Source organism: Homarus americanus, unplaced genomic scaffold, assembly GCF_018991925.1.
Source record: "Homarus americanus isolate GMGI-L3 unplaced genomic scaffold, GMGI_Hamer_2.0 scaffold45562, whole genome shotgun sequence".
Lineage (NCBI taxonomy): Eukaryota > Metazoa > Arthropoda > Malacostraca > Decapoda > Nephropidae > Homarus > Homarus americanus.
In genome coordinates, this window is record NW_024744839.1 from 7,172,869 (window position 1) to 7,244,957 (window position 72,089).

Consider the following 72,089-nt stretch of genomic DNA (forward strand, 5'->3'; position numbering starts at 1 on the left):
GCCTCTTGTACCAGATAATGAATTCCACCAGCGTCGAGACCCACACTTGGTCCACTGGCTTTTTGCGATGCTGCATGGCCTGGTACAGATAACAGAGGCGGCCAGTCATAGACGTGCGACACAAACTCACCCCGGGCTAGGAACACACACACACGCACGCACGCACGCACAACTTGAATTATTCAATGCTTCGTCCGTAAGAATTACTCTCACGTAAAAAAAATATTACCCCCTTACGTGGTAACACTGGGATGTATATAACTAACCCTCCTTAAACAACCAACACTAAGTTAACAGCCTCGGGAACACCCAGGTAATTTACCTCGTAATTACCGACGCCAGGAAGCACCTACCTGGTCCATACAAGAAACATCCTCAATATGTTGTCCAATATACCACTCACCTGTAAGACTCCGACCCACAGACGCTCTTACGTTAAATCTTCCGCGTACATATGAGAACACCATCCCTCTGGTTCCCATAAGCAACAACACAGAGGAGGAATTTGATGGTGAAATTACACTCAGTTACGCGGGTAAGAAAATGACATACGACTCTGAGACTGTGAGACCAGATGGAGCGTTGTGTAGCTGTTTATGGTGTGATGCTCTCTCTCCTTATGTGTTGTGGCATTCTCTATCTCCCTTTAACTATTCTCTTTCTCTATCTCTCCATGTCTGTCTCTTCCTTTGTCTACATCTCATACTCTTCCCGGACAGGTGAGGGAAAGAGACTACAGCAGGACAGGTGTTTTCCCACAGTCCCCACCACCTACGTCACCCCCTCCCAGTCCCCACACCTCCAACATCACCCCCTCCCAGTCCCCACACCTCCAACCTCACCCCCTCCCAGTCCCCACACCTCCAACACCACGTCACTCCCTCGCGATTATGTTAGGGCAAACTAGGTTAACGTTAGGTTAGGTCAGGTCAGGTCAGGTCAGGTTAGATCAGGTTAGGTTAGGTTAGGTTAGTTTAGCGTTGAAGTGTTTTAACAATCAGATGAAATCAATTGGGGGCTATTCTTAATATGATCCATTTCTAATACACCAATACTACATTTAAACCAATAGTGTCACCCTCACAACTATCCTAACCACCTCCTCACCACCACCTCCTCACCACCACCTCCTCACCACCACCTCCTCACCACCACCTCCTCGCCTCAGTAACACCACAAACACTTACACAAAAGTTAAAGCAAAATGTTACGTGTAAAGTAAGTCACGGGATCTGTTTTACCTGAACAATAGTTTAGTTCTAATGAGTAGGAAGGTGTGGGGGTGTGGGAAGGTGTGGGGGTGTGGGAAGGTGTGGGGGTGTGGGAAGGTGTGGGGGTGTGGGGGTGGGAAGGTGTGGGAAGGTAGGAAGGTGGGTGTGGGGTGGAAGGAAGGAAGGTGGGGATGGGAAGGGTGTGGTGGGGGTTTGGGGGGAAGGTGTGGGATGTGAAGGTGAAAAGGGGTGGGAAGGTGTGGGGGTGTGGGGGTGTGGGATGGTGTGGGGTGTAGGAAGGTGAGGTGTGGGAGGTGGGTGTGGGAAGGTGTGAGGGTGTGGGAAGGTGTGGGGGTGTAGGAAGGTGTGGGAAGGTCTGGGGGTGTGGGAAGGTCTGGGGGTGTGGGGGTGTGGGAAGGTCTGGGGGTCAACGTGAACACCCTGGCCCCCTCCTCCCTAATCCCCTAGTGAAATCCCTAAATCACCCCTTTAAATCTTCACCCTCACAGCCTTGTTTCTAATTTTCGTGGAATTCCTGAAACCTTACTTATAAATCCCTGTCCCTAAGCCTCCTCCCAAATCCTCGTTCCCAAACCTCATCCCCTTAAATCCTCGTTCCTGCCTCCCAACTCCCTTAAATCCCCTGTTCCCAGCCTCCCCAAATCCATTGTTCCCAAGCCTCCTCTTAAATCCTCGTCCCAAGCCCAATCCCTAACCCCTGTTCCCAAGCTACTCTAAATCCCTTGCCCCAAGCCCCCTTAAAACCCCCGTTCCCAAGCCCCCAAACTCCTCGTCTCAAGTCCCTCAAACCTCGTCTCAAGCCTCCCCAACCTCGTCTCAGTTTCCAACCTCGTTCCCAAGCCCCCTCACCTATGGATCCCTCGTTCCTAATCCTCTGGTGGAATCCCTGAACCCACCGCGCAATTGAGTGTGTTTACCTTGGTGACGTCACAGAGGATTAGGTCCCCTGGTGCGCGACCATCATCCCTCTCCTGCCACTGGCTGATCACAGGCTCTGACGGCCCCTGATTGGCTCACTTGAGGGTTGTGTAGTCGTGGTGTTGACAGCGTGAGGTCAAGGTGTTTGTGTTTTGCACTGTGCGGTTCACCTTGCTGTTATTTCATGTATTTCGGGACTTGAATGACAGGGTCTTCATGTCTGCTTGTGTACGATGGCTTAACCCCCTTGAGTACAACGCTTACACTCTTGATTACGACGGTTTAACCCCTTTGAGTGCGATGGCTTAACCCCCTTGAGTACGATGGCTTAACTCCCTTAACTACGACGGTTTAACCCCCTTGACTACAACGGTTTAACCCACTTGAGTACGATGGCTTAACCCCCTTGAGTAAGATGGCTTAACCCCCTTGAGTACATTAACTTAACCCCCTTGAGTGCGTCTTAAGTATTTCCGGTGTTCACATTTCTCTATCAGCGTCAGTCAGTTGTGTTCTTGTCATGACCTCATTTGTTATTTTCGCCTGAGGCTTTCTCAACTTCTGCCCTCAAGAACATATGGTTAATGTTTCCGTGTGAGTGTGAGTGTGAGTGTGTGAGTGTGTGTGTGTGAGAGTGTGTGTGTGTGTGTGTGTGTTTAGGCCTGTTCTCAGCGGTGGTGTACAACCTTGAGACGTTCAGAGAATTTTAACTGAGTGAGATACGAGTATTTTTCCTGAGCGCCGTAAAGTGTTTTCATCGCGAAGCTTCAACTCCAAAAAAAAAAAAAACAGTCATTAATCAAGGTAAGAGAGAATTGTCCTCCCCCCCTTCACCACTCGTCTTCTGCTCACACAAAGGAATTCAGAATTAATCTTTCACAGAATTTCTCATGAAGTTATGGATCAGCGTCTTAACTGTTGTTGTTTATGATGGTCGTAGATACCATGGTCACTACTCTACCACTTAACATTTGGGTAACTTGGTCTCTTCTGGATATAAACCCAATAACTACAACAACAACAACAACAACAACGATAACAACAAAAACAACAACGATAACCAAAATACACAAGATAACTAAGAAACTATGAAATGGGTCAATTAACCTGTTCCAGCAGATAGTAATTATGCTTGAATAAGGATATACTTGTGAACATATATACCCGTGTCTCTGTCAGGTATACCATATATAACACCATGTGACAGTATATACCTCTCTCCCCCTCACCCCTAACACCTGTCCTCTGCCCCCCAACTACCTGGTGCCCCTCACCTATAACCTGCCCTGTCTTCCCTGTTTTGATGTTGTTATTGTTATAAACTGAAGTATCATTGCCCTTCAGCACCTACTAGGTTAGGTTAGGTTAGGTTAGGTTAGGTTGGGTTAGGTTAGGTTAAGTTAGGTTAGGTAAGGTTAGGTAAGGTTAGGTTAGGTTAGGTTAGGTTAGGTTAGGTTAGGTTAGGTTAGGTTAAGTTAGGTTAGGTTAAGTTAAGTTAGGTTAGGTAAGGTTAGGTTAGTTAATCTTAAGGTGAAATATATTGGAGAGAGAGAGAGAGAGAGAGAGAGAGAGAGAGAGGATGGAGAGAGAGAGAGAGAGAGAGAGAGAGAGAGAGAGAGAGAGTTTATTTGTGAGGATAAGCCTACTGTTCATAATCTTTACGTCTGTGCATTACACCCAGAGTGCCGTGTTCCCTGGGTAGTGTGTATTATGTCCCTGTGTCACAGCTACAGCACACCCCCACCCACACGACACTCCCCACACACAGCACACTCTCACACACACTCACACCTCACACACACCACACTCACACACACTACACCTCACACACACACACACCTCACACACACTACACTCTCACACACACTACACTCTCACACACACTACACTCTCACACACACTACACTCTCACACACACTACACTCTCACACACACTACACTCTCACACACACTACACTCTCACACACACTACACTCTCACACACACTACACCCTCACCCACACTACACCCTCACCCACACTACACTCACACACACTACACTCTCACACACACACTACACTACACTCTCACACACACTACACTCTCACACACACTACACTCTCACACACACTACACTCTCACACACACTACACTCTCACACACACTACACCCTCACCCACACTACACCCTCACCCACCCCCCCCCTATACACTACACTAATAATTAACTAACACTTACTTTTATACTTTAACTTTTACACAACCACTGAAAACCATTATATCAAATATTGTCACGTCGATAGAAATTACCATTACAATAATTATATATTTGCCGTAACATGATCCTGACTGTGTGTCCCTTGTTTCACCCCAAGACCACCCAGGTTGTATTGCTTCACTCACTTACCAGAGTACTGTATACCAACGCTACTACAAAGATGTGGATATACCTATAATATAAGGTAAAAAAATGATAATCGTGGCAACATTCTAATATGTATTCACTACCACCATATTACGCGTACTAATCCAGATGTTACTAAATGTTACATAATATTTCCTTGAGATATATATCAGGTGACTCAAAGAGAGCTCAGGATCTCAACTGGCTCAGCCATGTATCTGTGTTTTTCTGGAGAAATACACACACACACACGTACCTACACACACACACACACACACACACACACACACACGTACGTACTATATACACACACACACACACACACACACACACACACACACATGCTAATTATCACATACATATCTATTATTTTACACACACACACACACGTATGTACTACACACACACAGACGCGTAATACACACACACACACACACACGGACTACACACACACACACACACACACACACACACACACACACACACACACTATGCTCTCACATAATCAGTTGTGATGGCGTGAGAGGTCAGAGACGATACTAATTATCGATGATGTTCTTAAAATAGCCGATATCCCGCCAATCATTAAGTGGCGCGACACAGCTGTTGTCAACCTCCGAGATACATGACGTTAAAACAAACCGATTTACATTACTCAAGATCTGCTAACAACATTACCAGCTGTTTGGACCATAATAGAAGCTGAGTCATACTATATAAACGCACGCAGGCAGGAAGGCAGACACGCACACACAAAGGCTCTCTCCCTCCCCTACCCAGTTAGGTTAGGTCACATAAGCTTAGGTTAGGTTAGGTTAGGGTGTTCAACCATTAGATTGACTAACCCTGGGTGCCTAATCTTCAGGTGATCAAACAGATACCAAGTCAATTACACAACACCTATACAGCGCTACGTGGAGTGTGTCAGGTCCTGCTATAACTGTGTCAGGAACTACTATAACTGTGTCAGGTCATACTATAACTGTGTCAGGTCATACTATAACTGCGTCAGGTCATACTATAACTGCGTCAGGTCATACTATAACTGTGTCAGGTCATACTATAACTGTGTCAGGTCATACTATAACTGCGTCAGGTCATACTATAACTGCGTCAGATCCTACTATAACTGTGTCAGGTCATACTATAACTGTGTCAGGTCATACTATAACTGCGTCAGATCCTACTATAGCTGTGTCAGGTCATACGATAACTGTGTCAGGTCATATTATAACTGTGCCAGGTCATACTATAACTGCGTCAGATCATACTATAACTGCGTCAGGTCATATTATAACTGCGTCAGATCATACTATAACTGCGTCAGGTCATACTATAACTGCGTCAGGTCATATTATAACTGCGTCAGGTCATACTATAACTGCGTCAGGTCATATTATAACTGCGTCAGGAAAGACTATAACTACGTCAGGTCATACTGTAACTATCAGATCCTACTATAACTGCATTAGGTCATACTATAGCTGTGCCAGGTCATACTATAACTGTGTCAGGTCATACTATAACTGTATCAGGTCATACTATAGCTGTGTCAGGTCATACTATAACTGTGTCCGGTCATATTATAACTGTGCCAGGTCATACTATAACTGCGTCAGATCATACTATAACTGCGTCAGGTCATATTATAACTGCGTCAGATCATACTATAACTGCGTCAGGTCATACTATAACTGCGTCAGGTCATATTATAACTGCGTCAGGAAAGACTATAACTGTGTCAGGTCATACTATAACTGCGTCAGGTCATACTATAACTGCGTCAGGTCATATTATAACTGTGCCAGGTCATACTATAACTGCGTCAGGTCATATTATAACTGCGTCAGGAAAGACTATAACTACATCAGGTCATACTATAACTGCGTCAGATCATACTATAACTGCATCAGATCCTACTATAACTGTGTCAGGTCATACTATAACTGCGTCAGGTCATACTATAACTGCGTCAGGTCATACTATAACTGCGTCAGGTCATACTATAACTGCGTCAGGTCATACTATAACTGCGTCAGGTCATACTATAACTGCGTCAGGTCATATTATAACTGCGTCAGGGAAGACTATAACTGTGTCAGGTCATACTATAACTGCGTCAGGTCATACTATAACTGTGTCAGGTCCTACTATAACTGCGTCAGGTCATACTATAACTGCGTCAGGTCATACTATAATTGCGTCAGATCCTACTATAACTGTGTCAGGTCATACTATAACTGTATCAGATACTACTATAACTGTCAGGTCATACTATAACTGCGTCAGATCCTACTATAACTGCGTCAGATCCTACTATAACTGCGTCAGGTCATACTATAACTGCGTCAGATCCTACTATAACTGTGTCAGGTCATACTATAACTGCGTCAGATCCTACTATAACTGTGTCAGCTCATGCTATAACTGTGTCAGGTCATACTATAACTGCGCCAGATCCTACTATAACTGCGTCAGATCCTACTATAACTGTGTCAGGTCATACTATAACTGTGTCAGGTCATACTGTAACTAACCATACCTGAAAAAAACTCCCGAAAACAATGAATCAAAACCCATCTTACTAGACCTACCTGACCATCTCTACAACTAATTAAAAACATCAATAATATCAGGTAAAAATATCCTAAGTTGGGTCTAATTAACTTCTTCAATTATATCTTAAAGTTTCGTTCATTCAGTAAACATGAAACACACAAAGAAAAGGAAATAATCTGTAATCTTCTTTCTTCATTTTTCTCATTTTTATTGTATTTTCCTTAAAACCCTTCTTTGTTTTTGCCTATTTTATTCATTTTCTCTCTGTCTATCTATCTACAAAAAGATGACGAAGAATAAAACAAAAATAAGAAGTAGGAGAAGAATTAAGAATACAATTTTTCCAATTACGTGGCAGAAAGAATGATGTTCCCGGGGATATATAAATAATCTGAGGGGGGGAAAGAAGGGAAGGAGAGGAGGGGAGGTGAGGAGGGAAGTTGAAGGAAGGGGGTAAAGGGGAAGGAAAGGGTAGGGGGATAGAAGGGGGAATTTTCCAGCTGACAGCCAGTTGTGATGAAAAAAACAACATCTCCCACAACGATGTTTTAAGAAGGGTGATGAGGTTGACGTTATAAAGTCATTTCTGTGGCATGCTCAGTGGCCGTCGAGGCTTGAGGAACATACAAGGAAGAGAGAGAGAGAGAGAGGGGGGGATGAGAAAGGAAGGGAGAAGAAGATAAAGAGGGAAGATAGAGGGGGGGAGGTGCAGTGAGAAGGAGGGGACGGTAAGAGACAGAAAGGGAAGAAGTAAAATAAGAGACATTAAAGACGGATAAGGGGTGAGAAACGTAATGGAGAGAGAGAGAGAGAGAGAGAGAGAGGAGAGGGGAAGAAAAGGAGAGGGAGAGGAAAAACAGAGATAAAGGAAGGAGAAAATGAATAAGAGACGTACAGGAAGGAGAGGTAGATGGAGAAGGTGAGGAGAGGGAGGGGAGAAGAGAGGGAAATCACAGGTGGTAAAAAGAGAGGGAAAGGGGTGAGAAACAAACGGAGGGAGAGTAAGTGGAAGAGGGGAGGGAGAGGATAGATAGAGGGTGAGGGAATGGAGAGAGAGAGAGAGAGGCAGAGAGGAGGGGGAAAGAGAGAGGGGAAGAGGGAAAAAGTGGAGAGGGGATGAAAAGGGAAGAGGGGAGAGAAAGAGGGTGAGGGGCAGGAGAGGGGGGAACCGGATAGGAACGAAGAGCAGAGGAAAACAGTGAAAGAGAAAGAATAGGGGGAGGGGAGTTAGGGGAGGAGAGGGATGGAAAAGGGAGAGGGTGAGAAAGAGAAATTGCAAGAAAAGTCAAACGCCTGAGGGATGTGACACGCACAAGGGGAGAGAAAGACGACGAGGAGAGAGAGAGAGAGAGAGAGAGAGAGAGAGAGAGAGAGAGAGAGAGAGAGCAGAAAATGAAGGAAAAGAGAGAGGAAAAGCAGAAATATCAGGCGCCAGAAGAAAGAAGAAAGAAAGAAAAAAGAAAGAAAGAAAGAAAGAAAGAAAGAAGCAATACAATGGAGAGAGAAAAAAAGAAAACTGCATCATAAGATAAAACAAATTACTTGCGAATAGAAGCCAATACAAAAGGGAGATAATGTGAAAGAGAGATAAGAGAGATAGGCTGAAGGAGAGATACGTCACGAGATAAAAGAGAGTGAGAGACACTAGTTGATCTTCCGTCAGTGAGAGAAATCTGGATATAGTCTCTCTCCTGCAACGCCAATTCTCATTCAACCCTTTTCCCTCTCACTGGCCTCCTCTCTCATCATCCCTCTCACTGACCTCCTCTCTCATCATCCCTCTCACTGGCCTCCTCTCTCATCATCCCTCTCACTGACCTCCTCTCTTATCATCCCTCTCACTGACCTCCTCTCTCATCATCCCTCTCACTGACCTCCTCTCTTATCATCCCTCTCACTGACCTCCTCTCTCATCATCCCTCTTACTGACCTCCTCTCTCATTATCCCTCTCACTGACCTCTCTCTCATCATCCCTCTCACTAGCCTCCTCTCTCATCATCCCTCTCACTGGCCTCCTCTCTCATCATCCCTCTCACTGACCTCCTCTCTCATCATCCCTCTCACTGACCTCCTCTCTCATCATCCCTCTCACTGACCTCCTCTCTCATCATCCCTCTCACTGGCCTCTCCTCTCTCATCATCCCTCTCACTGGCCTCTCCTCTCTCATCATCCCTCTCACTGGCCTCTCCTCTCATCATCCCTCTCTCTCTCTCTCTCTCTCTCTCTCTCTCTCTCTCTCTCTCTCGTCAAAGATAAAATGGGAGTAAAGGGCGAGAGGGTGATGATGGGAAGGGAGAAGAAAGAGTAGGAAGGAGAAAAAAAAGAAGAAGGAGAAGGAAGGAGGAAGGAGAGGTGTGGACAAGGACCGGGGAAGGAGAGGTGTGGTGTAAAGGAGGGAAAAAAGAACAAGTGTGATAAAGAGGGGAAGAAGAAGAAGAAGAAGTGATGAAGGAGGAAAAGGGAATAACAAATAGGAGGAAGGAAGGAAGAAGGATGAGTATGAATGACCACCTCCTCTCTGTTTCTCATTCTACAACCTGAGGTGACGCCCGGTAGTGACGTGTGAGGAGCTGTATCACACGAGAGAGAGAGAGAGAGAGAGAGAGAGAGAGAGAGAGCGAGAGAGAGAGAGAGAGAGAGAGAGAGAGAGAGAGAGAGAGAGAGAGATGAGACAGAGAGAGAGAGAGAGAGAGAGAGAGAGAGAGAGAGAGAGAGAGAGAGAGACAGAGACAGGAGAGAGAGAGAGAGAGAGAGAGGGGGGGAGAGAGAGAGAGAGAGAGAGAGAGAGAGAGAGAGAGAGGATAAAGAAGAGTGAAATAAGAGAAAGCAGAGAGAAAAAGTGAGATAAATAAGGGAAAGAAGAAAGAAATAAGAAAAATTAAGAGAAAGAAGAGAGAGGTTGAAAGGAAAGAGATAGATAAAGTAAAGAAATAAGAGAAAGAATAGAAAAATAAGAGATAAAAAAGATAAATAAAAGAGAGAGGAAACTATGAATACCAGGAAGCAGAGACGTATCAGACCCAACCCGACCCGACCCGACCCGACCCGACCCGACCCGACCCGACCTGACCCACCGACCAGGTTAAACACGGAGGGCACCACCTGCGTTAATTAACACAGGTGTACACACGCCCTTCCCCATTCACACCAAAGTTATCAGATACAAGTCAACAAGTGGAGATTATATCAGAGCACGGCTGGGTATACTGTAGGCCTACTTTAATACTTAAAATATACTGCGTACGGGTAAATAATATAGCGCCAAGTTGATTATTTTATACCAGGTATGATATAAAGGTGAATACACCAACAGGTTCGTTAGTATATATTGAATATATCGTTTAGGAGATTTAGCGCTCACAGTGAACCTAATAATAATTTACACAACCTATATGTTGCCAATCCAAACGCACGCACACACACACAACTTGACGATACTCCATTCATGATGGACAGGCTACTGAGGCGAAACCCAACAAACTAGGCAATCGGCAGTCAATTGCAACTCTCCCTCTCCCAGTCGTTGCAACACTTGCACCACTGAAACCCGGAAAAGGGAGAACCAAGATGCATAATTGCAGCCTGCGCTTCTACTTCACCACATAGATCAACTCACGCGCAGCCACCATCCAGCTCATCATACTCGTCACCCTCAAAACCCCTATACCCCCAAACGTCCTATGGCGACGAACGAGTGGCGACGGGGAGGGGCAGAGATGACTGCCGGGAGTCTAGTCACAACTCTGCACATGGGCGGCATAGATAAGATGGTCGTTTATGCACTGGGACCTAGGCAAAAATGAAATCCGGTCCTGTCTGTGCGACTCAGCATCCCTTTTGGGGAGCCACTCTGCTCACCCCATATAGGGAGGGGAGCTAGTAAAGGTGACCTAAACATAGTTTGTCTAAAGAACCAACCTGACTGGGCAACCGCACCCAGTAAAGTCATCATTATGTGGTTAGAAAATGCAATCATAATCACTTATCAAAACAAAAACAAACTATACATCCTCTTATGGTTGCTCCATGGAATGTCAGGACCCTTCAGAAAACTGGTACAAATGAGCGTCCTGAAAGAAGAATTGCCCTTGTGGCAAAAGAGCTGGTTAGGTATAACATCGACATAGCAGCCATTAGTGAGTCCTGGCTCTCAGACGAGGGTCAACCACAGAATGGGGGTCTGGCTATATTTTCATCTGGAAAGGTAACCCTGCTGCAGAGAGAAACTGCATTTATGGATTTGGCTTTGCCATACGCCAACGCAACCTACACAGGCTAACTGAAATGCCTGTTGGGATCAACGAGCGCCCCGTGACACTCAAGAGTTCCACTGAATAACTCACGTCATGCCTTTTTCATCAGTGCCTACGCCCTAACACTGGATGCAAAAGATGACATCAAAGAGGCTTTTTACGTCGACCTCAACAGAGTGCTAACCTCTATCCCAGGTAAGATAAAGTTGTGCTTCTTGGTGACTTCAATGCCAGAGTTGGCAAAGATGCCGACATTTGGAAGGGAATCATGGAGAGAAATAGACTAGGCAAGTGTAATCCCAACGGCTTACTCCTCCTCAGCAAGTGTGCTGCACACAACCTCACTATCACCAATACCTTGTTTGAGCAGGCCGACAAGGTCAGGGGTTCGTGGCTACACTCACGATCCAAACACTGGCATCTCATTGACTACATCAATGTCAGAGAAAGAGACCGCCGAGATGTCCTCATCACCCGAGCTATACGTGGCTCAGACCACGGCGACACTGATCATCGGCTCGTCAGAGCCAAGCTCTCACTTCACGTCGCCCCAAAACGGTGAAGGTAACAAGTTTCCAGAAGAGGTTTTAACACTAAGCGTCTGGAGGATCCAGCAGTAGCACATGCTTTCAGAGAGCAGCTCGAACATGGGCTGATAAACAACCCGACAACAAAAAACTCAAATCCCAGTGTCATAAAAACCTGCAGAGAGACCTTAGGCCAGATCGAAAGAATATACCAGGACTGGTTTGATGAAAATGACCAGGAAATCTACGTACTCGTCGATGATGAACGTGCTGGTTGAACAGCCCTAACTCTCAAACCAAAGCCGATACCTTCTGCAAGAAGAAAGTGGTGGCCCAGCGCGAACTTCGTAATCTAAAGAACGGCTGGTCTAAAAATAAAGCATGTGAAATGCAATAACTTGCAGATCAACTCAAGATGCGGGAATTTTTCAATTCCCCTAAAACATGGTGCAGCCCCTCTACCCTCATCCGACGGTTACTCCCTAATTAAAGACGATGAAGGCATCCTTCAGCGTTGGAAAGCGCACTACCATTTGCTGCTCAACCGAAACGCCGATGTGGATGTTCAGATTACCCAGCAGGTGTCTCAGCATCAAGAGCTGACCCATCTCAGCTATCCTCCATCCCTGGATAAGGTAGCTACTGCCATCAAACAGATGAAAAATAACAAAGCTTCAGGGCCTGATGGAATCCCAACCATCTCCACTCTCTCCTGGAGAATATATGGGAAAAAAGGGAAATCCCACAAGCTCTTAAAGACGCCTCCATCGTCAATATTTATAAGAACAGGGGAGACCGGTCAGACTGTGGCAACTACCGTGGGATCTCGCTGCTGTCCATAGCTGGCAAGATTGTCGCCCGAGTCCTCCAAAGCAGACTTCTTCCTGAGGCGGAAAACTTCCTCCCAGAATCTCAATGTGGCTTTAGACCATCACGTGGCACAATTGAAATGTTCTTTTCTGCACGCCAAATACAGGAAAAGTGCAGAGAACTGCGTCGTGACCTGTACATGGCCTCCATCGACCTACCAAGGCCTTCGATTCGGTCAACAGGGAGGCCCTGTGGCGGACCCTCAGCCGTTTTGGCTGCCCACCAAAATTCATCGCCATTGTGAGGCAACTCCATGATGGCGTGAATGGCAGTGTCCTGCACAGTGGCACCCAATCTGAGCTCTTCCCCATCCAAACGGGGGTAAAACAGTGATGTGTACTCTTTCTTCCATTATCTTGGCTGCCTTCCTTTCTCATGCCAGTGCCAAATTAGCCGGCGGGGTAGACATTCAGTACCGCATGAATGGTCTTTTCAACATAAGACGATTTCAGGCAGGAAGAAAGGTGTTGGTATCTCGGCTCCCACCTGTCCACCAACGCCGGACATCGATGAAAAGATTCAACATCGGATGAGGTGTGCATCTCAAGCTTTTGGCAGACTCTGTACCCGTGTCTTCAGCTGTAGGAAGCTTAAATTATCTACAAAGTTGCACATATATCGAGCAGTAGTCCTCCCCACCCTGCTATATGGCAGTCGAGACATGGGTCACATACAGGAGGCACCTCAAGGCACTTGAAAACTTTCACCAACGCAGTCTACATTCCATCCTCCGAGTTCGCTGGGAAGACAGAAAACAAATTCCAGTATTCTTGCTGACACCAATTGTAGGAGCATCGAGGCTACCATTATCCATAAACAATTATGTTGGACTGGCCATGTTACCCGCATGGACGACAGTAGACTGCCAAAGCAGCTGTTTTACAGTCGCCTAACGAATAGTAAACGTAACGCTGGCGGGCAACGGAAAAGGTATAAGGATAGTCTTAAGACAAACCTGAATAAAAGTGCCAAATCGACCCCCTCACCTGGGAGACGATTACTCCACACCGTAGCACTTGGAGGATCACCACACGAGAAGGTGTCATTCTTTCGAGTTAGCCCGAATGCAAACCGAGGCAGACAAGTGCCAACGCTGGAAAGACGCTGTTGCTGCTCTTCCCGCACTAGATGTAGCACTTTACATGTGCAAAATCTGTGAACGACCCTGCCGGTCCCATATCAACCTTTCTAGTCACCTCAGAGCTCACCAACGAAGGTGACTTCCTTAATAACTCATATAATTTTATCAAAGCTGGATGATCGTCATATTCGATGCCGAGTGACAGCAAAGTAATAGTGGTAGTAGTCGTGTGTGTGTGTGTGTGTGTGTGTGTGTGTGTGTGTGTGTGTGTGTGTGTGTCTATGCATCATGGGGATAACTGCAAACACTGCTAATGATTTGTTTTCTAACGGCATAATAAGCACTTCATATATCTACTGGGGTTAGGTGATCGATTGGATATAGTACTCGCCTTCTGTGATTCGGGTCGATGGTTCACGTCCGGGGCACCTCAATTAACCCAGATGTGAATTGGCACCTAAGTTTATCTTTGGGGAATTGAAGGCTGTCAAGTACAGTGTTCCCGCCCCATCCCTGTGTACCCGGTAAGTATTGTCTAACCTAACTTAACCTAACCTAACCTAACTCTATCGTTGACCACCATCACCCCCGGAAGGTCACAGCTGACATGGCCAACACTACACAATGGCCAACACTCCCACCTCATAATCTATACATTAAGCTGGTGGTGTACACATTGCTCTCCCTGGCCAGAACGCCTATATTTATACAAGTGGCAGTGTGTGTGTGTGTGTGTGTGTGTGTGTGTGTGTGTGTGTGTGTGTGTGTGTGTGTGTGTGTGTCGTTAAGTATAATAAGCAACATAGGAAAAAGGTAGGAGGGGGAGGAAGAAGAGGAAAGAGACAAGGAAGAGAAGAATGAGAAGAGAGTAAGAGTAAGAATAAGGAGGAGGAGGGAGTGATGGAAGGAGAAGGAGGAGGAGGGAGGAGGAGGAAGTGATGGAGGGAGGAAGAGGGAGTTGGTTACCAGTGGCGGTGATATTAATGGTGGGTGTTGACAGCCGTTCCCCACCCACCCTCTGCTGCTCTCCTGGTGGTCTGCAGCACACACACACACACACACACACACACACACGCACAGGTCAACATCAAGAATCAATATTTACTCTTCGTCTCGTCAACACCGCCACTGACAATAATATAAACATACCCTGAGGTAAACAGGAGATAATTACGCATTATGAACGTGGAAGACCAGATGACGTAACAGATTTATTGAACGTCGAGGTATTTTGGGTAATGTCCATCTGTTTCTCTGTTCTTTCTACCCTCCCTTCCTCCCTCCTTCCCTCTTCTTTTTCTCCTTATTCCTTCTCCCTTTCCCACTCCTACTACCCCTCTCCATACTGTACTTCCCTTATGCCTCCACCTCATCTCCCGTCATTCCTTCCCTCTCTCTCTTCATTCTTCCTCCCTTCGCATTTACTTCCTTCTCCTCTCCCTTTAATCATTGTATTACACCTCCTCCTATCCATCTCTATCCCTCACCCCCTACCTCTCTTCTCTCAGTTCTTTCTTCTTTCTTCCGTCACCTCTTCTCTCCCTACATCTTCCTCTCTCTATTCTTTCGTCCATCATCCTCCTCCCTACCTTCTCTTCTTTCCCTCCTCCTTCCCTCCTCCTTCCCTCCTCCTTCCCTCCTTCCCCCATGTCCCTCCCCTCCTTACCGAACACTCGTGGTGGCAGGAGTGGACAGGACAAAGGGACAGAAGGACGAAAAATAAATAATAAAAGAGGAAATGAAAATCTAGGGTGAGAATATTGGCTTAACCTGAAGACTTTAACGACAGTACTGTTGGTGTGGGAGACAACTGACTGTGACGCGATGAATGATACACACACCCACACACACACACACACACACACACACACACACACACACACACGCCACTACTACCACCACCGCCACTACCACCATCACCACCACCACCCTACTACCACCACACCACCTACTACCACACACTACCCACCACCACTCCTACCACCACCACCACCACTACCACCACCACCACCACCACCACCACCACCAGTAAGTTTCATTAGCTGGAAAATGAGAGCAGGACGGCGAGTAAGGACCAACCTTCAACAAGAATAATTTATTCATAATTCTCCACTTTTCACTGACCGGATTATATGTCCCGCCTCACAAACACCTCCCCGCCTCTCCCCCATCACTGGGCGGCACAAACACCTCCGCCCCACCCCTTCACTATAGGACGTCACAAACACCTCCCCGCCTCTTCCCCATCACTACGGGGCTGATCAAACACCTCCCCGCCCCACCCCCTTCACTATAAGACGTCACAAACACCTCCCCGCCTCTTCCCCATCACTACGGGGCGGATCAAACCCCTCCATGCTCGGTTAGGTTAGGTAAAGTTAGGTTAAGGTAGGAACGAGGTAGGGTTATATACGTTAGGTTAAGCTTGGTTAAGTTGAAAGGTTAGGTTAGGTTACACTTTCGTTATGTTAGGTTAGGTTAGGTTTGGTTACGCTTTCGTTACGTTACGTTAGGTAAGGTTAGGTTTGGTTTGTGTATAGTAACTTCAGACAACCATTTACACCTAATTACTATACAGTCTCAGTGAAATTTTGAGGCCATTATAGCCGGTGCACCTGTATTACACCTTGACTTAGCCAGTGAGGGAAATAATTAACTCACACACACCTGTAAGCACAGCGTGGTAGCCGCCCCCCCCCCACACCCCCTCTCCCCTACCTGGCCCATAATGCGGCTCCTTCACGTACGACCTCACCCAATTTTCAGGTAATTGCTTACAGTCGTCTTTGAGGTAACGTTCACCTTATAGACAACACTTAATGTAATCCCAGAGACTTAAGTGAACTCTAATGGGCTATATCACCTGTATGTTGCCCGCGGACAGGTAGATATATAAAGAAGTTTTGGGGAGTTAATCCATTTTAGAAGGGTAGGTTACCTTGATGGTGGTCAGGTAAAGAGAGTGTATGTCACGCGTATTACGTCAAGATTTTCCACCCCATCTTTTTTCACATGATTAAACGCCATAATGTTATATACCATAGAGGGTTAGGTTAGGCTAGGTGAGCGTTAAAGTGTTTAATCATCAGGTGAAATAAGATGGGGTGTCTGACCTTCACCTGCTCCTCTAACACAAGTATACGAAGGTAGTCTATGTATCTATGCCTGTCTACTTCATTTATTATTTTCCATTTATGTCTATCAATGTCTATCCCTTCCTATCATTCTATCTTACTATATTATGAATGAGAAGCGATAACATTATTTTTTTTTCCGGTAAATATTATAAAATATATTCTCCTTTACAGCCAACCCTACCCTTGTGTACGGTGTCCCCCTCTGTGTTGAATAAAAATGTCTAGCGTTAGCCAAATAAAATATTAAAAATAGCGTCCCCTGTAGTGAAGGTGTTAGTGGAGATAGTCTATATTAATTCAGCATATAGTCGTGTTCCTCCATGCGTGTCTTTGTCTGTGTGTCATCTACCGGGTAACTCCATAACTCACTGATGAACAACAACAGAAATTTGAGCAACATGTGAACTGACATTAACATTCCTGAATCCAGTTGCGATTTTAAAGTCAAAATGTCAAAGGTTAAGTTAAATGAGCCACTGATAGGATAATTTTTGGTGTCAAGGATATGTGTGTGTGTGTGTGTGTGTGTGTGTGTGTGTGTGTGTGCCTGCGTGCGTGTGTGCCTGCGTGCGTGTGTGCGTAAAAGATGTTTATGGAGTATCTATGGAACCCCAACATAAATGTCATACTATAATTAAACCTTTAAATCCTCCTCGAGTATCACCTACGGATATAGTGACATGAATCTCACTAATGTGTTGGTTATATCATGTGGATAATGGTTCTATCCAGTGAACAGTTCGTGGGTACATAGGTAAGTGAGTAAGTAAATACACGGATGACGATCTGTGGTGAGTTATTTCATACCAAAAAGCGAAGTAATAACAAAGAATGGTCCAGAACGTCATAGATCTGCCACCTATTGCCAATATAAGCTTGATCAATAACTCTTCCAAGGCTCAGTTATCGTTTCAATGTTTATTTTGACTTCTTGCTCTCGATACCTCAAAGTCTTAAGGAGGAAAATCTAAGTTATTGTAATTTATCGTTTACTATTGAGTGTTTACCCACATATTCACCTTCATATTCCTGCCCAGTCAATAGCAATGGTGAGGTCACGGCGAAAATAGTACCCAACTCTATGGTAATTTGTATGATACAGTGTTTCTTTTTAACATAACCAACTAACTTCATAGGACGCTGTTGGCCTTGAAGAAAGAGCTGAGAGCTTTTATAGACATAGACATCCAATTTACATATTTTTCTCAGATTTTGTGTGGGCATAAAACTCTTTCAAGTCTGACAACATCCACAAAAGACCATTAGCTGGTGCACGTCAGTTGGTCATACGTATCATAGACTCGAGTCCTAAAAGCTTTGTAAACAGTATTTGTATCGTCAACCGGAGAACTGGCGATGTAAGAACGTATCTAACTTTCTGACTTACGATACAAAGCAAAACTAAAGTGCAAGTGGTGTTAAAATTAAACTGAAACTTGACTCAAACAGATACGTTCACTTAACACCAGTTGGGACACAGAATTAACATAGAGAAACTTTACAAATGAGAATTCTGGGTGTCTGTACGTTCCACATGGTAACGCTGTACGTTCCACATGGTAAGACTGTACGCTCCACATGGTAACTCTATACGTCCAACATGGTAACACTGTACGTTCCATATGGTAACGCTGTTCGTTCCACATGGTAGCACTGTACGTTCCACATGGTAACACTTTACGTTCCACATGGTAACACTGTACGTTCCACATGGTAGCACTGTACGCTCCACATGGTAACATTATACGTTCTACATGGTAACACATGGTAAGTAGACACACCTGATTAACGGAAGGTTAGATAAAATTAGGCTAGGCTATATTAAATTAGGCTAGTTGAGGTGAGGATAGCTGAAGTTAAGCTAGGTAAGATTATACTAGGTTGAGTTACGTTAGATTAGGTTAGGTTGCGTTAGGTTAGGTTAGGTTAGGTTAGGTTAGGTACTAATTCTAAAGTGGTCCGAAAAAAATGAATATTAAAAAATCAACCTTAATATAAAACATATATAAAAGATTAACTTCAATAAGACAAAAAAATATATTATGTTCTCTTCACCAGCAACACACAAATAAACCTTGGCCTTACCTCAAGAATCTTACCATAAATAAAATAATGTATAAATCGGGGACAAAATGGTTACCTGGGCGGAAGGGATCACTCTACAGGTGTGTGTATATGTAAACAAAATCAATCCTAATCAATAATGTAAATTTTTCTACTATTAAATGCAAGATATACGACGCCTATTTATATATGTATACGATATATGGAGGTAATTTGTGGCAAATGTGTTATTATCATTTTTATTATTATTGCTATAGTCGAGTTGCTGTTGTAAGTGAAATATGTTATGTCAAATCCCTAGACTTTACTCAGTTGGTTTTTACCTTTGAAGCAGAACAATATATTCACCTAAACATATACTCATTCTTGTTATCTTAGGAGATTTTTTTTTTTGGTCCTGTGATAAAAACAATAAATTATAAGCCTACTTTTTGATTATTAGCGTTATATAAGACCTGAATATCCGGAGGTAGTGAATGGTGCTGACCTCTGATAGCCGGCTGGACGAGTGTTAAAAGGTCTATAGTGTAGTGTAGTGTAGTGTTCTGTGGTGACCGTGTAGTGTAGTGTTCTGTGGTGACCGTGTAGTGTAGTGTTCTGTGGTGACCGTGTAGTGTTCTGTGGTGACCGTGAAGTGTAGTGTTCTGTGGTGACCGTGTAGTGTAGTGTAGTGTTCTGTGGTGACCGTGTAGTGTAGTGTTCTGTGGTGACCGTGTAGTGTAGTGTAGTGTTCTGTGGTGACCGTGTGGTGTAGTGTTCTGTGGTGACCTGTGGTAACCGTGTAGTGTAGTGTAGTGTTCTGTGGTGACCGTGTAGTGTAGTGTTCTGTGGTGACCGTGTAGTGTAGTGTTCTGTGGTGACCGTGTAGTGTAGTGTAGTGTTCTGTGGTGACCGTGTAGTGTAGAGACATCGATAAATATTTGGTTTATTTTAGAGTAATGAATAACACAAATTAATCTTGTTGAATGAGGCGATACACAGCCAGTGAAAAATACTTGAAATATATCCCTCCCTCCTACCTTCTCTCTCTCTCTCCTCCCTACCATCCCTCCCTCCCTCTCACCCACCCACCCTCCCTCCCTCTCACCTACCCTCTCTCCCTCTCACCTACCCTCCCTGCCACCTACCTTCCTACCCTCTGTCCCTTCCTCCTACCCACCCACCCTCCCTCTCAGCCACCCTTCCCCCACCCATCCACTCCAGCGACCCTACCTCCCACCTCACCAACCCTCCCTACCTTCTCCCCCACCCCTCCTACCCACCCACCCACCATCCTACCCACCCACCCACCATCCCACCGTCCTTCCCTCCTCGGTAGTGTTTTTAAGTAGGTTGACTCGTTAGCGTTTGTGAGGTTCGAGTGATAGTGAAGTTCGAGTGTTAGTGAACTTCGAGTGTTAGTGAACTTCGAGCGTTATTGAAGTTCGAGTGAACTTCGAGTGTTAGTGAAGTTTGAGTGTTTGTGAACTTCGAGTGTTTGTGAACTTCGAGTGTTTGTGAACTTCGAGTGTTTGTGAACTTCGAGTGTTAGTGAAGTTCGAGTGTTAGTGAAGTTCGAGCGTTATTGAAGTTCGAGTGTTAGTGAACTTCGAGTGTTAGTGAACTTCGAGTGTTAGTGAACTTCGAGTGTTAGTGAAGTTCGAGTGTTAGTGAAGTTCGAGTGTTATTGAAGTTCGAGTGTTATTGAAGTTCGAGTGTTAGTGAAGTTCGAGTGTTAGTGAAGTTCGAGTGTTAGTGAAGTTCGAGTGTTAGTGAAGTTCGAGTGTTAGTGAAGTTCGAGTGTTAGTGAAGTTCGAGTGTTAGTGAAGTTCGAATGTTAGTGAAGTTCGAATGTTAGTGAAGTTCGAGTGTTAGTGAAGTTCGAGTGATTGTGAAGTTCGAGTGTTAGTGAAGTTCGAGTGTTATTGAAGTTCGAGTGTTAGTGAACTTCGAGTGTTACTGAAGTTCGAGTGTTATTAAAGTTCGAGTGTTAGTGAACTTCGAGTGTTAGTGAACTTCGAGTGTTAGTGAACTTCGAGTGTTATTGAAGTTCGAGTGTTATTGAAGTTCGAGTGTTAGTGAAGTTCGAGTGTTAGTGAAGTTCGAGTGTTAGTGAAGTTCGAGTGTTAGTGAAGTTCGAGTGTTATTGAAGTTCGAGTGTTATTGAAGTTCGAGTGTTGAAGTGAACTTCGAGTGTTAGTGAACTTCGAGTGTTAGTGAACTTCGAGTGTTAGTGAAGTTCGAGTGTTAGTGAAGTTCGAGTGTTATTGAAGTTCGAGTGTTATTGAAGTTCGAGTGTTAGTGAAGTTCGAGTGTTAGTGAAGTTCGAGTGTTAGTGAAGTTCGAGTGTTAGTGAAGTTCGAGTGTTAGTGAAGTTCGAGTGTTTGTGAAGTTCGAGTGTTAGTGAAGTTCGAGTGTTATTGAAGTTCGAGTGTTAGTGAACTTCGAGTGTTACTGAAGTTCGAGTGTTATTAAAGTTCGAGTGTTAGTGAACTTCGAGTGTTAGTGAACTTCGAGTGTTAGTGAACTTCGAGTGTTATTGAAGTTCGAGTGTTATTGAAGTTCGAGTGTTAGTGAAGTTCGAGTGTTAGTGAAGTTCGAGTGTTAGTGAAGTTCGAGTGTTATTGAAGTTCGAGTGTTATTGAAGTTCGAGTGTTATTGAAGTTCGAGTGTTATTGAAGTTCGAGTGTTAGTCTCTCTCTCTCTATCACAATTTATCATCATCGCCACATACGTCTCACCAAACCATTAAATCTCTAATAACCGTAAAAGATAATATGCCATTTACACTAAACCATATTTACGGGTCTCTCATAAACCCACTTGATTTCAGTAGTTGATTTCTTAATGGCTACGAGAACATAAAAAGAAGAAATATTGTGGTTTTCTGAATATTTGTATAATGTTGTGGTGTGGTATATGAGGGTATGTACTAGTGGTGTGGTAGGGTGTGTTGGTGTAGGGTGTTGCGGTGGTGTAGTGGTGTGAGGGTATGGGAATGTGGGGGGTGTTGGTATAGGGAAGTGTGATGGTTTGGTGGTCTGATGGTGTGGTGTAGTGAGTGTGGGGTGTGGTGAGAGTATGGGGCGTGTGGTGATGTGCAGGAGTGCGAGAGTGTGGTGGAGTGTAGTACTATGTGGTGGTGTGTTAGGGTGTGTTGTTGTCGGGATGTGTAGGATGTGGGGGTGTAGTGGTTTGGGGGGTATGTAGGAGTGTGAAGATAATGGTACGAGGATAGTGTGAGGATAGTGTGTAGTGTGAGGATAATGGTAGGGTAGTACGAGGATAGTGTGAGGATAGAGTGTAGTGTGAGAATAATGGGAGTGTAGTGCGAGGATAGTGTGAGGATAGTGTGTAGTAGTGAGGAGTGTATAAGGTGGGTAGTGCGAGGATAGTGTGAGGGGTAGTGTGTAGTGTGTAGTGGTGTGGTAGGGTGTGTTGGTGTAGGGTGTTGCGGTGGTGTAGTGGTGTGAGGGTATGGGAATGTGGGGGGTGTTGGTATAGGGAAGTGTGATGGTTTGGTGGTCTGATGGTGTGGTGTAGTGAGTGTGGGGTGTGGTGAGAGTATGGGGCGTGTGGTGATGTGCAGGAGTGCGAGAGTGTGGTGGAGTGTAGTACTATGTGGTGGTGTGTTAGGGTGTGTTGTTGTCGGGATGTGTAGGATGTGGGGGTGTAGTGGTTTGGGGGGTATGTAGGAGTGTGAAGATAATGGTACGAGGATAGTGTGAGGATAGTGTGTAGTGTGAGGATAATGGTAGGGTAGTACGAGGATAGTGTGAGGATAGAGTGTAGTGTGAGAATAATGGGAGTGTAGTGCGAGGATAGTGTGAGGATAGTGTGTAGTGTGAGGATAATGGTAGGGTAGTGCGAGGATAGTGTGAGGATAGTGTGTAGTGTGAGGATAATGGTAGGGTAATGCGAGGATAGTGTGAGGATAGTGTGTAATGTGAGGATAATGGTAGTGTAGTACGAGGATAGTGTGAGGATAGTGTGTAGTGTGAGGATAGTGTGTAGTGTGAGGATAATGGTAGTGTAGTGCGAGGATAGTGTGAGGATAGTGTGTAGTGTGATGATAATGGTAAGGTAGTACGAGGATAGTGTAAGGATAGTGTGTAGTGTGAGAATAATGGTAGGGTAGTGCGAGGATAGTGTGAGGATAGTGTGTAGTGTGAGGATAATGGTAGTGTAGTACGAGGATAGTGTTGAGGATAGTGTGTGAAAAAGGGAAAATAATGGAGGAGCATACAGATAGGAGGATAGGGTGTGTGTGAGGATGAAGGCATGAGGGAGGATATGTGTGTGTAATGATGATAGGAGGACAGTGTGTAGCAAGAGGATAATGGTAGGTAGTACGAGATAGTGTAGTGTGAGAATAATGGTAGGTAAAAAGGAGTAGGGGGAGGATAGTGTGTAGTGTGAGAATAATGGTAGGGTAGTGCGAGGATAGTGTGAGGATAGTGTGTAGTGTGAGGATAATGGTAGTGTAGTACGAGGATAGTGTGAGGATAGTGTGTTGTGTGATGATAATGGTAGTGTAGTACGAGGATAGTGTGAGGATAGTGTGTAGTGTGATGATAATGGTAGTGTAGTACGAGGATAGAGTGAGGATAGTGTGTAGTGTGATGATAATGGTAAGGTAGTACGAGGATAGTGTAAGGATAGTGTGTAGTGTGAGAATAATGGTAGGGTAGTAGTGTGAGGATAGTGTAGTGTGTGAGGATGAAGGTAGTACGAGGATAGTGTGAGGATAGTGTGTAGTGTGAGGATAATGGTTGTACGAGGATAGTGTGAGGATAGTGTGTAGTGTGAGTGATACTTCTAGTGTAGCATGAGTGGAGAGTGTGTGAGGATAGTGTGTTGTGATGATAATGGTAGTAGTACGAGGATAGTGTGAGGATAGTGTGTAGTGTGATGATAATGGTAGTGTAGTACGAGGACAGTGGAGATAGTGTGTGTGTGAGGGTAATGGTAGGGGCAGTAATGAGGATAGTGCAGGATAGTGTAGTGTGAGCATCAATGGTAGGGTAGTACGATACAGTGTGAGGATAGTGTAGTGTGAGAACAAATGGTAGTGTAGTACGAGGATAGTGAGAATAGTGTGTAGTGTGAGGATAATGGTTGTGTAGTACGATAGATAGTGTAGTGTGATGATAATGGTAGTGTAGTACGAGGATAGTGTGAGGATAGCGTGTAGTGTGAGTGATAATGGTAGTGAAATGAGGATAGTGTGAGGATAGTGTGTAGTGTGATGATGGTAGTGTAGTACGAGAATAGTGTGAGGATAGTGTAGTGAGGATAATGGTAGTGTAGTACGAGGATAGTGTGAGGATAGTGTGTAGTGTGATGATAATGGTAAGGTAGTGCTAGGATAGTGTGAGGATAGTGTGTAGTGTGAGGATAATGGTAGTGTAGTACGAGGATAGTGTTGAGGATAGTGTATAGTGTGATGATAATGGTAGGGTAGTACGAGGATAGTGTGAGGATAGTGTGTAGTGTGAGAATAATGGTAGTGTAGTACGAGGATAGTGTTGAGGATAATGTGGAGTGTGAGGATAATGGTAGGGTAGTGTGAGGATAGTGTGAGGATAGTGTGTAGTGTGAGGATAATGGTAGTGTAGTACGAGGATAGTGTTGAGGATAATGTGGAGTGTGAGGATAATGGTAGGGTAGTGCGAGGATAGTGTGAGGATAGTGTGTAGTGTGAGAATAATGGGAGTGTAGTACGAGGATAGTGTGAGGATAGTGTGTAGTGTGAGGATAATGGTAGTGAGGATAAGGGAGGATAGTGGTGTGAGAATAATGGGAGGTAGTAATGAGGATAGTGAGGATAGTGTGTAGTGTGAGGATAATGGTAGTGTAGTACGAGATAGTGTGTAGTGTGAGGATAATGGTAGGGTAGTAAGGAGGATAGTGGAGGATAGTGTGTAGGAGAATACGGTATGTAGTACGAGGATAGTGTGAGGATAGTGTGTAGTGAGGATAATGGTAGTGTAGTACGAGGATAGTGTAGTGTGAGAATAATGGTAGTGTAGTAATGAGGATAGTGTGAGGATAGTGTGGTAGTGTGATGATAATGGTAGTGTAGTGCGAGGATAGTGTGAGGATAGTGTGTAGTGTGAGGATAATGATAGGCAGGCGAGATAGTGTTGAGGATAGTGTGTGTAGTGTGATGATAATGATAGGGTAGTGCGAGGATAGTGTGAGGATAGTGTGTAGTGTGAGGATAATGGTAGGGTAGTGCGAGGATAGTGTGAGGATAGTGTGTAGTGTGAGAATAATGGTAGTGTAGTGCGAGGAAAGTGTGAGGATAGTGTGTAGTGTGATGATAATGGTAGTACTATGATGGTGTGTGACTCTGTACTTTGGTGTGTGATAGAGTCTCCTGGTGTGTGTGGTAGAGTGTGTTGATCTACGTTAGTGTGTGATGGTGTGTGGTAAAATGCGATGGTGTAAGGTAGTGTGTGTTAGTGTGTGGTAGTGTGTGTTGGTGTGTGGTAGTGTGTGTTGGTGTGTGGTAGTGTGTGTTGGTGTGTGGTAGTGTGTGTTGGTGTGTGGTGCTGGTGTGTGTTGGTGTGTGTTAGTGTGTGGTAGTGTGTTGGGTGTGGTAGAGAATATTTATGAGTGGTATTATGTGTTGGTGTGTGGTAGAGTGTGTTAATGTGTGGTAGTGTGTGTTGGTGTGGTAGTGTGTGTTGGTGTCTGGTAGTGTGTGTTGGTGTCTGGTAGTGTGTGGTGTGTGTTGGGTGTGTGGTAGAGTGTGTTAATGTGTGGTAGTGTGTTGGTGTGGTAGTGTGTGTGGTGTGTGGTAGTGTGTGATGTGTGTGGTAGTGTGTATTGGTGTGTGGTAGAGTGTGTTGGTGTGTGGTAGAGTGTGTTGGTGTGTGTAGTGTGTGTTGGTGTGTGGTAGTGTGTGATGGTGTGTGGTAGAGTGTGTTGGTGTGTGGTAGAATGTGGTAATGTGTGGTAGTGTGTGTTGGTGTGTGGTAGAGTGTGTTGGTGTTTGGTAGTGTGTGTTGGTGTGTGGTAGTGTGTGTTGGTGTATGGTAGTGTGTGATGGTGTGTGGTAGTGTGTGATGGTGTGTGGTAGAATGTGGTAATGTGTAAGTGCCGTCTCTGTTGAGGTTTAAGTGGTAGCTTGCCTGGTCGAGCGGTTCCCGGGTTTCTCACTCAAATGTTCACTTAACTGGTCACTTATAGCAGGGATTAGGTACAAGTCTAGTTACTATATGTACAAGAATATATTCTCTGATTAAGTACAGAGACTGCCGGGCTAGGGCCCTCAAGGAGAGCCTAGACGGGTCCCCTTAACGCTGCCACGGCCTGACTCACAGCACATACGCCGTGGGTGGAGAGGTTATGATGCAGAGTCACTCACATCACACGACAAACCAGGTGTTTCGTGTTTACATAGATAAATGCAAACGGTAGCGTTAGCTCATCAGTAAGGAGTTGATGTCCAGACGGGAAGTCTACTCATGTTTAAAAGCCCTGGGTTGTTAGTAGAGCGTCTGTCAACATGGAGTCGTCAAACGTCGTACGGAATATCAATAATCTTATAAAACTGGTAGTTAAAAAAAATTAGTAATAACCTGTTCTTAGATATTCTAAGTTAAATTAAGATAGCCACCTGCTCAGGGCGTCTCACAAATTTAACTTTTGATAACCAACTGCGATGGTGACTTACAAATGTGTGGTACAATGTGATGGTGTGTGGTAGAATGTGAGGGTATGTGGTAGTGTGTGGTAGTGTGTGGTAGAATGTGATGGTGTGTGCTAGTGTGTGGTAGAATGTGATGGTGTGTGCTAGTGTGTGTTGGTGTGTGTTAATGTATGGTAGTGTGTGTTGGTGTATGTTAATGTATGGTAGTGTGTGTTGGTGTGTGTTAATGTATGGTAGTGTGTGTTGGTGTGTGGTAGAATGTTCTAATACGGTACACTGTGTGTTTCCTTATAATGCTGAGAACCTTCAAGTGATTTGTTACACTCGAGAACATTACAACGGTTTACTTATAACAGAACAATAACAATAATATCAACAAAAAGATAATAAAGAAGAACAAGAACAACACCAATAACATTACACACATACAACAATAACAAATAGGTGATTAAAGACACTTGAATGAGGTAGTTACTTGCCAGTGCAGGAGACAACCGCCCCACTGTCTCTGACGTTAACAACCTTGGTAACTACAAACATCTTGGCCTGGCTCAACCTCCTGTCTACAGCTATTGTTTATTTCAAATTAATACAGATGGCGCCAGTGTCATTGCAGTAACATATCAGTTTTTCTGTCTGTCTGTCTGTCTGTTAATTAGTGTTGATTCAAACCACAAGATAATTAGAGTGTTACCGTGGAGCCTCACTGGAGATAATTAGACGGAGTACATCCATATATCAATCAATATATCGTATAACTAACACGCAGTCTAGTAAACACACTATATCCTTTCACTCACATATATACAGTACAATACCTGGCTGACGTTGATCTGAGTAAGTATGTAAATATTTATATATACACCACAACAGAAGATGGATGTATGAGGGACTACTCGTGTACGTCTCCACTACCGCATTGTCTATGATCATCTGTGATGCCGTGGCCCCGTCAGCTGAGGAGCGGGCGGCTACGAGGAAGCTCTCTGAGTGGCCAGTAAAGTCAAGTCAGGAGTCGCCTTATATACTGATAAAACCTTCCAGTCGACCTGCTGATCCCGTGAGAGTTGCCAATATTCCCATACTAGTGTGTTCATGGTGGAGGTATGGGCCCTCTGTATGACCTATGGTGGAGGTATGGGGCCTCTGTATGACCTGTGGTGGAGGTACGGGGCCTCTGTATGACCTGTGGTGGAGGTATGGGGCCTCTGTATGACCTATGGTGGAGGTATGGGGCCTCTGTATGACCTATGGTGGAGGTATGGGGCCTCTGTATGACCTATGGTGGAGGTATGGGGCCTCTGTATGACCTATTGTGTTAGGCGATGTAGAGACACTGTCATAAGTGATGTAGAGACACTGTGTTAAGTGATGTAGAGGTAGTGTTAAGTAGAGACACAGTGTTAGGTGAAGAAAAATACACAGAACATATCACTTGAAGACAATATGAAAACGAAGTGTTAAATAAAGATAAATTAGATATAAAATGTTAAACGAAGATGAAGAGAAAGAGTAAAACAAAGATAAGATAAATACAGAAAAACGAATATAAAATTAAAAGTAGAAAGTATTAAACGAAGATAAGGAATAAAAACAAAGATTTAAACGAAGATAAAATAAAAACATAAATATCCAACGAAGGTAAAAATAAAAGCAAAGAATGTTAAATAGGCGACCATCTTAACACAGAAATTGCAAAGTCAAGAATGAAGAAAATTAGGTATGCTGTTGAGGGAACGGGAGAGGTGCTGGAGATCTACAAGGCTGGGGCCAAGATGAGGCATGAATGTATAATGAATAACACCATTTACAGAGTTAACTAATGAATGCATAATGAAGAACAAAATACCAAAGCTAAGAAATGAACGCACATTGAATAAAGTCATTTACAGTGTTCACTAAGCACAAAGGTAGAACACTGAACGGAGAACACTAAGATCTTGTTTTCACTGTGTGCGTTCACCCGTCCTTGAGAAAATCTCCCTCACGCGCGGAGAAAATCAGTCAGGCAGGTCAGGAAAGGCGTACTGTACATTTGGATAATATGACGTAAACAAAATTCGATAATAAGAGAAATATCGTTTGAACATCAGTGTTATTGGTTTAGTGGAAAGGGAGATGGAACAGGTGTTGACATAAGCAGGTATTGATATAAGCAGGTGTTGGTATATGCAGGTGTTGATATAAGCAGGTGTTGGTATATGCAGGTGTTGACATAAGCAGGTGTTGGTATATGCAGGTGTTGATATAGGCAGGTGATAATATAAGCAGATGTTGGTATATGCAGGTGTTGGTATATGCAGATGTTGGTATAAGCAGGTGTTGATATTAACAGGTGTTGGTTCCAAGTGTTGATATAAGCAGGTGTTATTTGTTGACAAAGTAGGTGGCGTTATAACAAGTTGTTGATATCAGCAGGTGTTGATAGGAATAGGTATTAATAGTTGCTGATATAAACAACTGTTGACACACCAGATATTGATATAAGCTGAATTTAACATAACCAAGTGTTTTTATTTGTTCATATAAATAGGTGTTGAGAAGTTTCACGTTGGCGAAATACAACACACTGGGAGTGAATTATCGAGGTGCTTACTAAAAGATGATAAACATGCATATTTTACTGTCATCTATTAGCTTACAATACCAATATGTATAACACAACCACTCCCAAGATATTCCTAACACTCATCCTTTACAGCAAGGTCAGAGGTCAACTGTCTGTCTTTAGGTTCCCGCCCCTAGAGACGATAGTCCGACACTTGTCTTTGGTAATAACACCTGAGATTCCTCGTCCGCAAATTGCTGTTCGACACCATAACCGCATCCAACCCATACGAGCACGTACTGATCGCTATAAGAACAGCCTAGTCCCAACCATTATAAAAATTATCAACACCTCGTAATCAACCAGTGTGTTCACTCCCTGTCATTTTTTTTCTTTTTGCACTGTCACTATGATGTAATGCCCTTTAGTATGACCTTCTCCCCACCTAGTTATTATATATCATATTTGTATCACTTATGTTACTTGTATATTATATTTGTCAATCAAGTGATCCATTCCCCAATTTACTCACTTTACCGAGAATAAAAACCATTTTACTCACTTTAACATGAATAAAAACCAATTTACTCACTTTAACATGAATAAAAACCAATTTACTCACTTTAACATGAATAAAAACCAATTTACTCACTTTAACATGAATAAAAACCAATTTCCAATTTACTCACTTTAACATGAATAAAAACCAATTTACTCACTTTAACATGAATAAAAACCAATTTACTCACTTTAACATGAATAAAAAACTCAAGCATTTTTTCAAACCTACACTGTGATGGCTCAGGCTAAACAAAACATCACCTGGTCAAAATTTGTGACTTTATGTGATTGAGTTTTAGTGACCAGTGAGGTGAGGAAATGATGACTTCAGTGAGATGAGAGAATATTGACTTCAGTGAGGAGAGAGAATATTGACTTCAGTGAGGAGAAAGAATATTGACTTCAGTGAGGTGAGGAAATAATGACTTCAGTGAGGTGAGGAAATAATGACTTCAGTGAGGAGAGAAACTAATGACATCAGTGAGGTGAGGAAATAATGACTTCAGTGAGGCGAGGAAATAATATCTTAAGTGAGGCGGGGAAATAATGACTTTAATGATGCGAGGATGTCATGACTTCAGTGGGGTGGGAAAATGATGAACTTCAGTGGGGCGAAAAAATATTGACTTCAATGAGGACAAAAACTAATTACTTCAGTGAGGCGAAACAATTATTTACTTACAGTGAGGACAATGCCTAATTACTTAGTGAGGCGAGTGGATATTGACTTCAGTGACGAGAGGAAATAATGACTTCAATGGGTGTTACGTTGGTTAATTCCCCAGTTAACCAGGTTGGTAACACATATAATATAATTGGGCTTTTGGTAACGAAACCCAATTGAAGTTTCTGATTTTATTATAAAAGTATTATGTTTATAATTCCTGAGTGTATATCAACCGTAAGTTCCACTATTTATGAGTGAATGAGAGAGAGGACGGCGTTTATGTTAAATAAACGTGGATCAACGGCCGTTCGATAAAAGTTGGTGTGAGTGACTGCTGAGTAGTGCCCCATCGAGGGAGAACGGTATGGGTACGTAGTTCCCCCTCGAGGGAAGACGGAGCCATCCACTGTGGCTCTCAAATAACGTCTTCCTCTAGTGAAGGATATCAAACTACTGCCCGCTTTAGGTGGCCAGGGGCTGGCTACTTATGCCTTTACTCAGCATAGTATGACGCAGCTTCCCTTGGGCACACATTATCACGTGCATTGAACATGTCACCTCATAGCCAGTGGAAAGTTACAGAGGATGAATCTGAATATAAATCGGATGTAAGTAACCCATTTATATAATACTTCTGTTGATGAGACAGGGGCCATTACATCGCTCGGTCACCACCGGCCAAGCTCCGTGAGGCCTAAATAAGCTCACAGAGTACAGTACATCCTATACAACCCTAACCATGTTATAAACATGTGTAAACACTAAGCTGGGGACTCTACTACTGTAGGGGTTTTATCTACTACAGGGGTCCTATACTTTAGTGCCTTTTGGATTAAAATGTTATGAACAATTTTCATCTTGGATGGCATTGACTTAAAAGAGAAAAGAAACTTGATGTAAAACACAAACATTACTGCCAATATCAAAAGCAACATGGCAGAAATAATCTTCACCTACTTCGTGTTTATGAACGCACCTTCTTAGCAATGTACAACTTTTGCTACTGTAATCACGCTAAATGAATGCATATGTGGTGCTTAAGACTCTTTCAACGAAACATTCATTTTTGCGGAGAGCAATGGTACTGAGTTGTGAAGGGTACTACACGGCATGGCTGAAAATTTAGTCTGTGATACTTTACTGTAGAACTATCATATTAACACATCAATAGTTCTCACCAACACTTAGTAATAAATTTCAACAGAATGTTTTCCTTTCAATAATTAGACACAATAACAAAACCCACGTTTCCAATACCTACTGACGGAAGACTCACAGTACAAGAGACTGATAACCAACACCTGAGAGTACTAGAGACTGACAGCCAACACCTGACAGTACAAGAGCCTGACAGCCAAACACATGATAGCACAAGAGACTGACAGCCAACATCATACGCATTAAAGCACAAGAGAATAACAGCGCGAGAAACTGACAGCCAACACCTGACAGCACAAGAGACAGACATCCAACACCTGTCAACTATTATAACATATAAATTAAATTTTTCTTCAGATTTTCAGGTGAGATTTAATCACGTGAACAGGTGTAGCTCCCTCGTGGCTCTCCTCCCTACTGCTGTGTCAACAAACCTGTCCTTTTCCCTGTTGATTATAAGAGTGTGGCTAAAAGTGACCAACCAGGTGAGTTATAACCGGTGACACTGTGAGTTACTGTACACTGGAGGTGGAGGTTGACCTAGAGCTGTGAGCTACTCTACACTGGAAGTGGAGGTTGACCTAGAGCTGTGAGATTACCGTACACTGGAGGTGGAGGTTGACCTAGAGCTGTGAGCTACTCTACACTGGAGGTGGAGGTTGACCTAGAGCTGTGAGCTACTCTACACTGGAGGTGGAGGTTGACCTAGAGCTGTGAGTTACCTTACATTGGAGGTGGAGGTTGACCTAGAGCTGTGAGCTACTCTACACTGGATGTGGAAGTTGACCTACAGCTGTGAGTTACTCTACACTGGAGGTGGAGGTTGATCTAGAGCTGTGAGTTACTGGACACTGGAGGTGGAGGTTGACCTAGAGCTGTGAGTTACTGTACACTGGAGGTGGAGGTTGACCTAGAGCTATGAGTTACTGTACACTAGAGGTGGAGGTTGACCTAGAGCTGTGAGTTACTGTACACTTGAGGTGGAGTTTGACCTAGAGCTGTGAGTTACTGTACACTGGAGGTGGAGGTTGACCTAGAGCTGTGAGCTACTCTACACTGGAAGTGGAGGTTGACCTAGAGCTGTGAGTTACCGTACACTGGAGGTGGAGGTTGACCTAGAGCTGTGAGCTACTCTACACTGGAGGTGGAGGTTGACCTAGAGCTGTGAGCTACTCTACACTGGAGGTGGAGGTTGACCTAGAGCTGTGAGCTACTCTACACTGGAGGTGGAGGTTGACCTAGAGCTGTGAGTTACTCTACACTGGAGGTGGAGGTTGATCTAGAGCTGTGAGTTACTGTACACTGGAGGTGGAGGTTGACCTAGAGCTGTGAGTTACTGACACTGGAGGTGGAGGTTGACCTAGAGCTGTGAGTTACTGTACACTGGAGGTGGAGGTTGACCTAGAGCTATGAGTTACTGTACACTAGAGGTGGAGGTTGACCTAGAGCTGTGAGTTACTGTACACTTGAGGTGGAGTTTGACCTAGAGCTGTGAGTTACTGTACACTGGAGGTGGAGGTTGACCTAGAGCTGTGAGCTACTCTACACTGGAAGTGGAGGTTGACCTAGAGCTGTGAGTTACCGTACACTGGAGGTGGAGGTTGACCTAGAGCTGTGAGCTACTCTACACTGGAGGTGGAGGTTGACCTAGAGCTGTGAGCTACTCTACACTGGAGGTGGAGGTTGACCTAGAGCTGTGAGCTACTCTACACTGGATGTGGAAGTTGACCTACAGCTGTGAGTTACTCTACACTGGAGGTGGAGGTTGATCTAGAGCTGTGAGTTACTGGACACTGGAGGTGGAGGTTGACCTAGAGCTGTGAGCTACCGTACACTGGAGGTGGAGGTCGACCTAGAGCTTTGAGCTACTCTACACTGGAGGTGGAGGTTGACCTAGAGCTGTGAGTTACTGTACACTGGAGGTGGAGGTTGACCTAGAGCTGTGAGTTACTGTACACTGGAGGTGGAGGTTGACCTAGAGCTGTGAGTTACTGTACACTGGAGGTGGAGGTTGACCTAGAGCTGTGAGTTACTGTACACTGGAGGTGGAGGTTGACCTGGAGCTGTGAGTTACTGTACACTGGAGGTGGAGGTTGACCTAGAGCTGTGAGTTACTGTACACTGGAGGTGGAGGTTGACCTAGAGCTGTGAGTTACTGTACACTGGAGGTGGAGGTTGACCTAGAGCTGTGAGTTACTGTACACTGGAGGTGGAGGTTGACCTAGAGCTGTGAGTTACTGTACACTGGGGGTGGAGGTTAACTTAGTATTGACAACATATATGTTCGTTAATATCATAGTTTTATGTCTGTTTATCAGCATGTCTGTATATTTAGTTATGTATGGCTGTGTATGTATGTCTGTATGTGTGCATGTCTGTGGATCTGGATGTACACATATCTCATGTTTGTATGGCATTGGGTCTGTATGTCTTTGTGCTCTATATATGTACCTACACATGTGTATGTATACATGAATACACAAAGGCATTTGTGTGCTCTATGAACCTGTGCTTATATGTATGTGCATACGTATGAGAGTGCCTGTGAACATGCAAATGTGTGTGTGTCCTTTGAATGTGCACATACCTATATACACAACACCATTCCATGTGCGTTTTTAAGGCGGATTTTCTAGATATAAACATCAATTAATATGAACTTCAGGCAGCACTGGTTTAGCCTGACTAGATTAATCCTTTCAGCTGTTATCGTGACAGACCATAATATATGCGAGTAACCGCGCCCGCAGAGGTAACCATCACGATCAGCAGGGAGTCAATCTAGGCTCGCCGTTCCCCCATACGCGTGGATTCTACTAAATCTCGGGCAGGACGGGGAGCGCGGGGATGAAGCGTCGCTGCAGGAAATTAGTGATGACGCAGTAATGGGTCGAGGCCTCGCTGGGCTGGCAACAATGACGTAGCTGTGACGTCATGTATCATCATCCAATCAGATTTTTTTACATGGGGAAGTGGACAAGGTGCTTTACCTCGGGGATTATGTCGCTATATCCCAGGCTGTGACGGCCATGATACACCAACCTGTCACGCCACACCACCTGTCACCCCACCTGTCGTGACACATCATCTGTCATGACACACCACCTGCCGTGTCACACGACCTGTCATGTCATACCACTTGTTATGTCATACCACCTGTCTTGACACACCATCTGTCATGATACACCACCTATAACACCACGCCGACTGTCATGACACATCATCTCTCATGACACACCAGTTGTTATGTATATCACCTGGCATGACACACCTGCTGTCATGAACACCACCTGTCATGACGCACCTGCTGTCATGACACATCTGCTGTCACGATCACTACCTGTCATGACACAACTGTTGTAATGATCATCACTTGGCATGACACACCTGTTGTCATGATCATACCTTGACATGACACACCTGCTGTCACGATCACCACCTATCATGACACACCTGCTGTCATGATCATCACCTGGCATGACACACCTGCTGTAATGATCATTACCTCTCCTGACACACCTGCTGTCATGATCATCACCTGTCATGACACACCTGCTGTCATGATCATCACCTGTCATGACACACCTGCTGCTGTCATGATCATCACCTCTCATGACACACCTGCTGCTGTCATGATCATCCTCATGACACACCTGTCATGATCATCACCCTCTCATGACGCACCTGCTGTCATGATCATCACCTCTCTCATGACACACATCTTGCTGTCATGATCATCACCTCTCATGACACATTGCTGTCATGATCAACACTCTCATGACACACCTACTGTCATGATCATCACCCTCTCATGACACCTGCACGTCATGATCATCACCCTGTCATGACACACTTGCTGTCATGATCATCACCTCTCATGACACACTTGCTGTCATGATCATCACCACCTGCTGCTGTCATGATCATCACCTCTCATGACACACCTGCTGTCATGATCATCTCTCATGACACACCTGCTGTCATGATCATCACCCTCATGACACACTTGCTTGTCATGATCATCACTCTCTCATGACACACTTGCTGTCATGATCATCACCTCTCATGACACACTTGCTGTCATGATCATCACTCTCATGACACACCTGTCGCCATGATCATCACCTCTCATGACACACCTGCTGTCGCGATCATCACCTCTCATGACACACCTGCACGCGATCATCACTCTCATGACACACCTGCTGTCATGATCATCACCTCTCATGACAAACCTGCTGTCACGATCATCACCTCTCATGACACACCTGCTGTCACGATCATCACCTGTCATGACACACCTGCTGTCATGATCATCACCTGTCATGACACACCTGCTGTCATGATCATCACCTGTCATGATACACCTGCTGTCATGATCCTCACCTCTCATGACGCACCTGCTGTCATGATCATCACCTGTCATGACACACCTGCTGTCATGATCCTCACCTCTCATGACACACCTGCTGTCATGATCATCACCTCTCATGACACACTTGATGTCATGATCATCACCTCTCATGACAAACCTGCTGTCAGCATCATCATCTGGCATGATACACAAGCCAGAATGATACCTGAAATAACATGACACCAACATAACTGGGTTACTGACACGGCATGAGGAAAGGCAGGCTATAAGATCATTCTGTAGATTAACTGGAGTCAGGTCATAGTGCTACAAGGGTCAGGTCAGGTTATGGTACTACAAATGTCAGGCCAGGTTATGGTGCTAAAAAGGTCAGGTCAGGTTATGGTGCTAAAAAGGTCAGGTCAGGTAATAGTGTTACAAAGGACAGGTCAGGTCAGGTCATGGCGCTACAAATGTCAGGTTAGGTCATGGTGCTACAAAGGTCAGGTTAGGTCATGGTGCTACAAAGGTCAGGCCAGGTCTGGTAATGGTACTACATAGGTCAGGACAGGCCATAGTGCTATTAAGAAAGTCAGCTCATGGTGATGCTGAAGTCAGGTCACGGTAGACGTGCCGAGCCTCGTGGGCGTGTGGAGAGTCTCGTAAACGTGTGGAGAGCCTCATGAGTGCGTTGAGAGCCTCGTGGGCATGTAGTGAGCCTCGTGGGCGTGTTGAGAGCCTCTTGGGCGTGTGGTGAGCCTCGTGGGCGTGTGGTGAGCCTCGTGAACGTGTGGTGACCCTCGTGAGCGTGTGGTGAGCCTCGTGAGCATGTGGTGTGCCCCGTGAGCGTGTGGTGAGCCTCGTGAGCGTGTGGTGAGCCTCGTGGGCCCGTAGAGAGCATCATGGGCGTGTGGAGAGATTCGTGGGCGTGTGGAGAGTCTCGTGGTCGTGTGGTGAGCTCGTGGGCGTGTGGTGAGCCTCGTGGGCGTGTAGCGAGCCTCGTGGGCATGTGGTGTGCCTCGTGGGCGTGTGTAGAGTTTCCTGGGCGTGTGTAGAGTTTCCTGGGCGTGTGGTGAACATCGTGGGCGTGTGGTGAACATCGTGGGCGTGTGGTGAGCCCCGTGGACGTGTGTAGAGTCTCGTGGGCGTGTGGAGAGTCTTGTGGGCGTGGGAAGGAGCTCGAGGATAATACCATCAATCACATTAAAGAGTAATGAGGGGCGGGTAAGCCATCGTCTCCCGGGACCCTGATGACTTAGTGAGACACCAGAGCTACCCAGCACACCGGGAGGCTGGTGTTAACACAGCACACCGGGAGGCTGGTGTTAACACAGCACACAGGGAGGCTGGTATTAACACAACGGATAATATTCTCGGGGGATTAAACATAACAGGTGGATTTAACGGGAACTGATTCTGGTGTTAACACAGTGTCTGGTGTTAATGGACGTCTGGAGTTAACAAAATTGGTGCCTAGAGACAATACAACAGTAGTCTAGCGTTAAGAAACTATCCCTTGAGTTAATGAACGTCTTTCATTAACTTAACAGGTATTGGTGTTAATTGGTTTGAAGTTAATACTACAAGCTTCGGTGTTAACTAGGCCTAGTTTTAACGCAGAGAATTTAGTGTTAACTGAGCTTAGCGATAAACCACAGGATTTAGTGTTAACACTGGTGGTGGATGTTAAAGAGTAGCTACCAACGTGCACCACCACGTGTCTGGTATTGACCCAACAGGTGTGTGGCGTTAACACAGGTGTGTGGCGTCAACTAACACATGTGTGTGACATTAACTAACATAAGTGAGTGGCGTTAACTAATACAGGTGTGTGGCATTAACTAACACAGGTGTGTGGCGTTAACTAATACATGTGTGTGGCGTTAACTGACAAAGGTGTGTGGCGTTAACTAACACAGGTGTGTGGCGTTAACAGACACAGGCGTGTGGCGTTAACTAACACAGGTGTGTGGCGTTAACCAACACAGGTGTGTAGCGTTAACAGACACAGGTGTGTGGAGTTAACTAACACAGGTGTGTGGCGTTAACTCACGCAAGTGTGTGGCGTTAACTAACACATGTGTGTGGTGCTAACTACCACAGGTGTGTGGCGTTAACAAACACAGGTGTGTGGCGTTAACCAACACATGTGTACGGCGTTAACTAACACAGGTGTGTGGCGTTAACAGCGTGTGGCGTTAACTAACACAGGTGTGTAGCGTTAACGAACGGGTGTGGCGTTAACTAACACAGGTGTGGCGTTAGATGTCTGGCGTTAACTAACACATGTGTGTGGCGTTAACTACCACAGGTGTCTGGCGTTAACTAACACAGGTGTCTGGCGTTAACTAACACGGGTGTGTGGCGTTAACTAACACGGTTGTGTGGCGTTAACTAACACGGTTGTGTGGCGTTAACCAACACAAGTGTCTGGCGTTAACTTACACATGTGTCTGGCGTTAACTTACACAGGTGTCTGGCGTTAACTTACACAGGTGTCTGGCGTTAACTAACACAGGTGTGTGGCGTTAGCTAACACAGGTGTGTGGTGTTAACTAACACAGGTGTGTGGCGTTAACTAACACAGGTGTGTGGCGTTAACTAACACATGTGTCTGGCGTTAACTAACACAGGTGTGTGGCGTTAACTAACACAGGCATATGGCGTGAACTAACACAGGCATGTGGCGTTAACTAACACAGGTGTCTGGCGTTAACTAACACACGTGTGTGGCGTTAACTAACACAGGTGTGTGGCGTTAACTAACACAGGTGTGTGGCGTTAACTAACACAAGTGTGTGGCGTTAACTAACACTGGTGTGTGGCTTTAACTAACACAGGTGTGTGGCGTTAACTAACGCAGGTGTGTGGCGTTAACTAATACAGGTGTGTTGCGTTAACTAACACAGGTGTGTGGCGTTAACTAACACAGGTGTGTGGCGTTAACTAACACAGGTGTTTGGTGTTAACTTACACAGATGTCTGGCGTTAACTAACACAGGTGTCTGGCGTTAACTAACAGGTATTTGGCGTCAACTAACACAAGTGTCTGGCGTTAACTAAAACAGTTATTTGGCGTTAACTAGCACATTTGTTTGGCGTTAACTGGCACAGGTGTCTGACATTAACTAACCTGGTATTTGGCTTAAACTAACACAGGTGCTTGGAGTTAACTAACACAGGTGTTTGACTTTAACTAACATATTTGTCTGGCGTTAACTAATACAGATGTCTCGCGTTCATACAGGTGTCTGGTGTTAACACAACTGGTGAATGGTATTAATACAATTGATTTCTGATGTTAGCACAACTGATGACAGGTGTCAACACAACTGGTGGCTGGTGGTCACACAACTGGTGGCTGGTGGTCACACAACTGGTGGCTGGTATTAATACAATTGGCTGCAGGTGCTAACACAACTGTTACCTGGTGTTATCACAACTCTTGAATGGAATTAACACAATTGGCGGCTAGTGTTAGCACAACTGGCGAATGTTTTAACACAACTGATGGCTGGTGTTAACACAACTGGTGGCTGGTGTTAACACAACTGGTGGCTGGTGTTAACACAACTGTTACCTGATGATATTACAACTCTTGAATGGTATTAACACAATTGGTGGCTAGTGTTAACACAATTGGTGGCTAGTGTTAACACAATTGGTGGCTGGTATTAACACAATTGGTGGCTGGTGTTACCACAAAGGGTGGCTAGTGTTAACACAACTGGTGCCTGTTGTTAACACAACATGTGGCTGGTGTTACCACAAAGGGTGGCTGATGTTAACACAACTGGTGCCTGTTGTTAACACAACATGTGGCTGGTGTTAACACAACTGATGGCTAGTGCTAACACAACTGGTGGCTGGTGTTAACACAACTGGTGGCTGGTGTTAACTCAATATGTGGCTGGTGTTAACACAATTGGTGGTTGGTGTTGCCACAACTGGTGGCTAGTGTTAACAAATCTGGTTGCTGGTGTGAACTCAATATGTGGGTGGTGTTAACACAACTGGTGGCTGGTGTTAACACAACTAATGGCTAGTATTAAAACAACTGATGGCTGGTGTTAATACAACTGGTGCCTGGTGTTAACAAAACTGGTGGCTGGTGTTAACACAACTGGTGGCTGGTGGTAACACAACTGGTGGCTAGTGTTAACACAACTGTGGCTAGTGTTAACACATCTCGTGGGTGGTATTAACACAACTGATGGCTGAGTGTTAACACAACTGGTGGTTGGTGTTAACACAACTAGTGGCTGATATTAACACAACTGTTGGCTGGTGTTAACACAACTGGTGGCTGGTGTTAACACAACTGGTGGCTGGTATTAACACAACTGGTGGATGGTGTTAACACAACTGGTGGCTGGTGTTAACACAACTGGTGGTTGGTGTTAACACAACTGGTGGCTGGTGTTAACACAACTGGTGGCTGGTGTTAACACAACTGGTGGCTAGTGTTAACACATCTCGTGGGTGGTATTAACACAACTGATGGCTGAGTGTTAACACAACTGGTGGTTGGTGTTAACACAACTAGTGGCTGATATTAACACAACTGTTGGCTGGTGTTAACACAACTGGTGGCTGGTAACACAACTGGTGGCTGGTATTAACACAACTGGTGGATGGTGTTAACACAACTGGTGGCTGGTGTTAACACAACTGGTGGCTGGTGTTAACACAACTGGTGGTTGGTGTTAACACAACTGGTGGCTGGTGTTAACACAACTGGTGGCTGGTGTTAACACAACTGGTGGCTGGTGTTAACACAACTGGTGGCTGGTATTAACACAACTGGTGGATGGTGTTAACACAACTGGTGGCTGGTGTTAACACAACTGCTGGCTGGCATTAATACAACTGGTGGCTGGTGTTAACACAACTGGTGGCTGGTGTTAACACAACTAGTGACTCATGCTAACACAACTAGTGATTGGGGTTAACGCAACGGATATATGGTTATAATAACGGCTGTCTGATATCAATAACGGCTATTTGATATCTACAACGGCTATTTTATACCAACAACGGCTATCTGATATCAACAACGGCCATCTGATATCAACAACGGCTCTCTGATATCTACAACGGCCATTTGATGTCAACAACGGCCATCTGATATCAACAACGGCATTCTGATATCAACAACGGTCATCTGACGTCCACAACGGCCATCTGATGCCAACAACGGCCATCTGATTTCAACAACGGCCAACTGATATCAACAACGGCCAACTGATATCAACAACGGCTATCTGATATCAACAACGGACATCTGATATCAACAACGGCCATCTGATATCAACAACGGCCATCTGATATCAACAACGGCCATCTGATATCAACAACGGACATCTGATATCAACAACGGCCATCTGATATCTGATACAACGGCCATCTGATATCAACAACGGCCATCTGATATCAACACGGCCATCTGATATCAACACGGCCATCTGATATCAACAACGGCCATCTGATATCAACAACGGCCATCTGATATCAACAACGGCCATCTGATATCAACAACGGCCATCTGATATCAACAACGGCCATCTGATATCAACAACGGCCATCTGATATCAACAACGGCCATCTGATATCAACAACGGCCATCTGATATCAACAACGGACATCTGATAATGACCAACAGGCTCATATAGAGGTAACATGTTTATTTATATTTACAATGTTTTTTCCAACATGGAACTGACAGCTATAAACGGTTATATTAAATATCTATTGACTATTTATCAATATCCATTAAATATATATCAATATCTATTAAATATATATCAATATCGATCGAAATATATCATATATATAACAAATGTAGCAATACATAACAGATCAATGATTCTATCACCTGAATCTTCCTCTCGCTTGATGTTGAAGATTCAGTTACAAGAATCTTGAAGTTGTCTGAGAACATATTAATAAAAGATTCTCTTATAATAATCTTCCTCCTTCCTACAAAGATTCCATAACGTGAATATTCCTTTCCTCAAATATGTAAACACAACAGGCTCAGTACAGGGCAGCCACACCGCTCAACAAGTATCCGTAAAGGCAATACATTACACCGATGCTGCAGGTTTTGACACCCAGTCCCAACTCATCAGCGGCTTGTTTTCAGGTAATGTTGATGAGGTCGCGTTTGTTGTCATGTCCCCCCCCCTCCTCCCCTCCTTTCCCCTACCTTTACGTTTTGACCTACACCTCCCTCCCCCTTTCATTTTCTCCCTTTACATCGAGACCTATGCCCCTCTGTTACACCCTTTACGTTTTGACCAACGCCCCTCTGCTCTCTCTTGCACCCTTTACGTTTTGACCTAAGCCTTTCTCCCCTCCCTTGTTTCCTTTACGTCGAGACCTACGCCTCCGTCCCCTCCCTTCCTCCCTTTCGACTCTGGGCAATAGGTAGTTGGTTCGTTGTCCAGATGAAACTTAAAGGATCGTAGGTTGATTTTTGCACCTTATTGGGATAATACATTTTGGTGGTCATTTGTCTTATCATTGTTTATGTGAGATGGTTAGAAGAGTCGTCACCTCCTCAGTTAAAGGGTAGAGTTCACCTGAAGATTCACCCCCCAACTTACCTTACCTGCCTTAACCTATTCCGCAGGTACTGTTAGGGTGGTTAATCTGCAGGTGATCCATGAGAAGAAATTTAAAGTACGGTTGTTTGAAGAGCAGGCCTCATACGTCACACGTCATCAACGACGCAGAAAGAGAGCGTCGGAACAGATCATCTCCCTGACTCTAGCTGGTGGAGGTGCCCGGCAGTGGTCGAGGTACACCACTCATAAATATTTCCCATCACTGCCCCCTCAAGCTGTTACCTGTCTCACTCTTGTGTTTCTCACCAGCATTGTTGCCTACTGTCACCACAACTGGCAACACTATTACCACCCATCATTGTCACCACCTCTGGCAACACTGGCTATCACCACCCATCAGTGTCACCACTACTAAAGAGTTTCTCAATTACTATTGTCATCACTGCTAGTAACATTATCACCACCCCCGCTGTGACCAATACAGTATCCACAATATCACCACTCTCAACAGTATCTTAATCACCACTGTCACCAATCTCTAGTATTACGTATCACCAGCCATCATCATCATCTTAGTTCACTATTGCCATAATCACAAGTAAGTGCTTTCACCACCACCACCACTATCCTCAACATCTCACCATTACTTTCACCAGCACTTGTAATATTCTCATCACCAACACATTCACTACAGTACTCACTATCACCATCACCACCACCAGCCTCTAACAACACTTTGGTATCACTATCACCGCCATCACCAGCATCTGACAAAACCATTGCCACGACATATCACTGCCACTAACACAGGTGATATATGGTGCCAACACTAACACAGGTGATATATGGTGCCAACACTAACACAGGTGATATATGGTGCCAACACTAACACAGGTGATATATGGTGCCAATACTAACACAGGTGATATATGGTGCCAACACTAACACAGGTGATATATGGTGCCATCACTAACACAGGTGATATATGGTGCCAACACTAACACAGGTGATATATGGTGCCAACACTAACACAGGTGATATATGGTGCCAACACTAACACAGGTGATATATGGTGCCAATACTAACACAGGTGATATATGGTGCCAACACTAACACAGGTGATATATGGTGCCATCACTAACACAGGTGATATATGGTGCCAACACTAACACAGGTGATATATGGTGCCAACACTAACACAGGTGATATATGGTGCCAACACTAACACAGGTGATATATGGTGCCAACACTAACACAGGTGATATATGGTGCCAACACTGCCTCGTGTTTACATATCGAGTGTCTGGTGTCATCACGTTTGCCACCACTTCCACCGCCTCTATTACCACACGACTGCTGACACCAATATCACTTGCACCATCAGATACAATTTCAAGTGACACCATCCTGTGTTATTAACGCTTTAGTCGTCATTGTTACCAACATCAATAGCACTGTTACCAACACCTATAGCAATGTCACCAACACCACTATAGTTGTTACCAATAGCTATGTCACCAACAATCATTGTTTCCAAAACCCTTAACATTGTTGTCAACACCACCACCACATATATCACCATCACCAACTGCACCATCACTGTCACCAGCACCATCATCATCATCAGCACCACTGCAACAATCTGCCCACCATCACCTTCATCATAACTCCATGGGAACCATCAAAAGCCTCGTTTCAGCCTTTAACGTCACCATCAATATTAGTATCAATAAAGTCACCATTACAAACCTCTGCCATGAACCTCGTGCACCATACCCATCATTGATGTTGTCACCACTACAAACTTCTGCCATGAAACCTCGTGCACCATACCCACCATTGATGTTGTCACCACTACAAACCTCTGCCATGAAACCTCGTGCACCATACCCACCATTGATGTTGTCACCACTACAAACTTCTGCCATGAAACCTCGTGCACCATACCCACCATTGATGTTGTCACCACTACAAACTTCTGCCATGAAACCTCGTGCACCATACCCACCATTGATGTCACAATCATAACTCTCCCAGGACTCTCCCACCCCTCACCTGTGCCCAAGGCCCTGTGTACCTCACTCTCCTCTACCATCTACCACCACCTCTTCACTCTTCCACATCTCCGTTACCATGCCCTACCACCATCAGCCCCCACCACCATCTATGATCACACCCCCCCCAACACCCCTTCCCTTCCGCACATCCCCACTTCCATTCACGACCACCCGGTCTCCTCCCGTCCCACCCCCTTCCCCTCACGACCACCCGCCTCCTCCTTTCACCGACGACCCCCAGTCCCCTGTAGAGAGGAGCGAGCCGCCGGGGACATGACTGAGGACGGCGGACGTGGGAGCGGCCGTCCTTCCGGCAGATCCGTGGCTTTCATGGCTGCTGGAGAAAGGAAGGTTCTCCTACCTTGGACACCCCGCCGCGCAACTTCCCCTCTACAACTGCCGGCTTATCGAGCGAGTGTTGACTGTAACTTTTCTATTGCCGTCCTTGCCTGTCATAAATCGCACTTAGCATCACCGTTAGTTTTCTCCGACACTATCAACGCCACTGTTAACGGACATCAATCTTTCCACATGTTGCAAGTATCGAATAATGATCAATTGCATCATATTCTGCTGAGGCAGGTGAGTCACACACACACACACACACACACACACAAGGGATGGAAGCATAATACATTATTGAGGCCGTCGGGCGGTGGCCGGAGGTTGAGACACCTACCCGCTAATTCTGCGATGTAAGCTCCTGAGGGACATGTTGCCGGCGGTGTTAGAGTTGACTCCAGCTGTTGCGGCGACTTCGGTAGACCTTTAATGATATAGATGGAAGATGTGATGATAAGGGGGCCCGCTGACGGCGGCGGTGGTGGCGGTAGCAGGTGGTGGATGTGGTGATGATGGAGGATGTGGAAGTGATGGTGATGGTAGAAGAAGAAGAAGAAAGTAGTGGCGCCTCTCCCATAGCTCGCGGGGTTGAGCGTCAACAATCAAGAGGGACGCAACAAAAAGCGTCAGAGGAAGCACCACTACAGCACACTGCCACACACACACATGAGGTCACGGCGACATGGTACGGGCCGGCCTCTCACAACACGCACGAGGGACACCCGCGGAGGTTCACACAGCGGAGGGCGCGACTCTGCACTGGCCCGCGCGCCGGCTGGAGACCCCGAGCCCGCCATCAGCACCGCCCGACGCCTCCTACCTGCCATCTGCCGGCCGACATGATAACACCCAGCCCACCCGACCCCCACCCACCTCCAACCCACCCTCAACCAATATACATTCATAGGTGATGTGTACCCCTTCCTTCAATCACGTAGACTCAAAGATAGAGGTTGCCTACACCTCAACCACGCTCATCCCAGGAGTCAGTCTCCTTCCTCAGCCACCTACACCAACAGGGTCCAGGACCTTCCTGCTTACGCAAATATAGCAACAGGGTCCGGAGCCTCTCCTCATACTGTTACATTCTTAAGAGAATTATTTCTTCTCTCCTAACTCACTCACACTAGATGGTTCATGACCCACCTCCTCACCCATGGATCCAGGTGTCAGTTCCCACACCCACCTACCAACAGTAACAGGTAGTTCAAGGTATCTCGCAGACACCGACTTACAATCTTAAGAGGATGTATGACCCCGCCTCCCTACCCACCCCCCTACAGTAGTCCCACGGAGGGTTGAGGACGTCTCACAGCTATAAACTCCTCGTGTGGTGGAAGGACATCGTGACTCAGCTGTACAGCAGGAATCACTCACTCCTCATCACAGTCTCCCTCACAAAGAAACTTATCAACACTACATCCAAGAAAATTATTTCTTCCTAATATACATCAACACCTTACATGCATCAGCAGTATCGCCAAGTGTCCACACAAGACCTTGAGCGATGTTTCATTGACCTCTAGATTATAATGTCAGCCACAGGGGGTACTTTAGTAGGGTACTTTGAGGGCCACCTCATCTCTCTCTCTCTCTCTCTCTCTCTGGCATTACCATGACAATTAAGCTTCGACTGATAACTAAACCTTTTCTACTTACATTATACAACCTGGGACTGTCTTACCTGCCCCACTGATTGGTGTTCCCAGGTAAAGCGATCACTACTAAACTCACCTGGTCACTGTGTCTCCCGACCACCAGCAGACCTCTCGGCTTACCTGCAAAAAGAATGAGAAGTCTAGGTGAAATTAGATACTTGTTCGGAGGCCATTTTTAATTGTTATGTGATAATAATGTTATTGGTGTTAGTGCGAGAGTCGAGTGTTATTGAGAAGCTTTATAGACTCGTTGGTACTGTGCGGTAAACACTCTCTCTCTCTCTCTCTCTCTCTCTCTCTCTCTCTCTCTCTCTCTCTCCACGGTATACGCCACACACACACACACACACAATAAACAAAACGCTTTACCTCCCTTACTGAAACATCAACACATCGAGGAACCAATAGTTAGTTGAGTCGCCTGAACGCATCCCAGAGTTTAGTGTGATGAAGGTTTATAGGTTAGGTTAGGTTAGAAGGAAACACTTAAAATCCTTCCAACAGTTGTCTTTCTACAATTAACTTTATTTCCAACACTTACCTTTGTAACGTCGTTCCAACTCTTAATTCACTTCTGACACTTAACTTCCAACAATCAACTTCCGTCCAATGATTAACTTCCAACATTTGACTTCCTTCCAACACTTGACTTCCTTCCAACACTTGACTTCCTTCCAACACTTGACTTCCTTCCAACACTTGACTTCCTTCCAACACTTGACTTCCTTCCAACACCTGACTTCCTTCCAACACTTGACTTCCTTCCAACACTTGACTTCATTCCAACACTTGACTTCCTTCCAACACTTGACTTCCTTCCAACAATTGACTTCCTACCAACAATTGACTTCCTACCAACACTTGACTTCCTTCCAACACTTAACTCAGATCTCTCTAAATATGGCTTCTGCACTACACTGGATGGTAAACTATTTAATATATACTCGGTAAATTATTTAATATATACCAAATAAATTATTTAATATATTGGATGTGCACCGTGGACACTAGCTAACAAACTAGTAAACTATCCAACATAAACTAGTAAACTATCCAACGTAAACTATAAACGCAACATAACTGGTAAACTAGCCAACATAACTGGTAAACTAGCCAACATAACTGGTAAACTAGCCAACATAACTGGTAAACTAGGCAACATAACTGGTAAACTATCCAATATAACTGGTAAACTAGGCAACATAACTGGTAAACTAGCCAACATAACTGGTAAACTATCCAACATAAACTGGTAAACTAGTCAACATAACTGGTAAACTATCCAACATAACTGGTAAAGCATTCAGGATACACCAGGATTTCGTAAGCATATTTTAAGAGCAGGTCACATTATTTATATCTCAAGACTTAATCCCGTGTTTAGGGACAATAATCTATGTTAATATATACACCTCGTTTATGTTAGAAAAAATTGCTATCAAGTGGAAAAAATATGTATTAAAGGAAACTCCAAATAGATAGGCTGTTTGTGAAGGTATATATCTTTGACAATAAATAGTGAACAAATGAACCCTAAATTTTGACTCTTAGTGAAGGAGTCACTAAAGGCGCCCTGGGCCCTAGATATGGACCCAATATGTATGTTAATGAGAGCCACTTGTCAATATCTCTGCATTTATGAGATAAAACTTCAAAATTCATGCAAGCTATTTGAAAAAGTCAGATCATCAGGTTAATTTATTAAACACAGACCTAAAATGCACCGCCTAGCGGGAGTGTGAGTGACCTACTTAACTGGTGAGCAGTGAGGGTGTCTTGAGGTGTAGGTCGTCAACTGCTTCTCACCGTGGCTCTTACGGCCTCACGTGAGAGAGAGAGAGGGAGTCACTAAGTACATGCCAAAAGCGACACAGCGTGACGCCTCAGCAGTCAGCCTAACACGAGAAGGTCGCTTACCCACTACCGGTCTCAGTTAAGAAGAGGAATGAAGACTCCGTCCGTCCAGCACGACCAAACACCCTCTTTAAGACTGCCGGCAAAGATCAATATCTTGGGAAGCGACAATATTGCTGACCTAAGACAGTTCAGGTAATTGTGGGAGCCAATAAAAACCTCTGAGCTCCTGCTGGATGACCCCTAAGATTTTTGGCTGGAACTTTGTCAATAAAGCGACCATTGGTGGCCCAGCTGGCTCGACCCGTTGTTACTACCCCACCTCCCTCTACACCCACTGCTGTATATATATATATATATATATATATATATATATATATATATATATATATATATATATATATATATATATATATATATATATATATATATATATATATATATATATATACACACGTAGGAATATAGGAATATTGTGTGGTAAATTGAAACCAACAGAGTCAACCGATGTAACAGTACAATACTGGTAGTTGGACGTAATAATTTGTTATTACCAACTTGGCAGAACTTGGACCAAAACGCGTCAGATCCAGACAGTGAAGAGCATGTGGTCAAGTGGACCCTCAACACAAATATATAATTTACGAGGACTCTGGCAACACTGGTGATGCCCTTCATGCACCCTGACAAAATGTGAGTGTTGGCTGAACTAAGAGTGAGCAAGTCTCAAGACGATGTATCATCATCGCCGCTGCTCCAGGGCTGTATTGAGTGATGTATCATCGAGGAGGAGCGTCAGATCTCGACCTGACTTTCCTCGACACTTGGCCTTTACGGCTGGTCCTGCCAGCAGAGCGTCATCAACAGAATACTTCCCATTGATGGTTTCGCCTTTTCAGGGGTAGTCAGTCATGACTGGCCCTCCATTGTCCCAGAGATACGACCTTTCCAGCGGAAGCATCCTGCCTGGAAGGAAGCCGTGTGCTTCCTCTGCTTCTTCTGTTGTCTCCGTTCAAGATCAAAATGGTGAAACAATGTTTTGTTCCGAGTCTCAGTCCTGATCATAAACCCGACAGAGACCGCCATAACCTGCAAAAAATGTTTCCTGGCAGTATTTTGTCGTGTTATCTATATATAAATAATCAATATTCAGGAGACTCGTCTCACAGTGATGAAGGTTAATACTGACACACTGTCAACGCCCACTGTGGGACTTGTGTTTTTTCGACCATATGTTGTCTGTCATTACATTCGTGTGTGTGTGTGTGTGTGTGTGTGTTTTCACCCTCACCGTTGAGTCTCTTTTACTGGCGCGTTGTGGTGTTATTAACCTCATGAAGGTGGTCTGAGCTAAGATATCTTTATGCGGTGTTTCATCAACATGCTGGTCGCACAGCAGTAACGCGCGTATCTATCACTAAGTGTCATGTGTTCGAGTCCTGACCCAGGATAGTTGTGAGAAGGATGTTATCCAGTGTGACACTACCAACATCACAGGTTTTCTCAGGGTACTCCGTTTTCCTCCTCTACTAACACTGGACAATAAGATCATAACAAGAACAGTCCAACCGCTCGTGAAGCTAGTGAGTTGATAAAAGGTGAAATGATTAAAACAAATATATGACTGATTCATTCGATACGTCTATGGGAAAAAAATCAAATATATTAACAATATATAATACATAAGAATAAATCTCATTAGAAGGCGAGAGTTTTGATACATCACACTGATGAAGGCCAAGTTTAATATAAATTTATGGTGTTGAGTTAGAAGGTGTGTTGTTGAATTTGACACTACCTGCAGCTGACAAGTCTGAAGGCAAGACACTCAACTTCAGTATTCAAGAGTCAGCCGCCGAACATGTTTGGGCCAGACCCAATTCCCGATATAAAAACTGCAGCGTCATCAGTGTTGTTACTACAAAGTATTTTGTTGCCATTCCCTCGACTTCCTTCACTTCTTCTTCAATTTTTTAAGGTCAAATTTTAAGGTACAAACAGGTACACAGATTGAATATCTTGAGACCGAGCCAGGTGGCCGCCCTGAACCCCCCCCGGCCACATGAACAACTCGGACAGATGTGCGGTCCAACATAAGAGTGATCCTATATAACAACTTAACACTGGCAGATCTCACGCCTATCCCAAAACCAATAAACAATAATTAAGTCTCACATCCGTAGAAATGTATACAAAGAAACAGTAACCATCTATGTCAGCCACCACCGCCTTACCCTCGACACGGACCCCGCACCTCAGTGGCCAGCAGGACCAAGGCAAGTGAACCTTCAGCGTCCTCGCCACGTAAGTACATGAAGAACTTTGTCAGAGTCAGCCAAAAAGTTTCCCAAAGTCTGGTGTAGTTTCAAAATATCCGCAGTCTCGGGTATTCCACTTCCTGCTGTAGAACAATTTGTAATACGCTGGACAGATCTTGAGAAAAATAAAACATTATCAGAGTATTTGAGACCAGTGAAAATAGTGCCAGCTAGAGCTTCATCACTGGCTGGTGTCACCATGACAAGGCCTCGCTGGCGCGGGCCAGGACGACAGAGGCACACGCTGGACTCACTCAACACTCGGCTACAATAAAGGCAGGTGCACCTATACAACACTAAAGGTTTTCATTAAACAAACAAACAATAAATAAATATACAGCTACACGAACACAGTTACAAGAATACTGACAAGTGTGCACGGGTACGTGTGCACCCTACTGTATACAGATACACACACACATACACATATATATATATATATATATATATATATATATATATATATATATATATATATATATATATATATATATATATATATATATATATATATATATATATATATATATATATATATATATATATGTACACGTATACAAGTACATGTGTACAGGCACATGTACACCTATGCAGGTACATGTGTAATGGTGCACGTATACATACACAGGCGTATAGATGCAAGCATTCAATCAAACTTGTCAGCCGCCAGATGGCAGCGTATATTACCCACCAGCTGGGAGGTGAACACCCGCCACCACGTCAGTCTCCCGGCGAGTAACTAATATTAACATTTCATGGACGGATTACTATGACGGCTTAAAATCGTTTACAGTATTAATGACCAACAGTTATAAATATACTATAGTGCACCAAGGACCGTCAGCAGTTGTGGGGCGCACGTATAACACTTGGTCTCCATCAAGTGCAAGTCTGGTCTTTTTGGTCACAATATATTGCAAGAGTCCCATATCATCAGTGTCACACACAGATTATGTTGCCTCAACACTACTTGCAGTAACTAAATGTTAATAAGAATTCAGAACCACTAACTCCTTTACAAAAACAAGTTAACATTGAGCTCATTAACTTGACTAAACAGTTGCACTTAAATAGAAAAACATGTAGCAGAGGTGAAGGTCATCGACTTAGCATAATTCTGTCTATGTTGACCTACAGTATTGTGTTGTGTACCTGGATTTTAGTTTATATACACGAGTCAAGTTGAAGCATCTCATCAAAAACTCAAAGGAAGGTGGGAGCCAGCTGGGGAATATTCACGGATTCAGATGTAGGGCGGAATTACACGTTGATCAAGTGGCCATGGGGCATAGTAAAGACATGAAGACAGAGATTAAGCGAGGTAAACGCAGCATTAGTTATATTCTAGCGTCGGGTTGGAGCTGCCGCTATTGACACAAGCAAGCTCCCGGGTGTGTGTTGTTGGGAGGCGCTGAGGCCGTCGGGATGCTGGTCTTGCTTACTGTCATGTCTCATTACTTATTCCTTGCACCTCAATACGGGTGTGTGGGAAAATATAGTTCAATAGCAATACATTCTGAAGTTTGTGTCGAACAGGACACGGCAGCGTGGGGAGTGGTTTATATATCTAGTTCAAGAAAAATATATTGCAGGACAAAACTAAGAAGTAGTATAAATTATTCCTACAGATATTACAGATAAATATAAACAACGTGGCCAGCATGAAAACCTGACCCTGTGCTCGGTGTATTACTCTACACTACTTGTGAAAGTTAAGATACAGTGCACTGCATACTAAGCCCTCTGTACATTAAGAGGCAGCGTATTCGGCACTGCAGTCGGGGTCCGGACAAATAACCTCAAGGACAAAAAAAAAGAGAAAAGCCCATAGGACAAAAACCCCGGACAAAAGTCCCATAGGACAAAACCCCCGGACAAAAGCCCCATAGAACAAAACCCCCGGACAAAAGCGCCATAGGACAAAAGCCCAGAGGACAAACAACCCGGACAAAAGCCCCCTAGACAAAACCCCTTCAGTTAAAGTGCAGAGGAGGACAAAAGCCACTCAGTTAAAGTTCAAAAGGGTACGGTTAGGTTGGGTTAGGTTAGGCTAGGTATTGCAGTCTTATGATATAATAAATGTAATATTTTGCATGTCAGCAATGCGTTCATAAACTGTAAATAATAAAGAAGAGAAATAATGAATTAAAAAATTCTTATTATTTGCCCTTGGAAGCTTTTGTCCTACACTCACTGCACTTAACAGCCTTCACTTCCCCAATTGTAAAGTAAAGTACTCATATACAGCTGGGTGGACTGGGAGTGCCCGGGGATTCGAACCACTGACCCTTAGGACAGAAGGCAAGTGTTTGATTCATTATCAAATGTACTTGTCGCTGTCCTTCGTGGTGTCCGTATACCATCTTGGTCAGCAGACTTTCTTGTGGATAAGGGCGAGAGAAAATAAAGCCCCGTATAACAAATGTAGACAATTTAATAATAAAATTTTGTTGGTGGACATCGTCACACAACAGGTTCAGTGTGTCTTCATCATCTAGAGCAGGGGTGACCAACACCGCCTTTGCAATCTACTGGTCGATCGCACATGATCCTGCCACTACCGACAATTCCTTCAACAGTTCTGTTAGAGATCATTGTAGCATCACCCACATGTTTGACAGCTTTACATCAGTAAGGTAAGCATGACGGCTTACATTTATGACTTTTTTAATGGGGGGGGGGGCAGGGATGGTGGATCTCGTTAGGGTGATTGTCGAAATAAGTTGTTCACACCTCACTAGGTCTGGCCACCCTTGATCTTGAGTGGACAAGATAAATTTTCAAATAGAGTAATAAATACTTACCCCCAGACTTGGACCCCCTGTACCTAATACAGTCCTCAAACGCGAACAAAATTCTAAATTCCTCGGAGTTATTGTTGATGAGAAACTTAACTGGAGAAACCACATACAAGCCATTCACAGTAAAGTCAATAAACAGTGCGTTATCATGTATCACACTCGACAGTCACTCACTCTCACGGCAATGAAAGAAATCGATCATGATCTTGTTAACCAACACCTGATACACTGTCACACACTATGGGGGGCCTCTGGCTCTTCAAAAACACAATCTCTGGTTACTGCACAAAAGAGAGCTGTACGGACAATGACCTACTTGAAAAAAAACAGATCACACAAACGAAAAATTTGCTAAATTGAAAATGTTAAAATTCGAAGATATTGAACACCTACTGCTGTGCCCTCTTTGTTTACAAATCTATCAATCACTTGCTTGACAATAATTATTTCCAGTTCCGGAATAATCAGAGATACAACTTAAGGCACCCAGAGCTACTAAGACCACCCCCCATGCGCTCCTCTCAGTCCCAGACCTCTATAAAATATCAGGGTGAGAAGGTGTGGAACAACTTACCCCCACCCAATCGAGCAGAGACTATGCGCCCTTCCTTTAAATTATCTCTTAAAAAATATCTATTGTCTAAGTATTAATATTTCTTATAACACCTACTATATTTACAGTATTTGCTATTATTGTACCATCAAAACCGATTTATCGGAAATTATCATGTAAATAGATAAGAAATTACCATTGCAATCAATAAACATAATTGCCAACTAGACATAATCCTGACAGCTCTGTCCTCTTGTTCAACCTTAATACTGTACAACCCATGTCGTAATGTTTCCCCCATTATACTGATGTTTTTCAATTCCACTGTAATTTATGTATATACTTATAATATAAATAAAAAAAATAAATAAATAAAATAAATAAATATTGAAGTGATAACCGTGGTAACATTATGAGATGTTCTTATTATCACCATGCTATTGTACTATTCCAGATGTTACTAAATGTTACATAATACTTCCTTGAGATAAATGTATAGTATATATCAGGTGCCTCAAAGAGAGCTCAGGTTCTCAACTGGCTCAGCCATGTTAATATTGTCATTATTATCCACTCTGTATCTGTGTTTTTCTGGCTAAATAAACTGTTTCAATTCAATTCAACAAGACGTATAAACGAGTAAACCAGCGAGTGTTTACCCCGGTGACCGCTGGCTGAGAACACTACTTCGTGGCAACACCCAATGAGCGTCAGACGTTTCCTCAGTCAGGTGTTAATAATATTGTCGGGTACAGTCGGCCCGGAAGGTGGGGAGTCATCAGGGACTGTCTGGTATTTATAACACTTATATGATTTATTTAACTTCAACAATTATACAAATGCTGAAAAGTTATAAATATATAAACAAGGATATATACTATACGGTAAGGGATATATCAACTCAGTGAACCATAACACGACACCTCGTGATGAATTGTGGACATGATAGCGGAAATCAGAATATTAAAATGGTGGTAACCCAGACACCGTCTGCCCTGGGCAGGTGTCAAGAGGAAGTTAACCTCAGGACCCACTTCCTGCTATATGGAGTTCTTATTAACCTTACAGGTGATTATCACTTCATTATGGAGTCCAAACTGCCGGTGTTAAAGTGACCAATCTGGACACTGAGTGCCAAGCCGCCAGTTTTCGGGACGATAAGAGGTCATTAAGGAGCCCTCCAGGTCTACCGCTGTTAACACCTCAGGCGCCACAAGTGTTAGGTCGGATCTTCCTCCAGAATCTCGTACGTTAGGTTAAAGACTGAAAGTTTAATTAACCAAGGATCGTCACGTGTCTCAGGTAATTATTATGATAAGTCGTCAGCGAGTGAGTCTACACCTGTACAACACACTACGACCATCAATTATAAACAACACCTTCTTTCAACAGACAATTAGATAAGTTAAGGCTGGGAGTTGAAACGTGATAAACAGTTTCATTCATTACTGTGAACTGTCTCGCTGAACAAAAATAAACCAACAGACACATGAAGGATGAATTGAGTCACATGGTTACACGGTCAACTTGGGTCAGATTCACAAATGGTCGAATGTTGAATTTTCTCGTAAGTCAAGACGTAAGGAGAAATCAAACTGGTATGGCGAGCTAAAACACTAAAATATTTCAATAAAACATCAAGGTTATACTAAGACTAAACACTAACCTGATATGTTCACTTGGTACCATCCAAAATATTCTCCACCTTAATGTTTTCATGTAACAAATACTAAGTGAACATAGTCAGGGTTAGGGTAGTGTCTCAGCGTAAGGATAGCAATGGTTTTCGACGTTATTTTCTACTTTAACTTAAATTAATCAATTATGTCAACCCTTACAAGGTCAGCCACAAGGAATGTCAACCGCTGTGTGTGATGATCTGTGGCTGGTGGTGACATGGTGGAGTTCTGAACGTCTAAAAGAAATTTATCTTTTCATTTATTATCGAAAGCAACAACGTCAAGTTACTAATAGAACAGGACGACGCTAGTAATGCAAACAAGGAATACCACAACCAACGACTCCGCTCACGACACAACCTCTCAGGTCTACAGTACACACATCTCCCAAACACAATCCTCACACTGTTTACCTTCTACGTCATTTGGTGGGTCCTATTCTTCCCTAAACCGTGAATAAAATGGTATAAACGATTCCCAGGGTCCCCTCACCGATGTGTTTTTGTTGACACACAAACTTCAATCCCTTTTCTGGGAAACACTCCGCCACTCGCTCACACAGCCCCTGCCTCCTGCCTCACTGTCATCGCTATTGTGGGTCTCTCTCTCTCTCTCTCTCTCTCTCTCTCTCTCTCTCTCTCTCTCTCTCTCTCTCTCTCTCTCATCTTACGATAAGCATTACCCCCATGGTATTTTTTTTTATTAAGTAAAATACCTTAATGATGATGTGGTGTGATGCCCAAGAGAAGCATTAGGACTCTTAGCATAATGACAGGGCCAGTGAGGGTAACCGTTGCAATGCCTGGCTCCACAAAACACTCCTCTCAGCCACCTCATTCATCAACACACTCGTCAACCTCGATCTAACTCAACACACTCATCCAATCTCGTCAACACACCTCTTTCATCCACGTAACACCTTAACACTCTCTCCTCATCCACACATTTCCTTAACACACTTCCTTCATTCATACATCTCCTCAACACACTTCTTTCATCCACATAGACACCTTAACACACTCCCTTTATCCACACATTTCCTTATAACACTCCCTTCATCCATACATCTCCTCAACACACTCCTTTCATCCACATTAACACCCGAACACGCTTTTCTCATCCACACAACACTTTACACACCTCCTTCATCCACACATCTCCCTAGCACTCTCTCTTCATCCAGACATCTCCTTAACACGCCCCTCTCATCCACATAAACACCCGAACACACTCCCTTCAACCATATCATCCGTCGCTGTGTTCAGGGATCACCGTGACAAGAGAGTTGCATATTTGATCATCAGGACTCTTACTTTAGCGTGTCCTGTTCTCACTATGGACACAAGTACAGTGCCTCCTATGATGTGATACTACTGCAGTTCACTGCTACCTCTCTCTCTCTCTCTCTCTCTCTCTCTCTCTCTCTCTCATATCCATGTGTATAATGTACAAACAGAGATAATACAGTTAATATCAGAAAAACTTTGGGAGATTTTTACATGTCGATGAAAAAAGATATAAAGTAAATTTTTTCTTGTTGGTAATGGTTAGGTTAGGTTAGGTTATTAATATTTACCTATAAAGGATGTAATATTACTTAATTTATACAAATATAAAAGTTTAAAATATATTTTTTTATGATGGGTGATATATATTATAGTTAAATATACATGAAAGTATTATAAAATTACTTGAAGATTAATATAGTTATAAAGAAGTTAGAGAATTCATAGATAATAAATTTGGATAAAGACAAAAAACTTATTGTGAACAGCATGAATGAAACGTACTTAAAATGATTATGAAAATGACTGAAAGATCATTTTACAGAGAGGAATAAATCACACTTAGCATAATAAATAATTCTAGAAAAAATAAAACAGCTAATATACAGAAGACAGAAGAAACTAAAAGAATATAAAGTAAAAAAAAAAAAAAAAATAAAGAGATCTTTGCGACTTCGGGTTTAAATATGGGTGAGGCGTCAGGCGGAGGTGTACAGTAGGTAGGGGTGAGGATCATAATGTTAGTCTGTACTGTGTAAGGGGGCAGGCGGGAGTGAAAGACGAGAAAGAAGAGTGGGTGGGTGGGTGGGTGGGTGGGTGGGTGGGTGGGAGGATGGGAGGAGAAGTGGGTGGGTGGGCGAGGATAGGGAGGAGGAGGGGGGGGGTGGAGGAGGTAGGGAAAGAGGGTGGGAGGAAGGAGGATGGGTGGGAAGAGGGTGGGGTGGGAGGGAGGGTGGTGAAGCAGAGGTAGAGGAGGAAAAGACTGGTGGTGTGAGGTGTGGGGAGTGAAGTGTGGAGGTGTAGAGGTGTGAGAGTGGGGTGGAGGTGTGGGATGTGAGGTGGAGTGTGTGAGGTGTGAGGTGAAGTGTGGAGGTGTCAATGTGAGTGAGTGTAGTGGTGTGGGGTGTGAGTGAAGTGTAGAGGTGTGGGGAGTGAAGTGTGGGTGTAGGGGTGTGGGTGTGGTGTGTGAAGGTGTGGAGGTGTGAGAGTGGAGGTGTGGTGGTGTGGGGTGTGAGGTGGTGTGGAGGTGTAGAAGTGTGAGGAGTGGTGTGGAGGTAGGAGTGGGGAGTGAGTGTGGAGGTGTAGAGGTGTGAGGTGAGGTGTAGAGGTGTGGGGTGAAGTGGGGATGTAGGGTGTGAGTGTGGAGTGTAGGTGTGAGGTGTGTGGTGGTGTAAGTGTGGGGAGAAGTGTGAGTGTGGGGTAGTGTGGTGTGGGTGTGAGAGTGAAGTGTAGAGGTGTGAGAGTGAGGTGTGGAGGTGTGAGGTGTGGAGGTGTGAGAGTGTGATGGTGTGGGGTATGAGTGGTGTGGGGTGTGAGTGAGGTGTGGAGTGTGTGGGGAAGTGTGGCAGTGTGGAGGTGTAGAGGTGTGGGGAGTGAAGTGTGGGTGTGGGGTGTAGAGTGAAGTGTGATGGTGTGGGGTATGAGGTGAAGTGTGGGGTGTGAGGTGGGGTGTGGAGTGTGGGGTGTGTGGAAGTGTGGGTGTGAGATGGGGTGGATATGTGGAGTGTGTGAGAGTGTGGAGGTGTGGGGAAGTGAAGTGTGGGGTGTGAGTGAAGTGTGGAAGTGTGGGAGTTTGAAGAAGTGTGGAGGTAGAGGTGTAGAGGTGAAGGTGGAGAGTGTGAGTGAAGTGTGGTGGTGTAGAGGTGTGAGAGTGAAGTGTGGGAGGTGTAGAGGAGAGTATGTTGATGTGCAGAAGTGTGAGAGTGAACTGTGGTGGTGTAGAGGTGGGAGAATGAAGTGTAGAGGTGTGGGAGTGAAGTGCGGAGATGTAGAAGTGTGAGAGTGAAGTGTGGAGGTTTAGAAGTGTGAGAGTGAAGTGTGGAGGTGTGAGAGTTAAGGTTGTTGATGTGCATAAGGGAGAGTGAACTGTGGTGGTGTAGAGGTGGGAGAATATGTAGAGGTGTGGGAGTGAAGTGCGGAGGTGAAGAAGCGTGAGAGTAATGTATGGTGGTGTAAAGGTGTGAGAGTGAAGTGTAGAGGTATGAGAGTGAAGTGAGGAGGTGTAGAAGTGTGAGAGTGAAGAGTGGAGGTGTAGAGGTGTGAGAGTGAAGTGTAGAGGTGTGGAGGTGTGGGAGTGAAATGTGGAAGTGTAGAAGTGGGAGAGCGAAGTGTGGAGGTGTAGAGGGTGTGGGAGTGAAGTGGATATAGAAGTGTGAGAGTGAAGTGTAGTGGTGTGAGAGTGAAGCCTGGAGGTGTGGGAGGAAGGTGAAGGTGTGAGGTGTGAGAGTGAAGTGTGGTGGTAGAAGTGAGAGGAAGTGTGGAGGTCGAGGTGAGAGTGAAGTGTGAAGGTGTCGAGGTGTGGAGTGAAGTGGTGGTGTAGAAGTGTGAGAGTGAAGTGTGGAGGCCGAGGTGTGAGAGTGAAGTGTGGATATATAGGAAGTGTGAGAGAGTGAAGTGTAGAGGTGTGAGAGTGAAGCCTGGAGGTATGGGAGTGAAGGAAGCGAAGCTGAGAGTGAAGTGTGGTGGTGTAGAAGTGTGAGAGTGAAGTGTAAAGGTGTGGGAGTGAAGTGTAGAGGTGTAGAGGTGTGAGAGTGATGTGTGGAGGTGTAGAGGTGTGGAGTGAAGTGTAGTGGTGTAGAGGTATGGGAGAGTGAAGTAGAGGTGGAGTGAAGTGTAGAGGTTTAGAAGTGTGGAGAGTGAAGTGTGGAGGTGTTGAAGTGTGAGAGTGAAGTGGGGCTGTGGGAGGTGTGGGAGTGAAGTGGAAGTGAGAGGTGAGAGTGAGGAGTGGAGGTGTGAGATTGAAGTGTGGTGGTGTAGAAGTGAAAGTGAAGTGTAGTGGTGTAGAGGTGTGAGAGTGAAGTTTGGAGGAGTAGAAGTGTGAGACAGCGAAGGTGTGGGAGGTGTAGAGGTGTGAGAGGGAAGTGGGAGGGAGAGGTGTGAGAGTGAAGTGTGGTGGTGTAGAAGTGTGAGGTGAAGTGTGGAGGTTTAGAGATATGAGAGTGAATTGTCGTGGTGTAGAGGTGTGGGAAATGACGAGTGGGAGGTGTAGAGGTGTGAGAGTGAAATGTGGGAGGTAGGTGTGAGTGTGAAGTGTGGAGGTAGAGTGAAGTGTAGAGGTGGGAGGAAGTGTGGATGATTAGAAGTGTGAGAGTGAAGTGGGAGGTGTAGAGGGTGGGAGGATGTGTGGGGGTGGAGAGTGAAGTGTGGCGGTGCAGAGGTGAGAGTGAAGTGGATGTGTAGAGGTGTGAGAGTGAGGTGGGAGGTGAGAGAGTGAAGGTAGAGGTGTGAGAGGGCGTGTGGAGGCGTGGGGAGAGTGACGGTGGAAGTGTGAGTGAAGGGAGGTGTAGAGGTGTGGGAGTAATGTGGAGGTGTAGAGGTGTAGGAGAGAACTGTGGAGGTGTGAAGCAGGAGGAGGAAGGTGTGAAGGTGTAGAGGTGTGAGGAGGAAATGGAGGTGTAGAGGGAGAGGAGGTGGAGGTGTAGAGGTGTGAGAGTGAAGTGAGGTGTAGAAGTGTGAGGAAGTGTGGTGGTGTAGAGGTGTGAGAGTGAAGTGTGGAGAGTAGAGATGGGAGGAAGTGTGGACGTGCAGAGGCGGGAGTGACGTGTGGAAGTGTGTGAGTGAAGTGTGGAGGTAGAGGTGTGGGAGTGATGTGTGGAGGTGTAGAGGTGTAGGAGAAGTGTGGAGGTGTAGAAGTGTGAGAGTGAAGTGTGGAGGTATAGAGATGAGGAGTGAAGAGTGTGGGACGTGTGGAGGTGTGAGGAGTGAAGTGTGGAGGTTTAGGAGGTGGGAGAGTGAAGTGTGTTGGTGTAGAGGTGAGTGATGTGGAGGTGTAGAGGTGTGGAGACTGAAGGGAGGTGCAGATGTGTGAGAGTGAAGTGGGGAGGTGCGAGGTGAGAGTGAAGTGTGGGAGGTGTAGAGGTGTGAGAGTGAAGTGTGGAGGTGTAGAGGTTGGAGAGGGAAGTGGAGGTGTAGAGGTGGGAGGAAGTGGGAGGTGTAGAGGTGAAGTGTAGGGGTAGAGTTGTTGGAGTGAAGTGGAGGTGTAGAGGTGAGAGTGAAGTGTGGAGGTGTAGAGATGGGAGTGAAGGTGGGAGGTGTAGGAGGTGGGAGTGAAGTGGAGGTGTAGAAGTGTGAGAGTGAAGTGTGGAGTTGTAGAAATGTGAGAGTGAAGTGTGGAGGTGTAGAAGTGTGAGAGTGAAGTGTGGATGTGTAGAAGTGTGAGAGTGAAGTGTGGAGTTATAGAAGTGTGAGAGTGAAGTGTGGAGGTGTAGAAGTATGAGAGTGAAGTGTGGAGGTGTAGAGGTGTGGGAGTGAAGTGAGGAGTTGTAGAAGTGTGAGAGTGAAGTGTGGAGGTCTAGAAGTGTGGAGTTGTAGAAGTGTGCGTGAAGTGTAGAGGTGTGTGAGTGATGTGTGGAAGTGTAGAAGTGTGATAGTGAAGTGTGGTGATGTGGGACAAAGCAGAGGAAGAAATCAGGAAATTAACTCAGAATATATATATATATATAATGAGGAAAGTCGTACGTAACCCGTATGAGAGGTGTGAAGGTGTGTGGCAGTGAATCATGAGCGGTTAAAGAGGATGACATACACACGCTTGAGAGAGTTGAACTGACAGTGGTGATGACAGATGTGTAACATGACTGTTAGAGACCCTGTACCGAGCTTAAAGCCTGGCTGGGTATTGACGAGGTATTGTGTAGAGATAGGCTGAGATTGTTCGGGTATGTGGAGAGAATGGAGGAGACCAATTGGGCTAAGAGATTCAGGAGTTGAAATGACATGGGGAGAAAGTGTGAGAAATGATGAAAATGATAATGACTATAGATAATGGATAATGATGGTGATGGCGATAATGATGATGGCGATAAAAATGATGATGATGATGATGGGGCAATCGAAAAACTGCAATATTCGTTGAGTAACCAGACTGACCAACTGAACTGTTCAGTAGGTAGGAAAGGCAATGACCCCTTCGGGAGGACACCAGTGACCAGGGGCCACAGACAGAGACTAAAGGAAAAAATTTTCAGGGAGGACTTCCTCACGAGAACGTTCATCAGTAAGTCTGTGAGGCAGGCCGGACATAGTGTTGGAGACGCATCCAATAATGTACTTTGTGGAGATAAAGATGAAGAGCATTATGGAGTAGCCTGGCAACAACCTAACGACATTCTCTCATGTTTTATATATATATATATATATATATATATATATATATATATATATATATATATATATATATATATATATATATATATCCTCCTCTTCCCGCGCCACTCGAACACCTCACCCTCAATCCCCGCTGCACCGTTGAGTCGTGTGGCAGCATCCTTCATCGAGACTGCCTGTAGGGAGGTGTGGAGGGTGCGAGGCATCACTCTGAGCTACGTATCTGAGGCCAGCGTGCAGGAGGGCTGATAGGTCGGCTTTGGCTCTACTGATGAATAAACAGGGAAGGGATAACACACAGCTAGGGCGAGCACCCACACCCTGTCCCTCCCTCTCTCGCTCTGTTTACTAATATCTTAATCCATTTGTATATTATTAAGTGATGCAGTTATACATGTACTGTATAGTCCCGTATACGTGTTTCTATACGAATATGTGATATGTTTTTAAGCTTTTATCTGTATTCATACCAGCCTCTTCCTCCTCACCGTGAGGGGGGCCGGAAAGTGCTGATTTGACTCTTGGCATTCAGCAGGTAGTGGGTTACTCCACCCTGGGCAGGATGCTGGTCCACCCAAGGGTTGTTCAGCCATCGACAAGAGCACCAGACAGTGTACTCATTTATTGTTGAGTGTACAAAGGCGAGTGTACAGGAGGGACCCACTTCACTCCCATCGGAAATCCTAACCCCTCACCATTCACTTCCCTCCACCCTTTCTCACACACACACACCAAAGGAAAATTCCAACTGTGATAGCATATTTATTCATAACTCAAATACAAATTTAACTACAGTCACGTAACCCACCATAACAAAGACAGACAGAAGACTCCTGTAAGACTATGAAAATTTCAGAAACAGTTTACATGAAAGATTGAAAAAGTAATCTGACCGTAAACCCTGAAGAGAATTTGTGTATATATAACTCACTATCACTTCCATGGTGTGTTGGGTAGTGTGTGTGTGTGTGTGTGTGTGTGTGTGTGTGTGTGTGTGTGTGTGTGTGTGTGTGTGTGTGTGTGTGTGTGTGAATATTTTAGTGGTCAGTGTAGTGGGGAATTACCAGTCAATCTCACCTTACTACACATTAATTCCTCTCTTAATAAGGAAACCACATTGACTAAAAATAAAATAAATGGCAATAAACGGAAAGAAATTAAATCAACTTTTATTACATATACAGAGATAAAGAGAAGACAGAAGAGACAGGGAGAGAAAGAGAGAGGCAAAGAAGACAGAAACAGAGACAGAAGAGACATAGACCGAGAGAGACAAAGAAGACAGAAACAGAGACAAACGAGACATAGACAGAGAGTGACAAAGAAGACAGAAACAGAGACAAAAGAGACAGGGAGAGAAAGAGAGAGACAAAGGGAGAGAGAAACAAAGAAAAGACAGAAACAGAGAGAGAAGAGAAACGAAGAGAAGAAAAGAGAGAGACAAAGAGAAGACAAAGAGAGAGAGAAGATTCAGAGACAATGAGAGGGAAAGAGAAGACAAAGAAAGAGAAGAGAAAGACAGAAAGAGAGACACAAATAGAAGATAGAAACAGAGAGAGAAGAGACAGAAAGAGAGAGGCAAAGGAAAGACAGAAATAGAGTGAGAAGAGAAGATAAAGAAGGAAGAGAGAAGAGAGACAGGCAAAAAAAAAGAAGACAAACAGCCATTGAAGAAAGAGAGAGAGAGAGAGAGAGAGAGAGAGAGAGAGAGAGAGAGAGAGAGAGAGAGAGAGAGAGAGAGAGAGAAACTACTCCCAACTTTCTTCCACTCACCCACTAGACTGACAAAGGCGGGCCCGGTTTAATATCCCGCGCCTCACGCAGTGGTGCCTGAACTTACACACAAAAAAAAAAAATATACCAAATCCAGTTTTAGTTAGGGGATAAATTACTTAGGTGAAGCGCTTTGAATTAAACGCCGAGTAATGGGTTTAAGGAGTGGGCCCAGGGTGTCTAACGTGCCTTCAGGTGTTTTATGAGGTACTGGTAATAGGTACAGGTAATTGTTCTTGATGTAATGAGTTATATTTATTACATCTAATATAAAGTAATACATGTGTTGTTCTTATTTATATAATACAATACGTCGATATATAATACAAATATATCACAATACAACACATCACAAGATAACGCAACACATTACAATATAACACAACACATCACAAGATAACGCAACACATTACAATATAACACAGCACATCACAAGATAACGCAACACATTACAATATAACACAGCACATCACAAGATAACGCAACATATTACAAGATAACACAACACATCACAATACAACTCAACACATCACAATATAACACCACACATCACAAGATAACACAACAAATCGCAGTATAAAACAACACATCACGATGCAGCACAATACGTTACAATATAACACAACACATCTTAATACAACACATCACAACGTAACACCACACGTCACAATATAACACCAAACATAACACAACACATCGCAAGATGACGCCACACATCACAATATAACACCATACATCACACCACAACATATCACATCATAACAGAACACATCACATCACAACATAACATAACACATCACAAAATAACACCATACATCACAACATAACACACAAAACAACACCACACACATCACAACATAACACATCACAGCACCACACATCACAACACACCACATCACAACATAACACATCACAGCACCACACATCACAACATAATACACCACTCATCACAACAAAACACCACACATCACAACATAACACATCACAGCACCACACATCACAACATAATACACCACTCGTCACAACAAAACACCACACATCACAACATAACACATCACAGCACCACACATCACAACATAACACATCACAGCACCACACATCACAACACACACCACACATAACAACGTACACATCACAGCACCACATCACAACATACACATACCACTATCACAACAAAACACCACACATCACAACAATAACACATCAACACCACACATCACAACATAATACACCACTTATCACAACAAAACACCACACATCACAACATACACACAACACATCACAACATAACACATCACAGCACCACACACATCACAACATAACACATCACAACATAACACAAAACACATCACAACATAACACATCACAACATAACACCACACATCACAACATAACACCACATATCACAACATAATGCACCACACATCACAATATAACACCACACATCACAACACATCACAACATAACACCACACATCACAATACACCACATATCACAACAACATAACATCACACATCACAACATAATGCACCACACAGTATAACACCACACATCACAACATAACACCACATATCAATGCATGCACCACACATTATAACACCACACATCACAATATATCACAACACATCACAACACACACCATACATCACAATAGAGCATCACACATTACAAAACACACCATACATCACAACAGAACACCACGCATCACAACATAACACCATACATCACAATATAACACCACATATCACAACATACCACATCACAACATTACATCACAACACAACACCACATATCACAACATAACACCACACATCATAACATTACACCACACATCACAACATAACACTGCACAGCACAACATTACACCACACATCATAACACAACACACCACAACATAACACCACACATCACAACATTACACCATACATCACATTATACCATACATCACATTACACCATACATCACATTACACCACACATCACAACATAACACCACACATCACATCTCAACATCACCACCGTCTCCTGCTGACTTACACCAAACTTTGTGAATAACAAGCAAAAAATCGCTCCAAAAAATGTTCAATGAATCTAATTTTGTTGTTTTAGCTCAGAACTATTCCGTCGGTGTGGGCTGGTGGGTGTGGGTTGGTGGGTTTGGAATGGTGGGTGTGGGTTGGTGGGTTTGGAATGGTGGGTGTGGGTTGGTGGGTTTGGAATGGTGGGTGTGGGTTGGTGGGTTTGGAATGGTGGGTGTGGGTTGGTGGTTGGAATGGTGGGTGGGTTGGTGGGTTGGAATGGTGGGTGTGGTCTGGTGGGCGTGGGTTGGTGAGTGTGGGTCGGTGAGCGGGTTTGTGGGTTTGGAATGGTGGGTTTGGAATGGTGGGTGTGGGTGGGTGTGGGCTGGTGGGTATGGGTTGGTGGGTTAGGGTTTTGTGGGTTTGGCATGTGGTGTGAGCTAGTGGGTGTAGGATGGTGGGTGTGGGATGGTGGGTGTGGGTTGTTGGGTGTGATCTAGTCGATTTAGGCTGGTAATGTGGGTTGGTCGAGGTGGGCTGGTGGGTGTGGGTTGGTCGGCGTGGGTCAGTAGGTGTGGGCTGGGTGCCATGGGCTATTAAGAAAGTTTCCTCAGACAATCGTTCAGTTATCCAATCAGTCAGTCGTTCTATCAGGTCTGGTATTCATAGAGCTTACTGACGCAGATCAAGTTTCACGATAAAAACATTCAACAAATTTAAGTTTCGTCTTTTTTAGTGCAAAACTTTATTACACTATAAAGTTTGATGCCCTGAAATGAGGATGGGTTCGGTTCACTAATCCATGGAGCCGAAGCCGAACCCGGAACCTAACCTAACTGAATTACGTGAAGATTAGCCCTCAGCTACTTTCACTTGATGATTAGACATGGAAACCTAACCTAACCTAACCTAACCTAACCTAACCAAAACCAAACCAAACCAAAACCAAACCAAACCAAACCAAACCTAACCTAACCTAACCAAACCTTCGTTTGTATACGTAAAACACAATCGATCGAACTCTCAATAAACGGAGATGAGTAAAAATTATGATAATAATCAAATGCTTAGAAAAGCGACAACTTTTTCAGAACCTCTCCCCCTCCCAGAAATACTCGTACTAATGAATTCAATTATTTTTTTTACGACAAAAAAATCCTCGTTCCTTTGTATTTTATTTAATTATTTCGATGTTCACTGAAAATTACGGAAAAATAATAAAGTAATAAAAAAATACCATCAAAATACAAGACAAACTTTTCCGTCAATAAAGAAGAAAATTTCGGTCACTCATGAGCTAAATTCTTTTGTCAGGAAAAGTAACACCTGAGAGACATAACTTACTCTGAGAGGTTCATCAGCAGCCAGCGTCCACCCAACACACCTGTGGGAGTGTTGGAGGTGCTGTTGGTGGTGGTGGTGATGGGTGGTGGGTGATAGGGGTGGGTGGTGGTGATAGGGTGGTGGTGGGTGATGGGGTGGTGGTGGTGATGGGGTGGTAGTGGTGCTGGGGGTGGTGATGGGGGTGGTGGTGATGGGGTGGTGGTTATGGGGTGATTTGTGGTTTGTTTTGTTTGTTGTTTGTGTGTGGTTGGTTGTTGTTGTTGTGTTTTTTTGTTTGTTGTTGTGTTGTTGTTGTTGGTTGTTGTTGGGCAGGTGGTTGTGGTGATGGTTGGTTTGTGGTAGGTTAAGGGTGTAGTGCAGGTGATGTGTGTTGTGGCTAGGATGTGGCATGATTGTGTGTGGTGGTTTGCTAGGGAAGGTTGTGTATGGGTATGATGTGAAGTGTTATGGGAATATGGGTTGGTGTTGGTGATGTGGGCAGGTGTTGATGGGTTGGTGTGGCTTAGGGGTGCTGTGGTGTGGCTTAGATTTGGTGGTGTGATTGGGGGTGGTGGTGGTGGTGATGGGGTGGTGGGGGTGGTGGTGGTGGTGATGGGTGTGGTGGTGGTAGTGGTGATGGTGATGGTGGTGGTGTGATGGTGGTGGTGGTGGTGTGCTGGTGATGGGGTGATAGCGGTGGCGTTGGTGGTGATAGCGGTGGTGGTAGTGGTGACGAGGGAGGTGGTGGTGATGGTGACGTGAGGTGGTAGAAGTGGTGACAAGGAAGGTGGTAGTGTTGGTAACGGATGTGGTGGTGACGAGGGGAGGTAGTGGTGACGAGGGAGGTGGTGGTGACGAGGGAGGTGGTGGTGACGGGGAAGGTGGTGGTGACGAGGGAGGTGGTGGTGACGAGGGAGGTGGTGGTGGCGAGGGAGGTGGTAGTGGTGGTGGTGGTGGCGAGGGAGGTAGTAGTGGTGGTGGTGTTGGCGGCAGTAACGATGTTGGCGGCAGTAACAGTGGTAGTGGTGATGACGGCGGCAGTGCTGGTGGTGGTGGTGTTGAGGGAGATGGCCTACTGACCCGCTCAGAAAGGAAAATCGATAATTAATTTGTTACGCGGAAGAAGTTTAATGGAAGGGAGAAAGGCAGAAGACGTGAGGCTCATCAGGAAGTAGCGACGACCATTAGGAAGTAGCGACGACCATTAGGAAGTAGCGACGACCATCAGGAAGTAGCGACGACCATTAGGAAGTAGCGACGACCATCAGGAAGTATCGAAAAACATCAAGAAGTTGCGACGGCCATGAGAAAGTAGCAACGAACATCACGAAATAACAACGACCATCAGGAACTATTGATGATCATCACGAAGTAGCGACGGCCATCAGGAAGTAGCGACGACCACCAGGAAAAAGCGACGACCATCAGGAACTATTGATGACCATCAGGAAGTAGCGACGGCCATCAGGAAGTAGCGACGACTATCAAGAAATATCGACGACCATCAGGAACTATTGATGACCATCAGAAAGTAGCGACGGCCATCAGGAAGTAGCGACGGCCATCAGGAAGTAGCAGACGACCATCAGAAATGGTGACGACCATCAGAAGTAGCGACGACCATCAAGATAGCGACGACCATCAGGAAGTAGCGACGACCATCAGGAAGCGGGAAATGACGACCATCAGGAAAAAGCGAGACCATCAAGAATTAACGACGACCATCAGGAAGTAGCGACGACCATCAAGCGCGACGACCATCAAGAAGTAGCGACGACCATCAAGAAGTCAGCGACGACCATCAGGAAAATGGTGACGACCATCAGGAAAAGCAAGACCATCAAGAAGTAGCGACGACCATCAGGAAGTAGCGACGACCATCAGGAAATGGTGACGACCATCAGGAAAAAGCGAGACCATCAAGAGCGACGACCATCAAAGTAGCGACGACCATCAAGAATCAAGAAGCGACGACCATCAAGAAGTAGCGACGACCATCAGGAAGTAACGATGATCATCAGAAGTAGCGACGACCATCAAGAAGTAGCGACGACCATCACGAAGTAACGACGACCATCAGGAAGTAGCAGCATCCATCAGGAAGTAGCGACGACCATCAAAAAGTAGCGACAACCATCACGAAGTAACGATGATCATCAAGAAGTAGCGACGACCATCAGGAAGTAGCGACGACCATCAAGTAGCGACGACCATCAGGAAGTAGCGACGACCATCAGGAAATGGTGACGACCATCAGGAAGCAGACCATCAAGTAGCGACGACCATCAGAGTAGCGACGACCATCGTAGCGACGACCATCAAGAAGTAGCGACAACCATTATGAAGTAACGATGACCATCAGGAAGTAGCGACGACCATCAAGAGTAGCGACGACCATCACGAAGTAACGATGACCATCAGGAAGTAGCGACGACCATCAAAAGCGACGACCATCGCCATCACGAAGTAACCATCAGAAGTAGCAACATCCATCAAGTAGCGACGACCATCAGGAAATGGTGACGACCATCAGGAAAAAAAGCGAGACCATCAAGAAGTAGCGACGACCATCAGGAAGTAGCGACGACCATCAGGAAAATGGTGACGACCATCAGGAAAAAGCGAGACCATCAGGAAGTAACGATGACCATCAGGAAGTAAAGCATCCATCAGGAAGTAGCGACGACATCCGACGACCATCAGGAAGTAGCGACGACCATCAGGAAATGGCGACGACCATCAGGAAGTAGCGACGACCATCAGGAAGTAGCGACGACCATCAGGAAATGGCGACGACCATCAGAAAAGCGAGACCATCAGGAGAACGCAACCATCAGACGACGACCATCAGGAAGTAGCGAACCATCACATCGATGACCATCAGGAAGTAGCAACATCCATCAGGAAGTAGCGACGACCATCACGAAGTAACGACGACCATCAGGAAGTGGCGCGATCCATAAGAAGTAGCGACGACCATCACGAAGTAGCGACGACCATCACGACGAGTAATCACGAAGTAACGATGACCATCAGGAAGTAGCAACATCCATCAGGAAGTAGCGACGACTATCAGGAAGTAGCGACGACCATCAGGAAATGGTGACGACCATCAGGAAGTAGCGACGATCATCAAGAAGTAGCGACGACCATCACGAGTAACGATGACCATGAGGAGTAGCAACATCCATCAGGAAGCGGCGACGACCATCAAGAAGTAGCGATGACCATCAGGAAAGCAAACATCCATAAGAAGTAGCAACGACCATCAAAGTAGCAACATCCATAAGGAAGTAGCAACGACCATCAAGAAGTAGCGACGACCATCAGGAAGTAGCGACGATCATCAAGAAGTAGCGACGACCATCACGAAGTAGCGATGACCATCAGGAAGTAGCAACATCCATAAGGAAGTAGCGACGATCATCAAGAAGTAGCGACGACCATCACGAAGTAACGATGACCATCAGGAAGTAGCAACATCCATAAGGAAGTAGCGACGATCATCAAGAAGTAGCGACGACCATCACGAAGTAACGATGACCATCAAGAAGTAGCGATGACCATCAGGAAGTAGCAACGATCATCAGGAAGTAGCAACATCCATCAGGAAGTAGCGACGACCATCAAGAAGTAGCGATGACCATCAGGAAGTAGCAACGATCATCAGGAAGTAGCCACGACCAACGGAGAGCAGCGACGACCATGGAAGTAGCAACGACCATCGGGAAGTAGCGACGATCATCAGGAAGTAGTGACGACCATCAGGAGTAGCAACATCAATCAGGAATGTGACGACCATCCAAGTAGCGACGACAATCAGGAGTAGCGACGACCATCAGGAAGTAGCCGACCAACGGAAGCAACTGACGACCATCAGAATGGCGACATCAATCAGAAGTAGCGACGTCATCAAGAAGTAGCTGACGCGACCATCAGGAAGTAGCAACATCCATCCAGGAGTAGCAACATCCATCAGGAGTAGCGACGACCATCAGGAAAGTAGCGACGACCATCAGGAAGTAACCACGACCAGCGGAAGCAGCGACGACCATCGGGAGTAGCAACATCCATCAGGAAGTAGCAACATCCATCGAAATGGCGACGACCACCATCAGGAAGTAGCAACATCCATCAGGAAGTAGCAACGTATCCATCAAGAAGTAGCGACGACAATCAGGTAGCGGCGATATCAAGGAGTAGCAACGACCATCAAGAATGCTTGACGACCATCAAATGGCGACGACCATCAGGAAGTAGCAACGACCTGCATCAGGGGAAGCGACGATCATCCAGGAGTAGCGACGACCATCAGAGTAGCAACATCTATCAGGAAGTAGCGACGAAGCCATCCAAAATGGCGACGACCACCATCAAGGAAATAGCGAGCCGATCATCAAGGAAGTAGCCACGTACCAACGGAAGTAAGCGACGACCATCAGGAAGAAACACACGACCAACCCGGAAGTAGCGACGACCCTCAGGAAGTAGCGACGACCATCAGGAGTAACAACATCCATCAGTAAGTAGCGACGACCATCAAAAGTAGCGACGACCATCAGGAAGTAGCGACGATCATCAG